The 72,089-nt window shown below is 45.5% G+C and overlaps 2 protein-coding genes across 5 annotated transcripts in view; both read right to left on the reverse strand.

Moving 5' to 3' along the window:
- Window positions 1-12,223: 12,223 nt before the first annotated feature.
- LOC141074272 (uncharacterized) lies at window positions 12,224-28,836 on the reverse strand. Of its 2 annotated transcripts, XM_073561894.1 has the most exons (7): window positions 28,548-28,836; window positions 28,379-28,441; window positions 27,155-27,266; window positions 25,529-25,664; window positions 23,377-23,526; window positions 22,256-22,352; window positions 12,224-21,744 (listed from the first exon to the last, which is right to left on the reverse strand). In XM_073561894.1, exons 3-7 carry the CDS (start codon window positions 27,193-27,195, stop codon window positions 19,553-19,555), a joined length of 2,616 nt encoding a protein of 871 aa, XP_073417995.1. In that variant the 5' UTR covers window positions 27,196-27,266; window positions 28,379-28,441; window positions 28,548-28,836; the 3' UTR covers window positions 12,224-19,552. The 2 variants fall into 2 exon arrangements, with proteins under 2 accessions (XP_073417995.1, XP_073417996.1); XM_073561895.1 differs by lacking the exon at window positions 27,155-27,266.
- A 33,719-nt stretch (window positions 28,837-62,555) lies between these two features.
- LOC141074273 (uncharacterized) overlaps window positions 62,556-72,089 on the reverse strand; it is a 19,981-nt gene continuing 10,447 nt past the window's right edge. For all 3 annotated transcript variants that reach the window (XM_073561897.1, XM_073561898.1, XM_073561896.1), the window contains exons 3-5: window positions 66,817-66,996; window positions 66,597-66,720; window positions 62,556-65,339 (exon numbers count right to left, since the gene is read on the reverse strand). In XM_073561897.1, coding sequence (XP_073417998.1) covers window positions 63,898-65,339; window positions 66,597-66,720; window positions 66,817-66,996 — 1,746 coding nt within the window. In that variant the 3' untranslated portion in view covers window positions 62,556-63,897. The remainder of the gene's footprint in view (window positions 65,340-66,596; window positions 66,721-66,816; window positions 66,997-72,089) is intronic.

Consider the following 72,089-nt stretch of genomic DNA (forward strand, 5'->3'; position numbering starts at 1 on the left):
TGTTGTGTAAAAATATGTGACTTTTCAGATTTTGTATTATTCTAGCCTGATGAAGAGACCTGAGTAGTCTTGAAAGCTTGCAATTTGTTACCATCTTTTCAGTTAGCCATTAAAAGGTATCAACAACTGAGGACTCTCAAATCTAAATATTTTTCTATCTAGTAGCTAACATGGTACAAAGATATATATCTTTTTTGGGTAAAAACAGACACACTGAGCAAACACTGATGAAAATCTCATCTAAAACATTGATGAAAATCGTTCATTTTTTTGCATACAAGAAAAATCAATAACGTGTTAATGAGCCTTAAGTGTTTATATAGTTGTTGCTTTTCATGTATATGTTCTATCCATGTTTTTTCTCAGATAGAACACATTCCCATTGTAGTATATTAGGCTATTCACATGTCCATCTTTTCTTTGCAGTCCATTTGTCCAAGCCATGGATCAAAATTACCCATACAAGTCTAAGGGCCAGAGAAAATCATGGGCAGCACACGTCATTCTTTTTTAATATTGTAATGAAACAGAAGATTTGCAATATAATATATACAAAAAACAAAAAATTTCCTTCTCACCCCAATGGGGGTGGTCTTTGTTTCTCCTTCTCATTCTCGGGTCCTCTACCAGAGGCCTGGAAGTTTGAGAGTTCTGCGCAAGATCTTAGTTGTTCCCAGCATTGCGCATTTCTGTACAGAGTTCAGATATGGCTCCTGGGATCTGTTGTAGCCATTTTTCCAATTTAGGGGTTACTGCTCCAAGTGCTCCTATCACCACTTGAATCACTGTTGTTTTACCTTCCACATCTTCTCCAGTTCTCCTTTGAGGCCCTGGTATTTTTCCAGCTTCTCATCTCCCTTCTTTCTGATGTTTCTGTCACTTGGCACTGCCCCATCTATTATCATTGCTGTCTTCTGATCCTTGTCTGCTATCACAATGTCTGGTTGGTTAGCCAACACCTGCTTATCTGTCTGGATCTTGAAGTCCCACAGGATTTTAGCCCTTTCGTTCTCCACCACTTTTTCTGGAGTCTCTCACCTGGACTTAGTCCATATGCTGTGCAGATGTTCCTGTATACAATTCCCTCTACTTGGTTGTGACATTCGGTATACGCTGTTCCTGCTTGCATTTTGCATCCTACCACTATGTGTTGGACGGTTTCTGAGGTTTTTTTTTTTTTTTTTTTTTGCATAGTCTGCACCTTGGGTCTTGTGTGGTAGATTCCTGCTTCTATGGATCTGATACTTAGTGCTTGCTCTTGTGCCACTATGATTAGTGCTTCTGTGCTGTCTCGGAGTCCAGCTTTCTTCAGCCATTGATAGGATTTCTCCATGTCACCTGCCTCCATTATCTATCGACGGTATATCCCATGCAGCGGCTTGTCTTGCCATGGCGCTTCATGTTCCTGTCCATCCTCATATATACACATATACGAGGGGCGTTCATTAAAGATTTCCCCTGACCCACTTCTATTTATCACAGGATGCTGAAACTGCACATGTGTAATGATATAAGTCTCTACAGGTTACATGCCAATTTGCAGCTCAGAACTGATAATGGTCTTGATTTTACAGGTGCTGAAGTGGTGTGAGATTTGATAATGGACCCAGTAGAATACAGACCAGTCATCAAGTTCCTTTACTGGAAAGGCCGCACACCAAAGGACACATTCGATGAGATGAAAGAGGTTTATGGTGATGAATCCCCATCATATGATATAGTCAAGATCTGGCATAGTCAATTCAAATGTGTTCGGACTTTGGTGCAAACAGCTCCAATTCCAGGCCGACCTCACTCTGTTATTGCTGACCACACTATCCACCAAGTGGAGGTCGCCATTTTGGAAAATCGCCAGGTAACTATTCACCACCTAGCCCAAAATATCAAGCTTCGTGTGGGGTTGGAAAAAAATCATCCAAGACCATCTTCATATGCATAAGGTATCCACTCGCTGGGATCCCCTGCTCACACCTTTCCAGAAGAAGGAATGAGTCGAATGCTCTCAGGATCTATTGACTGTGTGCTATGCAAACCAGGAGTTTTTCAACAGACTGATCACACAGAATGAAAGTTGGGTCCATCACCATGATTCTGAGGCTAAAGTCCAGTAGATGCAATGGAAGCATCATGACTCACCAAGGCAGGCAAGGTCATGGTACGTATAGGTATGTAATAGGTCATGTCCTCACACTCCATGTGGGCTCTGGCGATGAGCCTGCATGTTTTCTGACACATGTCAACTCATTTCATCAGCTGACATGTGCCCCAACAGCTGCGGGAGGAATCGCGATGCACCCACGGCAGTTATCATGTTGAATGCCGCTGTCAATCTCTGATAGTGACATTTAACACACTTGCGCCAGAAGTGCATCATGAACCTGTGTTGCGCTGGGTTGGCATGACAACCCGGGGTCTGCAGGAGCCCCCTGTGGTTGTCATTGCCACATTGCCTTGTGGCCGATGATGATTTTAGCTACACATAGCAGGTTCTAATGTTCCATAGACTAATGAAGCCAGTGAAAAGTGAAAAAAAAGTTTTTAAAATTGAAAAAAAAATTAAAACAAACATTCAAATCACCCCCCTTTTGCCACATAAAAAAAATAAAAAATACACATATTTGGTATCGCTGCATTCAGAAACACTCTATCAAATATAAAAATTAATTTGATAAAGTGCGAAACGAAAAATATAAGAAAAATGCCAGAATTAAGTTTTTTTTGGTTGCCGCAACATTGCAATAACAGGTGATCAAAACATCATATCTACACCAAAATGGTATCAATAAAAACGCAAGCTCGACGTGCAAAAAATAAGCCCTCAGCTAGCCCCAGTTCCTGAAAAAATGGAGATGCTACAGAACTCAAAAAAGTCACCTTTTTTTGCAAACTTAGTATTTTTTTTTTTTTTTTAACTACTTAAATAAAACAGAACCTATGCATGTTTGGTATCTAGGAATTCGTAATGATCTGGAGAATCATAATTGCAGGTCAGTTTCAGCATTTAATGAAGATGGTAAAAAAAAATTGTGGAGTTGCACTTTTTTTTGCAAATTCACTGAGCTTTGAATTTTTTTCCCTGTTTTCCAGTACACAATATGGTAAAACCAAATTGTGTAGTTCAAAAGCACAACTTGTCCGCATAAAAAAAAAAAGCCCTCACATGGCTATAATTGACCAAAAGCTAAAAAAGTTATGGCTCTGGGAAGACAGAGCAAAAAATGGAAACGCAAAAAAGGAAAACCCCCAAATTCGTGAAGAGGCTAATTTTTTTTCCTGTGCTGAGAAATCTTATAAATGTGCCCCTGCTTGTGTACTGTGTAGCGGCTGTGTCTGACCGTACAGGAACATGGTCTGATCATACCACATCTCCTGGGCAGGGGGAAAGCAAAAGATATGACACAGACATTACAGTACGGGATCAAAGCTCAATATTTATTGGAGGTAAAATCTTGCTTAAAAAATAGACAGGAAAATATTCTACCTCACAAAAAGAATCAGCGGTGATCCAGTACTGTAATATCTGTATACTCTTTCCTTCCCCCCCCCCCCTGCCAAGGAACTGATATGATTAGACCATACTCCTGCTCTGTCAGACACCACCAATACACAGTACAGCAGTGGCACATATATAAGATTATCTCAGCATAGGAACATTTTTTTTTTAACACATCCAATCCAATTGTGGAGCCTATTTGTATTCTAAGATCTAGCACACTTTGTATAACATCCTCTCATTCCACAGAATTGTACAGACATTATTAGGCCACATAAAATACTGATCAAACACTCAATGTTTGTATCTCATTATTTGTAAGCCAAAAACCAGGAGTGGAACAATCAGAGGAAGAGTACAATAGAAACACGTCACCACTTCTGTCTTTTCTACCCACTCCTGGATTTGTCTTAAGGTACTGTCACACGTAGGGATGCACCAGCGATCCCGACCAGCGATATGACGCGGTCAGGATCGCTGGTACAAGATACCAAGATACCACACAAGAAACATCTCATGATGGGTAAAACCTGTGAACTCTCTGAAGATCTTCAGAACTTTATTGTTGCAAAACAAACTGATGGCACTGACAGAAGAATTTCTAAACTACTGAATGTTCCAGTGAGCACTGTTTCAGCGATAATCCGGAAGTGGAAAAACAATTTTATCATAAACTAGCCATGACCATGTGTTTCCTGCAAGATTTTAGAGAAGTGAAAAGAATCAGAAGAATTGTCCAAGAAGCAAATGTTGGCAGCTACAGGTAGACCTGGAATCAGATATAGTTTTCTTTGAAAAAATTGTAAGTAATGCACTGTATGCATACTCACCACAGACTCCATTGCTGAACAAAAATAATGTTCAAGAGCGTTTACAGTTTGTGGAACAACATTTAGATAAGCCTGTGACATACTGGGAGAATATAGTCAGATGAGACCAAAAGTGAACTCTTTGGATGCCATAATACACAATGTTAAAACACCATACCGACAGTCAAGTTTGGAGGTGGGAACATCATGGTGTGGGTCTGTTTTTCAGCATACAACACTGGTAAACTTCATGTAATTGAAGGAAGCATCGATGAATGGGCAAATGTACCAAGACAATCTTGAAAAAATCTGTTGCCATCTACCAGGAAGACGATGAAACAAGGGTGGACATTTCAGCAATACAATAATCCCAAACGCACAGCCAAGGAAACTCACTTAGTTTTAGAGAAAGAAAATAAAGCTGCTAGAATGGCCAAGCCAGTCACATGACCTGAATCCAATATAAAAAATTTATGGAAGGAACTAAATCTCCGAGTTCATAGAACGAGCCCACAGTACCTTCAGGATTTGAAGAGTGTTTTGTGTGTTAGAATGTCACGCTGTGATTGTCTTCAGTAAGGAAGAGGGACCTCAAACTGTCTCTGGAGCTGGGACTAACTATCTCTGTCCCAAGGGTACTTTTGATGGTACAGATGCTCGAGTCTCTGACCTTACCACGCAACTGTAAAACCCCTAATCTGTCCCTTTCTCCACCTCATGAAGCTTGGGACAGAAATGAAAGGTAAACCAGACGAAGACAAAACAGGGATAACCGAAAACGTCAATCATCACTAACCAACAATAGGGAGGATAGGGACTAGGAGGAATAAACTAAATGCGAAAGGGGGATCAGGAGATAAACACACACGTAAAACAGCCAGCTACAGAACAGAACATCACAACTCCAACTACTTAATTTCAGCACAAAGCACATCGTCTTCCAAAAGCAAGGAAGCATAGCTTTCACCGGTAGGAGAGGGTCTGGCCAGGTTTTATAGGAAGCGTTAACGACCAGATCAGAAGCAGCTGAAATGGAGCTGCATGTTTCTGACCAGTATAGAGAGGGTCGTTAACCTCTTAACACCAAAGGAAACCACATTTTTTAAATATGGGATCCAAATACACAGGCTAAATGGGAGATCTGCTATTCACAATACGCAGAGATAGTCTACCCCTGGATCTCCCAGGTTGGCGTGACTCACTCATGACAAAGAATGCACCAAAATCACACCTGAGCAATGTATGCGACTTCCCTTTTGGAAGTGCATTGAGCAGCAAGGTGGTGTGCTGGTAAAAGGGGAAAAAACAAAACAAAAAAAAAAACTTTTAAATCTTCTGCCTGAGCGAGTGTGAATGAGCTGAGTGTGACCAGAGAGTAAGTGCGAACTGTGGTAAGTGTGTGACTTGAGATTCAGTGACTTTGGATTCAGGGAGTTTCCAAGGGAGGAATTACTGATATATTTTATTAATACTTTTTATTTTATTTTTGCTTATCTTTCCTGTCTGGTGCAATACCCATTAGGATGTGCTCCACTATTGCCAATGCCATCCAGTGCACGTCTTGCCGCATGTATGAAATCCATGAACAGCCGGTCGAGGGTGCATACTGCTGTGCGAGATGTGAGCACGTTGTGCATTTGGAAGCCCAGATACTGGATCTAAATGTGCAGCTGGCAACACTGAGATCCGTAGACAATATGGAAAGGAGTCTTCTGCTCACTGAGCAGACGCTCAATGGGATAGATGAGGGGGGGATGCTAGGTTGGAGCTGCAGGACAATGAAGCAGCTAGCTGGGTGACAGCTAGAAGGTGGGGTAGAGGGAAGAGCACCAGGGAGGCTAGTCCTGATCTGGCACACCCCAATAAGTTTGCTAAGTTGGCAGATGAGGGGAGTGTTAGTGCAGGAGTAGCACTGCTGCAGCAAGGCATGTCCTCTGAAAGCCGGAGGAGTGTCTGCTCCAGTAAGGGGGGAAATGGGAGAGCAGGGCAGGCCAGACAGGTTCTGGTAGTGGGAGACTCAATTATTAGGGGAACAGATAGGGCAATCTGTCACAAAGACAGGGATCGTCGAACGGTGTGCTGCCTACCTGGCGCTCGAGTCCGACACATCGCTGATCGGGTTGACAGATTACTGGGAGGGGCTGGTGAGGATCCAGCGGTCATTGTGCACATTGGCACAAATGACAAAGTTAGAGGTAGGTGGAAGGTCCTTAAAGATGATTTCAGGGAATTAGGCTGTAAGCTTAAAGCAAGGACCTCCAAGGTGGTATTTTCTGAAATACTTCCTGTACCACACCAGAGAGGCAACAGGAGATTAGGGAGGTTAATAAGTGGCTCAGGAATTGGTGTAGGAAGGAGGGGTTTGGGTTCCTGCAGAACTGGGCCGACTTCTCAGTTGGCTACAGGTTCTACGCTAGGGACGGGCTGCACCTCAATGGGGAGGGTGCAGCTGTGCTGGGGGAGAAAATGGCTAGAAGGTTGGAGGAGTGTTTAAACTAGGGATGGGGGGGAGGGTATTCCTTTTATAGGAGGGGAAGACAGTGCAGATAGAGACCTGCAAAACACAAGCCGCGGAGACACCATCACTCATCCACACTGATGAGGGGCAATACCCCGAAACAGCTGTCTGTGGATGGATACCATGTTTTGGCATAGGTGGTTTCCTTCATTGGAGACTGCCCTTCCCGTGGTTGATCCTTCCCGGGGAAAGACCTGGCTAGTCATGCTTGCGTTGAGAAACATGTGATGGTGTCTCCGCGACTTGTTTTGCATATTTCCCATAAGGGATGGGGGCATTGCTCTAGAATCACTGCGTTGAGAGACATGTGATGGTGTCTCTGCAGTGTTGGATGTTGATCTCCATGAGCTCATTCATCCTCATTTTTCACAGATAGAGACCTGGGCGCAAATAATGACATTGGGGGGTGGGGTTAGAACAGTTAATAATTTAAGAAAGAATAGAGGTACAGAGAGATACATAAAGTGCATGTATACTAATGCCAGAAGCCTCGCCAACAAAATGGAGGAATTTGAGTTAATGTTGTTGGAACATAATTATGACATGGTGGGGATATCTGAGACATGGCTGGACGAGAGCCACGACTGGGCGGTTAATTTACAGGGCTATAGTCTGTTCAGATATGACCGAACAAATAAGCGAGGGGGAGGTGTGCGTTTATATGTAAAATCATCCTTAAAACCCATCCTTCATGATAATATATATGAATCTAATGAAAATGTAGAGTCCCTGTGGGTAGAGATAAGGGGAGGGGGGGAAAAGTAATAAATTACTGATAGGGGTTTGTTATAAGTCTCCAAAAATAATGGAAGCAAGAGAATATCCTAATAAAGCAAATAGATGAAGCTGCGACTCAAGGAGAAGTCATTGTTATGGGGGACTTCAACTACCCTGAAATACATTGGGGAACCGAAACCTGCAGTTCCAGCAAAGGTAATAGGTTTTTGACAACTATGAGAGACAATTGCCTTTCACAACTGGTTCAGGACCCAACAAGAGGGGGGCACTGCTAGACCTAATATTAACCAACAGGCCTAACCGCATATTAAATGTAAGGGTTGGGGGTCACTTTGGTAATAGTGATCACAAATTAATAAGTTTTCATGTATCCTTTAATAAGATGTGTAGTAGAGGGGTTACAAGGACACTAAACATCAGGAAAGCAAATTTCCAACGGATGAGAGATGATCTTGGTGCAATTAACTGGGATGATATCCTGAGACATAAAAATACACAAAGAAAATGGGAGACGTTTATTAGCATCCTGAATAGGACCTGTGCACAATATATACCGTATGGGAATAAACATGCTAGAAATAGGAGGAAACCACTAGGGCTAAATAGAGCTGTAAGGGGTGCAATAAGATAAAAATAAAGCATTTAGAGAATTAAAGCAAGTAGGTAGTGATGAGGCATTAACTAAATACAGAAGATTAAATAAATTCTGTAAAAAGCAAATCAAAACAGCAAAGACTGAGACAGAGAGACTCATTGCAAGAGAAAGTAAAAATAATCCCAAAATATTCTTTAACTACATAAATAGTAAGAAACTAAAAAATGATAGTGTTGGCCCCCTTAAAAATAGTCTGGGTGAAATGGTGGATGAGGAAAAAGCCAATATGCTAAATGACTTTTTTTCAACAGTATTTACACAAGAAAATCCCATGACGGATAACATGATCAGGGATAAAAATTCTCCGTTAAATGTCACCTGCTTAACTCAGCAAGAAGTTGACAAATCCCCGGGCCTGGATGGGATACACCCCCGAGTACTGCAGGAATTAAGCACAGTCATAGATAGACCATTATTTTTAATCTTTAAAGATTCCATAATAACAGGGTCTGTACCACAGGACTGGCGTATAGCAAATGTGGTGCCAATATTCAAAAAGGGGACAAAAACTGAACTTGGAAATTATAGGCCAGTAAGTTTAACCTCATCTGTGGGTAAAATCCTGGAGGGTTTTCTAAGAGATACTATACTGGAGTATCTGGAGAAGAATAACCTTATGACCCAATATCAACATAGGTTTACAAGGGACCGTTCCTGTCAGACTAATCTGATAAGCTTTTATGAAGAGGTAAGTTCCGGACTGGACCAAGGGAATGCAGTGGACATGGTGTACATGGACTTTTCAAAAGCTTTTGATACGGTGCCACACAAAAGGTTGATACATAAAATGAGAACAATGGGGATAGGGGAAAATATGTGTAGGTAGGTTAAGAGCTGGCTCAGGGATAGGAAACAAAGGGTGGTTATTAATGGAGCACACTCGGATTGGGTCACGGTTAGCAGTGGGGTACCACAGGGGTCAGTTTTGAGCCCGCTTCTTTTTAACATTTATTATTGACCTTGTAGGGCATAGAGAGTAGAATTTCAATATTTGCACATGACACTAAACTCTGCAGGGTAATCAATACAGAGGAGGACAATTTTATATTACAGGAGGATTTATGTAAACTAGAAGCTTGGGCTGATAAATGGCAAATGAGCTTTAATAAATGTAAGGTCATGCACTTGGGTAGAATGAACAAGATGTATAATTATGAGCTTAATTGTAAAACACTGGGCAAAACCAGTCACTGAAAAAGACCTGGGTGTATGGGTGGACGACAAACTCACATTTAGCGGCCAGTGTCAGGCAGCTGCTGCAAAGGCAAATAAAATAATGGGATGCATTAAAAGAGGCATAGATGCTCATGAGGAGAACATAATTTTACCTCTATATAAGTCACTAGTGCGACCACACTTAGAATACTGCGTACAGTTCTGGTCTCCGGTGTGTAAGAAAGACATAGCTGAACTGGAGCGGGAGCAGAGAAGAGCGACCAAGGTTATTAGGGAACTAGGGGGCCTGCAATACCAAGACAGGTTATTACACTTGGGGTTATTTAGTTTGGAGAATCGAAGGCTTAGGGGTGATCTTATTACAATGTATAAATATATGCGGGGACAATACCAAGACCTTTCTAATTATCTTTTTACTCTTAGACCTGTGACGGGGACAAGAGGGCATCTTCTACATCTGGAGGAAAGAAGGTTTAAGCATACTCACAGACGCGGATTCTTTACTGTAAGAGCAGTGAGACTATGGAACTCTCTGCCATATGATGTAATGAGTGATTCCCTACTAAAATTTAAGAAGGGACTGGATGCCTTTCTTGAAAAGTATAATATTACAGGGTATATACACTAGTCTCTTTAATATTGCGTTGATCCAGGGAGCTAGTCTGATTGCCGTATGTGGAGTCGGGAAGGAATTTTTTTCCCCAATGTGAAGCTTACTGTTTGCCACATGGGTTTTTTTTGCCTTCCTCTGGATCAACATGTTAGGGCAAGTTAGGATAGGATATTGGTTGAACTAGATGGACTTAAAGTCTCCCTTCAACCTTAATAACTATGTTACTATGCTAGTTTCTCCATACAGGAGGCATCTTGAAGCTGTCATCACCAACAAATGCTTTTGTACAAACAAAGAAAAAGAAAAAACCCTCAAAGTACATTTTCAATGCATGCTGTGCAAGTGCACAAAAAAGCCCCAAATGTAGATGGAGACGTAGGAACGACTCAAAAAGACCATAAAAAAAGAGAGAAACTGAGTCCAAAGCTACGATAAAGCAATATTCTTTATTTTATTGAGAAAAAGCAATGTGGAAACAAGACAAAAAAGGCCTGAAATAAATTCAAATGAGATGGCATAGTCATCATCACCGGATACAAAAAGCACCCTGTGCAGAGGTGGGCGTTGGGCTGAACGAGGGTATGTATGAAGGTAGACACGTAACGGGCAAGCAAAAAAAAAAAAATACACAGAGGAAAAATGAACACCCTCCAAAATCCACATACAAAAAGTGACATTCCAAATGAATACAGTCATAAATAGTAAAGTGGAGTGAAGGAGACAAGATCCATTGGTTTGAGCACTGAGCCCAAGATATTCACAATATATAAAACATACCCATCATTGCAGTTTCCAACCCGCCACTGTCCAGGAGAGCCCCGACGCACGTTTCGCGGTATAACCACTTCCTCGGGGGGCGTGGGACGGGTGACTTTTCTCTAATGTGTGTAGTGACCCTCAGGCCTCCTAACCTCTATGTAGCAGAAGAGCATCTCACACAGCAAAGAGTGGGAGGAAACATTTTTATTGTGGGGCAGTAATCATATAGCAAGGGAGGGGAGTGTTTGCAGAATATTAAAAAAAAAACATGAAAATGTGTTATTTACAACATTGGCTTTTTTTTAATTCATTAAATTTGTAGTATGAATATTATGGCTTTATTATTCTTTAGAGACTTCTGTAGCAAAAGGTGCCTGAAAAAAACAGCACAACAATGCAGTAACGCTAAGCCTTTTAGACGGTGTTCACATGATGCAATTGAGCAGCTTTTTTTTTCCATCCATATTTTCCCAAATCATTGTAAAATAAAAACATATGTGCAGCTTCTTTTACAGTCTTTTATTCTAGCTTTTAAAATGCACAAAAAAGCATATTGAAACATCAGTGAGTTTTTTTTAATCATTATTTTAACATTTGTTTTCAATTCCTCCCGAGAAAAGTCTATTGGGGAAATACAGTATGTAAAAAATGCCATATCCTTAAAAGCTGAATTTTTAAAAATATATGTTTGTAAATCCAGCATTAAAGAGTTGTATGATCTGTTGAATCTACTTCATAGTCTCTAGTTCTTGCAGTTATATGGCAACTGTTGCATAATAGTCATTTATCTCCCACCTCAACCATGCTTGCAAGTCCAATGGATGGGTTACAGGTCTCCTGACAGTCACTCTATTCCTAATAGTGGCTTTTGAGTAGTCTGACAACAATACAAGATGCCATGTTTAGTAAAAGCAGCATTTAAGGATACATGGATTAGGGTAACATCACAACCTAAGTAGCTTACAGCCATAAAATCCATATAAAATCCTTTAGTGTACCAGAAGGGTTTTAAAATGATGAGGGTCCTTGAATAGTAAAATCCATTCAAACTTTTGCAGGGAGGTTTAAAATGTGCATACTGTGCCCATATTTAGGTGTAGATTATCATATCTGGATCCCTGTGGTCCCACGGAACCAAAGTTACGGATAGTGTAGGACACTATGGCACTTTAAAGATTAGTTTAGGAGAAACAACCATAGGTCTGAGTGTTACACATGAAATAAAGGCAGTTATCCACTCGTACACTTGGTCTGCATGAGCCCTAATGCTCACCAGGTCAGGTTCTAGGCAGTGCTCCATCTCCTTCGATCTGGGGCTACATCATTGCGTAGAGTCCTCAACATACTTAGTACTAGGCCTCATGTAAACTAAATATTTTTTTCTACTTTTGAGGATTAGTTATATGCTCTGTAACCTCTAATTTCACATTTATTTATGCATCATAGTAACAATTCAAGACAATTTCCAAGTAGAAAACAGGGTTTATTTTTAGGACTTTCCAGTCACTTTACAGGTCACTCATCAGTACATACATTCAGCTGGAGAAAAAGGGTTTCATTGCTTGATTCACAATCCAACTTCTCCTCTAATGGTATATGTCTGTACAACAAAGAAATCTACAAACGGCCAATAATCAAATTAAAACCGTTCCTACAACTGGTGCCACCAGGTAGGTTCTACATGTGGTGCCTCCTACTCATATGCCCCACTGCTGGAGCAATAACTGAAAAACATTCCATTTCCAGTGCTTTCAGGTCAAGCTGCCTGCTGACACCCTGAATACTGAGCTCCACCCTTAACATTTAGCTTCAGACTTCCATATTATAGTCAATTCAGTCTCACATGGAGAGACTGGGCTTTACTTGCATAAAATGGACACTGCAATGTTATTGTATCGCCCATTGGATATCAGCATAAGGATTCCTATGTTGATTACCAATAAAGCTGCCATCCCCACGATACTCCTTGCTTATAAGACCTCATATGTTAATATTTCTACAGATGTCCTCAATTACATCATACACTCCAGGTCCTTGAGGGTCTTTATTTATAAGCTATGTGCTCTCTACATGTAATTTCTCTGTACAGTATATAAACATTTTGCGCTTATGTTAATACAGTTGCCCTTTTATCATACAGCATAAGAGATCAGTTTAGACAAAGTTTTTGGAAACCTAATGAATTAAAAGTGCATTCCTACTTTAAGAAAGTTGCCACAGCAACCAAAGCCCCCAAATAATTTGTGATATTTTGGCTTGATGGGGTACAGCACACGTTTCTTCTTCACCAGTGGTCCCAAACAACTGCTGTTGCTTTGTAGCTCTAGGAAGCACTTTAACCCATAGGGATGCTCATCATCTACTGGCCTTCTGGATCCACCATGCAGGTCATTAGCTAAGTGACAGGAGCCCTTGTAACGCTTCCTCCTATGCCTAGATTTGATATTCTTAACTAGCACCTGACCCAGTTAGTTAAAGCCATGATCTCAAGGTGCTAAAAAAACAGGATTTTTTGGGTTGCTTACCGTAAAATCTGTTTCTCGGAGCCTTCATTGGGGGACACAGAGACCATGGGTGTATGCTGCTGCCACTAGGAGGCTGACACTATGCACAAAAAAAGGTTAGCTCCTCCTCCGCAGTGTACACCCCACCGACTGGCAGGAAATTCCTCAGTTAGTGAGAAAGCAGTAGGAGAAGTAACAGAATAGATTGAAAACAGAACAGACAACTCAACTGTAAACAACCAACAAACATAATAACAGGAGTTGTAGAACATGGGAGGGTGCTGTGTCCCCCAATGAAGGCTCCGAGAAACAGATTTTACGGTAAGCAACCCAAAAAATCCTGTTTTCTCGTTCGCCTTATTGGGGGACACAGAGACCATGGGATGTCCCAAAGCAGTCCCTGGGGTGGGAAAAACAAACTTCCATCAGGCCAGCGGACTCACCACCGCCGCCTGCAGAATCCTCCTACCTAGGCTGGAGTCCGCCGAAGCGTAGGTGTGGACATTGTAAATTTCAAACGTGTGAACCGAAGACCAGGTTGCAGCTTTGCAAAGTTCCGACACACGCCGGATGGAGGTGATGGCTACCAGAAAGGCTACTTTCCACGAAAGGAGAGAAAGGGAAACATCCCTGAGAGGTTCAAAGGGAGGACCTTGCAGAACTTCGAGAACCAGATTAAGATCCCATGGATCTACGGGTGCTCGGTAGGGAGGAGCCGTGTGAGCCACACCTTGAAGGAAGGTTTTGACCTGAGGACAGGATGCCAACGTCTTCTAAAATGAAATGGACAGCGCCAACACTTGACCCTTTAAAGAGCTGAGGGCAAGACCCGCATCCAGCCCCTCTTGAAGGAACGCCAGGGCAGAAGGGAGTGAAAAACACATGGGCAGAATGTCATTGGTCTCGCACCAAGTGAAATAGGCTTTCCAAGTACGGTAATAAATTTTGGAAGACGATGGCTTCCAGGCTCAGATCATGGTATGAATAACTCGATCGGAAAATCCTGATCGTTTCAAACCTTGGACTCAACAGCCATGCCGTTAAATTGAGCGGCCAAGAATTGGGGTGGCAAATCGGACCTTGAGACAGCAGATCTGCTTTGTCTGGAAGCTTCCAGGGGGTGTCCGCGAACCAAGACCTTCTGGGCCAATTCGGGGCGATGAGGATGACTGGAATTCCTTCCGCCTTGATTTTCTTCAACAGCCTGGGAAGAGGAAGGGGAGGGAACAGGTAGGGGAGCTCGAAGTGCGACCAAGGAATGGCCAGAGCGTCGGCGCCCACTGCAAGAGGATCTCAAGCCCTGGATACAAACTGTGGGACTTTCCTGTTGAGGCGAGAAGCTAGAAGATCTACGTCCGGGGTACCGCAACGACGGCAAAGCTGAAGAAATACCTTCGGATGTAGGGACCACTCTCCCGCCGCGAGACCCTAGCGACTGAGAAAATCGGCGGCCCAGTTGTCCATGCCGGGAATGTGCACTGCGGATATTGCCGGGACTGAAACCTCTGCCCAATGAAGAATCTTGGACACTTCTGCCAGGGCTGAGACACTCCGTGTCCCCCCCTGGCGGTTGACATATGCCACCACTGTGGCATTGTCTCTCTGAATCCGGATAGGCAGGCCCCTGAGAAGTGTCTCCCAGTGAACGAGAGACAGATAAATCGCTCGTATCTCGAGGACGTTGATTGGCAGGGCTGACTCCTGATTCGAGCATCGACCCTGAACAGTGTGATTGTGGAACACTGCTCCCCAGCCGAGGAGGCTGGGATCCGTTGTCACAGTCTGCCAGTGAATGGGGAGGAATGACTGTCCCAGGGAGATTAGAGGAGACGTCAGCCTTCAAATGAGGGACTGCTTGACCCGGTATGAAAGACGAAATGGACGGTCCAGGGAAAGAACAGACCTGTTCCACCGAGACAGGATGGCGTGTTGGAGAGGCCTGGAGTGAAATTGGGCAAAGGGAACTGCCTCTGTCGCCGCCATCATCTTTCCCAGGACTTTCATTGTTGTCCGGAGAGATGGAAGTCGTATGATCTGCAGCGATCGTACATCCCGCTGCAGGGAACAAATCTTTTCTTGTGGTAGAAAAACCCTCGATCGACGAGTGTCGAACAATAGACCCAGAAACACCAGATGTTGTGTCGGAACAAGGCAGGACTTCTTTTTGTTGGTGAGCCACCCGAAATTGGACAGAGTGTCGAGGACGATGGTAAGACTTTGGCGAGCTTGATGAAAGGATGGAGCTTTGATCAGAATGTCGTCGAGGTACGGAAAAAGAATGAGACCTCTGATTCTCAACAAGGCCATCAACGCCGCCATGATCTTTGTAAATACTCTAGGTGCGGTGGCAAGACCGAACGGCAGAGCAACAAACTGGTAATGTTCCTGGCGAATCGCGAAACGCAGGAATTTCTGATGGCCGGAGAATATGGGAACATGTAGATGGGCATCCTGAATGTCTATTGAACACATGAACTCCTGCGTCTCCATGGAAGCGATTACAGACTGAAGAGACTCCATTCGGAAATGACGCAGTCAGACTCTCTTGTTGAGTAACTTGAGGTCCAAGATGGGTCGAACTGTACCGCCTTTTTTCGGCACCACAAACAGGTTTGAATAAAACCCTGTGAAACGTTCTGATTCGGGAACGGGCACAATCACTCCGGAACTGAGGAGAGAGGCGATGGACGCAAAGAACCCCGGAACTAAGGCAGGGTCTTTTGTAGGTTGGGACTCGAAGAAACGATCCCGGGGACGAGAAACAAACTCTATCTTGTATCCTGAAGATACAACTTCCCTGACCCAAGCGTCCTCTACTGAGGCTAGCCAGACGTCCTTGAAGAAAAGGAGTCGACCTCCCAACTGGGAGGGACCCTCGGGAGTTCGTTGATAGTCATGCTGATGTGGACCGTCCAGATCTAGACCTGAAGGGTCTGCCCTGGGAGGAGCGAGATCGCCAAGAGGGAGTGGGTCTGAAGGACACCTTCTTTCTATCCTGGCGTGCCTGCGGTCTTTGTTGGTTAGAGAAGTTCTCTGCCGTATTGAAACGGCAGAAAGCTTGAAAGGGCCGAAACTGACGACTTAGCGGGGGTCTGCGAGGCTTGGACTGAGGGAGGAGGGAACTCGTGCCTCCAGTGGCGTCCTTAATAATTTGGTCCAGCTGGGATCCACAGAGACGCGCTCCCTGAAAAGGCAGATTGGTAAGAGACTTTTTAGAAGACAAGTCAGCCTGCCAAGCTTTAAGCCAAATTGTACATCGGATTGCCACTACGTTGCTTGACGCCTGAACAGCGGACGACACGGCATCCAAGGAAGCAGAAAGCAGATAATCCCCTGCATGAGAAATCTGGTTGACCAGATCGGCCAATTGCTCCAGTTGGGCCTTATCTAGGATGCCCTTACGGAGATCCTCTGCCCAAGTGGCTATGGCCTTTGCTACCCAAGAAGAGGCAAAGACTGGACATAGCACCGCTTCAGCCACTTCAAATGCTGACTTTGCCAAGGATTCTATAATTCTATCATTAGAATTCCTTAGTGACGCCACACCTGTAAGCGGGAGAACCGTGTTATTAGAAAGTCCGGACACGGCTGCGTCCACCGAGGGGGAAGCAGACCAGTTGTCAGTGAGCTCTTTAGCAAACGGAAACAGCACGCCGAGGCGCTTCACTCTTTGAAATCGCCTGGTCAGATTTTCTCTTGCCCTGGCAAGAATCTTACCAAACTCAGAGTGGGAAGCGAATACCCTGGAAGGTGTTTCTGCCCGTCTGAACGAAACCTCCTGATCTGAGGATTTCGCAGGGGAGTCTTCTGATTTCGAAGGTGTGGTTAATCACAACAATGAGGTTCTGTACCGTAACCTTTATGTCCGCGTCCTGGTCAGAATCCAGCTCTAAAATCCCTTCAGAAGACATATCCGAGAACGCTTCACCTGACTCGGGTGAGGAGGCACGGGAGGGCAACTGCTGGGAAGGACTAGGTGGAGATGAGAGGCCAGGAGAGGATTTCGGCCGGAGATCCTGCCTGGGCCTTTTGTGGCTTCTGCTAGCTGGCTCAGATGGAACATCTTGCGACCTGCTGGACCCTGCAGAGGGGTCCAGGGGCAACTTATCAAGAACGGCCACTAGGGACTGACACCCTGGTGAGGTTTGCTACAGATTGTGAAAGAGACAAGGCCCAGCCAAGAATGGGGGGTTCGATTTCACGTGGCGCAGTAGCTGGCTCCTGGACGGCATCATGCTGAATGGGATTGCTGCAGTCCAGGCAGAGGGGAGTAGGCTATCCTGAGCTAAGTTTTCAATTGCAAGAGGAGCATGCGAAGAACTGGACTAGGGTGCCCACAGGGGCCGGCGGACGGCCACGTTCAGGCTTAGAATTAGACATGGTGAAGGAAGAAGAAACCTGCGGAAATGCCGGAAGGTTGGGGGACAGAAAGCAGAGTAGGGTGTCAGTCTGCAGTTGCAGAACTACTCACGGTCCGGTGTCCCCAACAGAGACGTATTAGGCTCTAGTAAAAGGCAGCGGTCCAGTAGGGAGCGCTGGCATCCGCTTTGTGTCCGGCTGTCAGGCTGTAAAGATGGCGGCAGCCTGATGTGAGGAAGAAAAACGCGGTTTCAGGGGAAAGGAGGGCGGAGCTAGACGCCTGCACCAGAAGGAAAACCGCCCCCTCCCCAGCCACAAGACTAGAGAGGGGGTGGGAGGGCTTAGGCACGGGCGGGAGCGCAGCCGGCCTATGAGATTGAACGGGGGGTGTGGTCGCGACGGGCACGAAGGCCCGAACTGAAGCCAGGGACTAAATTTGAGACGGCAGCCGCCTGTCTGCACGGGGCGGCGCGGAAGAACTGCGGCGCAGCCGCGTCCGCCCCTAAAGAAGACGCCACCAGAACACTGCTCCCAGACGCAACCTGCGCAAGAATCCCGGTGGTGGGGTGAAGACCCCACCGCAGCCGGGGTGAAGAAGACCCCACCGCAGCCGGGGCTTAAAAGGAATGCGGTGACCGAGAATCTGTGGTGCTACATTGGCGCCGCTCCCAGGCATTTTGCAGTTTCTTGCTCCGGTGCTCCAATAAAGGTACCTTCTTCATCCCACGCTGTCTGTTCATCTTTTACATATTCGCGCCTCGTCCAACCGACAGCCTCTGGTGGGCGAGTGGGTGGGAGGCGGGGGAGAAGGACCATCCGTTTTCGCTGGCCGTCAGCTGTGCTGAGCCTGCGGTCCGCCCAGAGGACTATGGGGATACGGGGTGGCAGTACACGCCGTACTCATAGCCTCTTGTGGGAGTACAGTTGTGACTGTATCCCTCCGGAAACCTGAAAAGGAACGACGCACATCGCGGTAGATATGGGTCCAATGAAAGACCCGTGTCCACCTCCTACTGACACCAAGCTAAACTAAGGAATTTCCTGCCGGTCGGTGGGGTGTACACTGCGGAGGAGGAGCTAACTTTTTTTGTGCATAGTGTCAGCCTCCTAGTGGCAGCAGCATACACCCATGGTCTCTGTGTCCCCCAATAAGGCGAACGAGAAAACTGACTTTTCCACACACAAACTGAAGGATTGCTTTGGGTAAATTGCACATATTAAGGACTGAGGACCTAACTGACATCACGCCAGTAACTATCACACCAGTCTCTAGTAGTTTTGGATTTCCTTTCACTACTTATACTTTTGACAACTGCATAGAATAAGCACATAATAGCACTCCCAACTATCCTGGGTTTTTCCTGCTGCCACCAAACGTAGCCGTCCTACCATATGGTGGTTAAATGATTGTGGAGACATTACCTTTCCAAAAGTTGACATTCCTGCCAAACTGGTTCTACTTCCAGTTTGTGATGCCTAAGGGCTGATTACATGCTAACCCACAAGAGACTATGAAGTAACGCACCTCCCTGAGATCTTGGGTGCCATAATACCCAATGTTATAACACATGATAGACTAATCACAATCCTCTAAATGCAGGTTGATTCTGTATTTAAGGACTAAACCACCTTCTTCACCTCTTCATGAGAACAGGTGAATTATGCTTTCTGAGTCAATGGGACTGGAACCACAGCAAAATCCATCTGGCTTAAAAGCAGATTTTTTTTCACATTAACAATATAAAGTGAGAAACAGAGGAAAAAAAAAGTTGGCATCAAATCAATAGTTCCAACTTCCAAGGGCCATGCACATTCCAAAATCATTTATGAAATAATACAAATGCACTAAATAAATAGTAAATTCCGTAGACTTGGTAATGGATCCAGGGAGCTTTTTTTCTTTTTACACTTATCACAAAGATTATAGCTTATAGGTTGTCATGTAGTCGCCGGTGTCTCACCAGATGCGAATCTCGCGTGAACCGTTTTCCACACTCCAGACACTCAAAAGGCTTTTCTCCTGTGTGTGTGGTCTGATGCCTCATGAAAAGGGAATAGAAGGTGAAACTTTTCCCACATTCGGCGCACATGAAAGATTTTTCTTTTGAATGTATTTTTTGATGTTTAAGGAGAGCAGTGTCTGATTTGAAGATCTTGTCACAACAAGGACATTCATAGTCCGTTTCTCCAGTATGAAGTTTCATATGTTGAGTCAAGAGGGCTGGATACTGAAAGCCTTCTCCACATTGGGGACAAGTATGTGTGGTTCGTTTAGTGTGTGTCCCCTGGTGTCTGGCTAGATGAGACTTTTTGGTGTAACTTTTCTCGCACTGAGAGCAGATGTATGGTCTTTTCTTCTTGTGCACCTTTGCATGTCGTGCAAGAAACTCCAGATTCTCAAAGCATTTTCCACATTCTAGACAGGAAAATGGTTTACTGCCCTTGTGGATTTTGCGATGCCTAACAACATGCGCTTTCCTACGGAAATATTTGCCACAATCAGGGCACATGTACGGTTTCTCTCCTGTATGTGTTCTATAGTGGTCAGCTAGCTGGGACCGACTGGGGAATTCTTTGCCGCATTCAGAACAAATGCAATCAGTTGCTTCTGCATGACTTTTCAGATGATGGTTAAGAAGACTCTGACTTGCAAAACTCTTTTCGCATTCAGGGCACGAAACTGCAGCAATGTGGCTACCCCAATGCAACTCCAGAAGGGCTTCAAAACGGAATGATTTGCCACACTCTGTGCAAGAAAATGGCTTTTCCCCTTCACGAACTACTTGGTGTTCCTCAAGTTGCGCGACATCATCAAAGCTTTCCCCACATTCAGAGCCTGGAAATGTCTCAATCTGGTCATAGGCAGTATAAGGGTCTTGTGGTTGAGCGTGTTTAATGGGAGTATAGACCTCCACTTGGTTTGTTTTGTGTATTTTACGATGTTGGTTTAGGACATCCTGGCGATGAAAAGACTTACCACATTCTGGACAGGGATAGATCTCCTTGTCTCCATGAATTCGCTGGTGTCGGAGCATGTGAGATTTCCTTCGGAAGCCTTTCCCGCAGTTTGAGCAAACAAAAGGCTTTTCACCAGTGTGAATCCTCTGATGTATATCAAACTCTGTCTTACAAGAATACTGTTTTCCACATTCACAACATATCAGTGGCTTTTTCTGATGGGATTTAAAGTGGTGGTGGAGAAGACTGTTGTATTTGAAACACTTCCCACATTCTGAACAAGAATATGGTTTGTCCTGATTGTCTGTTTTCTGGTGTAAGTTGCTGGAATGAGCCGAATAGTATTCATATGTAATCTCCTCCATATATGGTTCCTGGCATAACTGAGAAACTGATAGATCTTCAGTGCTTGTTTGCATTTTGTCATCTTCATAGTACTGTTCCTTTATAAAAGTAGAGCCATAATCTGCCTGAGAATTTTCAGAGCCTGTATTGATATCCGTGTCCCTGAAACTTCCTTCGGCGCTTTCAGCTAGTATGAAGTGCCTTTGTGATTGTTCTACTGATACGGATATGCCAGTCTCTATGAGAGACCCCTCTTCCTCCGAGGCTGGTTCTTGCTTAATCTGCATGCTTGTATATGGTGTTGGCAATTGGTCCATTAGAGCTTGCGGATATAAAGAAACACTATTTTTAGGTCGAGTATGTATGCGTTCAATTTTTATAGGGAGCTCATTTAATCTGGAATCTTCTTCGGCCCAATCAACAGGTTCCTCCTTAATTTTTATTACTCTGTACTCAGTTGTGGTGGGTTTAATATCTACAGATCCATATTCTTTGCAAGTTATTACATTCTCATCATTACTGCCACGTACCACTGTATGTACCAAGGGTTGACAAATGTTACTAGCGATGAATTCCGAGTCATCAGATGATGTGCCTTCCTTCTTGCAAATAGATAAATATTCTGTTTGGTCAATGGGAACATGTATGTAAATTTCGGGGAGCGGTCCAATTTCACTGGGGCTAAGATCTGTTTGTGTTGAGCTATCGCGGCACAAGTTTATAGAGTTTTCTTGAGTGATGTCGGTATCAGGCCTGTCTGTTTTAATAGGCACTGGCTCAGATATTAGTTGAACTTCAGGCATGTCAGCAGATGACCCTATTGGAAAGAATAAAATTGAAGTCCTTAAGAGAATGACATTGGCAAATGAACAATTAATCTAGAAGATGACAGTTGACGCCTTTTAGGGAATATTTGGGAAGGGGTGGTATCTCTAAAGAAGTACTTTAGGGATACCACCCAAATGGCCAAAATCCCTGCTAGTGTGGGCAGACTTGGTCAAGAACTACAGGAAACATCTGACCTCTAACTGCAGACAAAGGTTTCTGTACCAAATATTAAATGCTGTTTTTTCTACTGTATCAAATAATTAAACTTCATGTTATTGCATGAAATAAGTATGTAAAAGTCATACAATGTGATTTTCTGGGTTTTTTTAAGCTTCTGTCTCGCACAGGTGAAGTGTCCCTACAATAAGAATTACAGACCTCTCCATTCTTTGTAGGTGGGAAAACTGGCAAAATCGTCAGTGTGTATCAAATACTTATTTTCCACTCTGTACATCTTATCACTCGAGAGGTAAATTCATAGCAGTCAAAACTTTCCTTACTCTCAGAGCCGGACTTGTGATCGCCTGTCTTTCTCTTCTCTTCACCCTGTATCTGTGCTTCTTCCCCATCCATGTCATTCTTCATGTCACTGTTTGACTGGGAGTATAACATGGCAAGAAGAATACAATCAAATAATTTTATCAAATCAGTCTTACGGGAGTTAAAGTTGTATGGGATAATAAAAAAAGCTGACCTGGAACAGTGCCATTCTTGCCCAGGATCGGTTTTTGGTATCACATCTCTCCCTAATTTACTCATATAGTGCAATACAAGAAACTGCCTACAGACAAAAATGGTGTTTCTCAAAAAAAAAAAAAAAACATTTCCAAAGAAATATATTACTAAGGCTAGATTCACATTAGCGTTTACGGCCGCCGCTAAGCCCCGCCCCTGCCGTGCCTCCGCGGGTAGCTCCGCCTACGGATGCATGACGCTGCATGCGTCCCCTATCTTTAGCACTGGGGACGCAGCCCGTGCGCAGTATGCGTTTGGCGGTGCATGCGTCCTTTTGACGCTGCGCCGAGCGCACCAAAGTGCAACCTGTTGCGTTTGGCGCTGGTCGGCGCAGAGTCAAAAGGACGCATCGCCGCCAAACGCATACTGTGCATGGCCTTCGTCCCCTGTGCTAAAGATAGGGGACGCAGGACGCATGCAGTGTCATGCGTCCGTAGGCGGAGCTACCGGCGGTGGCGTGGCAGGGGGCGGCCGTGCGCAGCCCGACGCTGCGGCCGTAAACGCTAATGTGAAACTAGCCTAAAACATAAGCTGCCACCAGGTCTATGCCTATTCCGCATATAACTCACTTTTTGTGCATTTTTCAAGGATAGAACACATTCCATTGTTCATGCGTTCATCATTTCTTTGCGTTAAAAAAAAGTCTAATTTTGATCCAATCAAACTCGCCAATACAAGTCTATAGGTCTGGGAAAAGCTTGGACAGCACTCTGATGCTATCTTATCTGCCAGTGCTGCTTGGTTTTCACAGCTTGCTAGGAGAAGCTTGAGAAACACGGACTCGTGGACCAAACTGATTAAAATCGGACCTTTTTTTTTTCCTCTTGTATGTAAAAATGGATGCTTGAACTAGGCCTTTTTTCCATGTTCACTATATAGTGCTCACCTCTACAGTCAGAAGCTGAAGGACCTTGCTGGTGAGATCTACCACCCTATTGGTTTTCTTCTCCAGGTCTTTTTCATGGTCCATTTTGGGGCTCTGAGAGCTGCTCTTGTACACCACATTGTCACCGGAATTCTTCACAATGACATAATCCTGTTCAAAGAAAGATTTATAACAGCTTGTGAAAAATAACCATAGAAATAACAGCAGGAAACTTGAGGTAAGTAGTTTAGATAAGTTTGTTTAGTAGGAGTGCAACACATACTATCAGTAGAGGCATACAGTAAATTAAATTCTGTGCTAAAGTATATGCCCCCTATTTCTCCATATTTGTCATACTGATCAGAGCGGTTACTTGTCACTAAAAATTAAAAAAACATAGCACTTCATGTATTTTGCACACATATATGGCCTGTAAACTGCAGGCCACCGTCAGCTGTAATACAAAGCTGGCAGGAATGATATTGAGCGAGCCCCAATCCTAAGCCCGCGCCATAGACTCCCTGCACACATGACAAACATTTATATCACACATCACTAAAAGATCTCAAAGAACTATGAGGTATGTAACCAGGCACATGTGCCAAAATAAAATAAAACCAATATATTTATTTTGTGTCGCCCATTGCACGGTGTAAAAACTGCGACTTTTCAGTCTAAATGACCTTCATCAACCAAATACAATACTATATGAAAGGAAGAATAAAATAAAAAGACATGTCTAGTAGGTGTGCGACTCATCTGAGACTCTAGACATGATCATAGCAAACTGTGTAACAACAAAAATAATACATTCATATAAAAAAGGGGAGATGAAGTACGACAGAGGAAAAAGAGAGAGATCAAAGTCACCAATTACTGGGTGTCGGTTGTCGCTGTACTCCTGGAACAACTTCTATTCCAAGTTCATCTTACTAAGGTCCTGTCTGGCACCTGGCAAGTCTTTGTGAATTGCTCTTGCCGGACAGTATTCCCTATTAGGACAGGTCTACCACCAAATAGTGGGTAAGTGCTCTGGTCCAGGAGTGACCTACCGACATTGGTGACAGCCTTTGGGTTCATGTCTTTCAAAATTTGGTGGACTTAGATTACTCCTATGCATACTTACGAATTCTTTATATTGCCTTTTTAGGTATTTTCAGATCCATTTGTATAGTCGCATTATATCATTTTGTGACTTTGTTCTCTTTCCTCTTTTGTACTTTATCTCCCATCTTTTTGACATTAATGTATTATATATTTTGTGACTTAATATACAGTATTGTATCTCATCAAGCGTTTGTTTGATGAAGGTCATTAGACTGAAACTTCATGACTTTACACTGTGCAGTGGACAACAAAAAATATATTGTTTTCAATATACATCCAAGAGTACCCTTACTCCCTTAATACTGATATTTATAAGTATGGACCCTATCCAAGCACCAATGTTACGAGAAGTGCCTTATTTCCCAGGATACAAAAATTAATAAAAGTTAAAGCGAACCTGTCAGCAGGATTAAGTAAACTACAGCCATTATCAGGTTGTTGCTGTTATACTGAATGAAATGATATCTGGGGTGAAGAAATACGTAGTGTAGTTCTTGTGTAATTAGTGATATAATTTTTCAGCTAATGATATGCCCGTGATCCGGGGCAGGACTGTAGGCAGGGTCTTATCTACCTGTTCTAAGCCAGAGTAGCCAAGCAAAGCCCTGCCCACAGGCCCGCCCCAAAGCACAAACCTATTCCTTATCATAAAGCCCGAGAGAAAGACTGTTTGTGCTTTGCGGCGGGCCTGTGGGAAGGTATCTTCTTCGTTTCTCTGGCCTAGAGCACCAAGATAAGACTCTGCCCACAGTCCCACCCCGAGCACAGGCATATCATTAACTGAAAACTTCTAACACTGATTACACAAGAACTACAAGACTGATTTCTTCATCCCAATTTAATTAGTGTAACAGCGGCAACCTGACTATTCTTGTAGTTTACTTAGCAAACTCTTTCTGACAGGTTCCCTTTAAGGCTCCCAAGATACAAAAACTAAAATTCTAAAGATCACATTGGTCTGTTCTGTTAAGTGGATAACTAAAGCCTGATTAACTGAGTGCAAAGTATTAGAAGAATCTCAATTTTCTAAGAACTTCACTTGCTTCATAATCACCCAAGATCTTACCTCTTCAATAAGCAAATAGACTATCTCCAAGACAAGGCTCAGGATCCTCTCCATCATGTGATTCTTTTCCATCTCCATCTTCCATATATCACAGAGGAGCGAGGCCTGACCCGAGTCTGAGTTGATGACAAAGTGCCTGATAACATAAAACAAAGTTAAGATGAGACAAGTCTTCTAGTCTTCATATCCTTTTCTTCCTTTCTATTTGATCAATTATGTTTCCTCTTGTGCTGCTCCTATCCCCTAGAACTGGAATGCATAAAGAATATTCGTAGTGATGAGTAACCAATGAAATTACTACTTTTCTTTCATTTTCTAACACATAGAAATATGAAAGCTGGGATCTGGCTGGTAGATCTGGGTAATTTACCCACTTCTGTCTTCACTACTCTTTATGACAGAAGATTACTTTCCAAACCTTATGGTTAAACCTAATCTTTTTACGTATAACTTTCAGCATCCACCCGCTATCATTTCTTCCTCAGATACCCATGTTCGTACTATCCCCCTTTTATGTATTTCTTCGGTTTTGGACCTGGCAGGGGCATACACAAAAATCATGGGGCCCCATAGTAAAAAACCTAATTGGGTCCACCAAAAATTTGCATTTGTATGTTACTCCGCCAAAAATTTGGCGGAGTAAGTGGGCTTTCATTACTATCAACTTTGATGCCCCCACACAATATGAGGGACCACAAGACTCTACACAAGGCATCATGGACCCACATCCTTCCACACTGTATGATGGCCCCAACACCGCATAATTGTCCCACACAGGGTATCTGGGTCCCCACAGCCTCCGAGAAGTACAGACATAAGAAAAGAAAACTACTCATCTAGCCCTGTTCCCCCGATGGTGCATCATGTGGACTGAGGATCTACACAGCAAGCTCGATCTAGTGATATCATCACACCTGCTGTGCTGACTCATGGACTCTCAGGCTGAGCGGTTAAGCAAGGAGCCGATGGCACCATTCTATTCAGCGTGATCAGCCGCTATGGATAGTACGCTCCTGGGACCTGGTAAAATGTGGAGGTGTTTGGGCACACTTTTATGACCTCTATGTCCTCTATTAGGGTAACAAAGGGCTGCACGCTACATACAGAAACCATATATTAAAGAGACCAACGCTAGAGTCCTTACAAAATAAGACAGTGGGGTGATAATGTACATTGGATGAACTAAGTGACAGTACTGAGTCGCAGTGATTAGGACTTTGAAGACATGAGTTTTGATGGGATTTTCTATTTTTTTGGGGGAAGGTAGAAACAGATGTTGTAAAAAAAAAAATCTTAAGAAAAGAATTCAGCAATAATTCACTTTTTTGTCTTCCATTTTCTTTCAGACCTTTTGGCTTGCTGAGGTCACCAGTTCTGTTTTGTTATTTTTAAAAGAGGATTTGGCACCAGACTCCACGCATGGATCTGCTGAGACCGATGTATTTACTTTGACTATCCTTTTCAAAGCGGCAGTATGTTCCTTTATGAAAGTTTAATTCAATCTCTGCCACCATCCTAGCCTGAATGACGTTTCCTCAGTGTCCCTCCTCCCTGCTGAGATCTCACAACACTCTGTCAGTCAGGTGGGCAAAGACGCGATACACTTGGCTATATGAATTCTTTCACCTTTTAGCTGCAATCGGAAGATCCTCAATAGCACGATTCATAGGCAACGGTGCGCCAAAGTGTCTTCAATCAGATGATTGGCTGTCGTTCCGGGAGTCAGACCCCTAACAATCTGATAATTGATGATAATGATGAATGCCAATGATAGCTCTATATAGGACTTACAGTAAACTTTTAATTTTTCATTAAATAACGAGCTAACAGACCTCATGGGACCATGGCATTTCTTACAAGTCATTTATCCAATTGTTTCTGCGCATGTGACAATGGAGATAAACAGGTAAAGAGTAGTTATTCCCTATCTGATCCAGTCATGGCTGAGAGACGAGTATCCGTGTCTATGTTCCGGCCACAAGAGCGGGGTCCTCTGGAGACAGCCAAGTGGGCAGCCCATTACTCACTTCTTTCTGACCGGACCATAGACACACAGTAGTGTCACGAATGGATGAGATGGGACTAACCCTTTAATGCAATCATTGCATAAAACCCCTTGTGTTAAAGCTAAGCATCAATCACATCTTCATAGCTCTGTCTCCAACTAAGTACCGGTGAACAAATCAGTCTGTCCAGAGACGTCTGGAGCAGGGTGTAAACGATAAGACGGAATGAAAATGGCCGCCTGGAACGTACTGAAGGAGCTGTCACCAGGTCAGTCGTGGGCAGGCTTTACTCCTCCGTACATTCCCAAATATATTGGCCTCTTTAGTTAGCGCCAAGGGAATGGTACAGAGAGGCCAAAAGCCCCCCTAATAGGATCCAGTGAGCCATCCACCCCCCCTTGGTAAAGCCATTATAAACTGGCACTATGTGGCGGATTGAAAGAAAGAAAGAAAAGTGGAAAACTAAAAGGGGATGAGCAAGGAATAAGAGAAGAAAAAATTGGCCCTAAAGGATTTTGGCAAGTAAGAGGGGGATCACCTGCCCACAGACTAGGGGACAGGAACGTACCGATTACTGCGGGTCCCACCGATCCCAAGAATGGGGTCTGGATGAGCGGTGATGGATCGTGTGCGCCTCTGCTCCATTCATTCTCTATGGAACTGCCAGAGATAGGGGAGCGGCGTACTCTGGTGGTCCTATACTGCACTAGACCCCAATAACGGAGCTGAAGACACAATCAGGCGCTCACAGTGGGGTGGACACTGTGCGGCATATGGGCCCCGCAGTTCAGCAGCACGTGTGGCGTGCCCACCCCCCGGTACCTATAGAATAGCAATCACTTACCGGCCAAACCGTCTCCTCCTTCATCAGCTCAGGGCAGCAGAGGGGGGCTGGTCATGTGACCCACTGATGACGTCATAACACCCACAGGAAAAAGAAGGGAAAAAAAACAGTTCAGCAAGTAAAAGGTTAACACCGAGGGGGGCACCGGATTGGCATCACAATAACATACCGGCCATCTCACGGTCCAACGTCAGCTGCTCAAAGAGGTTCTGAAACGGCTGGGTGTGTGTTATAATGCGGTATCCACATCACCACATGTCGTGTAGGACACAATGAAGCCACGCATTGCGCATCCTCCGAGGTCAGCCGGTACCGCACCGGCAGCCCCCCCCCTCCTCCTCACGGCCTGGGTTACCGAGCAAACGCCGCTCAGTCCTCTGTGCTCCTGACAAAGGCCCGACGTTGGCTCCGGTGTCCGTGGCGCATCATGGGAAATGTAGTTCCAAGCTTTTACTGGGCGTGACGTCAGATCCTTGTTCCTATAGTAACTGGACGCCGCTGTGTGACTGGAGCATGCGCAGATTGCAAGCTCCAGAGAGCAGGCAGGAAAAAAGAGACTACGCATGCGCAGTATGGCGGCAGTTCTTCTGCACGGCATGGTCGCCTCTGGCACTTTAGTGTTAGCGCCTTTTTCATGCAGGCACTGGTTTGAGGGGTCATTGCGTATTCTCACGCATCTTCCCTCCTGCACGGCCCAAAATATATAATAATACATATATAAAATACATTATCCCATATCCCAATGGCCCACATATGACCAGGGGTATAAATATGGTTGTTCCAGAAAGTCCGGGACCCTGAGGGGTCCCAACCGCCATTCATGTAATATTGAGGTTGTATTCACTGTCATGTAATATTACTGGAGAATATTGAGAAGAGGGGAGATCCACGGCGCACCCTCCACACACCGGTTCTTAGGCTTCTCTCGAGCCCTACCGCTATGGAGCCGAGGGAAGCGCAGGAATAAGGAGAGGAGCTTAGCATCTGGTCTGAGGAGGGCACTAGGCAGTCCATGGTGCGCGGCTCTCCAGATTCTGGGTTGACTTGTTAGGCTAGCAGTGACAGTACGGCAGAGTGCTCTCTGCAGGAGCGCTACCCCACCTTGCAAGGCCAGGTTCACCTGGGTCGCCCTCGCACACCCAGGGCAGCGGGGTACTTGGTACCGGGCTGGTGTCAAGGCGGGAATGTGTCACAGCAGCGGTGACCCTGTCCGTGGCCCTGGGCGCCCAGTATCAATGGCGGTGATGTTAATGGTGTTAGAGTTTACTAGAATAGTTTGTGACGCCATCCGTGGTGTTTGGCAAGTAAGATGTTGAGCCAACGTTGCATGCAGATCCGCTGGGACTGATGGTGTGGTGCAGCAGAGATGGTATAGCTCCCCACAGGTGGAGCTGTAGTCCCAGGGCAGTGTAGGTGCAATGGATGAGGAGAGGCGCAGAATGGTATAGAGGCTGGTACCCAGGTGTAGTGGTGCGGGAATAACTGGAGGACACACGAGTATGCGGTTCCAAAGCTTTACTCACTGTTTGCAGTTCACACAACTGCCTCCGTACCGTGTTCTCCAGGTCAGGGCTCCAGCCAACCTCCAGGCAGGATGGGATTCTCCCTTCCACACTCCGCCAACATGTACCTTCCTGAACGACTCCTCCAATGCGCCTTTAGGTGCGAAGCACTCCAGTACTTAGTTACCCTGGAATGCCTCTCTCTAGGTGTTCGTAGTCTTTACTTGTATGACAGACAGCTGTAGCCTGCTCAGGGACTCCTCACTGCGTCCCGGCTCTCTATTCAGTTGCTGTTGTGTCCCAAGTCTATGATGGGAGCAAGGCGTTAGCGGCTCACTACTCCTCCGGTGTCTGTTGCCGGACATAAAGATCCAATCAACCTAGGGGACCGGGCCCCGGCCTTTGCGCTCTCTGGACTGGAAGGGTTCTCTCTCTTTCTCAACCTGCTTCCCACCGTCCTATTCTCCTTCGTTCCGTTCTATCTCTCTTATGGAATCTGTAGCCTTCGGTCTACGTCTCTTTCTCCTTCTCTTCCTTCCCTGAGGAGCTCGTTCCACTAAGACCAGTCATCAGCCTCTCCTGACTGACTGCCTTCCTCCGCCTTGAGCTCCTCTCAGGCTGACCTGCTGTCAGCCTGCTCTCTCTCAGGGACTCACCCCAGACTGACCTTCTGTCAGACTGACTTGAAATCCTACACCTTCCCTCTCTTTTATATCTAACTCCACCCGCCTCCCCAACACCTCTCGTGTTACGAAGCCAGGGACCACAAAAGGCACCCTATGACCTTTCCAGCATAGAGCATGAATGGGTCCCTGCTGAACTATCCTGTGTGGAGGGTGCAGGTTTTGGTATGCAGAAAGGAGTTCCCAGCCTACCTGGATGGTGGGGCACTACACCTTAGGAGAAGTGCAGTACCTCTGTGGCGACTGAAGCCTCAGGGGCGCCACACACCCATACAATGTCAACAGAAAACTGCATCAAGGTTCAAACAGGACACATCATGGAACAGCTTTGGACTCCATCTGGTCCCCAGCCCGACTCTGTTCATTAGAGATGGGAGAATGGATTTACAGGACTCCTGTCCGTCAGGCAGGAGAATAATCTGTGACCACTAGACGGGAAGCCTACGAATCCCCTTACTGCACCACATTCCTGGATCTTCTTTGGATGAGATGGTCTTGAGTTATGTCTTCACTGCAATGTGACGCACACACAATATCCTGCGAGCCCAGCTAATCCAAAGAACCACCAAAAATGCTGGGAGGTAAGGAGATTTGCAGTGTTCCTGTCCAGCGGTCACAGATTACTGACCTGGACGATGGACCGGAGTCCTGTATGTCACGCTCACGCCTTGGCTGAATGGCGTGAGCCAGGGGTTTGTGGCCCCACTGGGCCACAAACCAGACTACCCTGGAAGGGGCGTGACTACAACAGCTACCTCGGTCTTCACTGGAGCCTCTGATGGTGAGGTCAGGCTTGTGCGGCAGATAGCTGTCGGGTGCCACTCCAGGGTGGTGTCTGGCTGTGGCTGCTGGTCCCACTCGGGGACAAGTCACTTTGACAGAAGCTATAGACAGGCAGGTAGACACGACAGGCACGGCTGAGACACTGGGCAAGCAGGTGTGGCTAGGAGACAAGGTACAAGGCAAGACGTATTCCTCCAGAGAAGGAGGAAACACAGAGGACAGGGCCTGGCTTCCTCAGCAGCAAGATACTGAGATTAGACATTGCACAGGCAATGTTTCAGTGGGTGTGGCGGAGCTGAATAGTCAAGGGCTCTAGGTGATTGGTTAGGGACAGATTAGACAGGTGCACCCTGACTGCATAAGAACCAGAGAGTTCTGGCGCCGCCCCCCTATACACACATAGCCAGGAAACATACTGGAGAGCAGAGGCAAAGAGCACAGGACTGGCAACAGACAGAATTCACAGCATGACCCGGAGCAGTGAGTAAGTTGATGTGCGGGGATGGGAGGCCATGCAGTGACGCCAGCAGGGTTGTTACAGTACCCCCCCTTTACGGCCCCTCCTCCTCAAGCCTGCAAGAATGACCTGAAGAAGGCGTATGGGACCACACACAGTCCAGGTTGACACGACATCCTTCAGGTAGGGTGGAATATGGAATATGTGTGCCATCAGGAATCCCAGAGTGCCAAGTTTCTTGGTGCCCAACAGCTTCCAACACAGAGGGTGCAAGGACTTCTTCCTCCAGATTGAAGCTGCCAGGGCCCCGCTTTTTGCCAAACTTCGCTCCTACATCAGCCGGCCAGCTAGAAACTGAGGACATCTGCACAGAGTCAATTTTTTGCCCGTTATCCCAAGAAAATTAGACCTCCTCCTCCAGATGGGTAAAAAACTGAGATACATAGGCCACTGTTCTCACCTCTTCATCCACCTGCCACATGGTAGTTGGAGGCATACATACGGGGAGCCACTTCCGCCTGTTACCCGGAAAAGACTGGGCCACTTCTTTCAAGTTGGCAGAGTACTGCTTAATCCTGGGACCTTCACCCACTGGCCATAGAGGAGCTGAGGGCATCCACTCAGGATCCGTCTTCAGCACACTCTTCTGGGGAAGACAATCAAGGGATGTTTCTGGGGACTGGTCACCGGAGGTGTGCGGAGAGGGCGCCACTGCTTTCTTTTCTTCAGTGACGTCAGCACACCATGAGTTAATAACCGGCAGATCAGGTGGAGAAGGTGTCGATACAGAAGAGTGGCCTTGCAGTAGTGGAACTAGGAACCTCTGTTGGCTAGGCAGTTCAAAATGCAGCACCACGCTGGGTCTTTGGACCGGAAGGGGCAGTAGAGTACCCGGCTCCGAACGACCGGTGGGCAAACTGGACAGCAGGTGGAAAACAAATGTCTTTGTGTATAACGCTCCGATTAGGAGTTGTAGTTGACCCCTCAGTACTGAACTGTTCACAAGTAGGGCTCGGCCCTCACCAAACACCCTCAAAGGATTCTGGAACTGTGGTGCAGGAACCATGCACAGACTCCGTCTGGCTTGCAGCTTACATACAGCAGGGCTGAAACTCCCACAAGGCACTGGAACAGTCACAGACTTTAGTGGAGAGGAGGTACTCTCACCAAGGGCAGTCTCTCCTACTGACCCAAGGTCCTGGAGCTTTGGCTTCACAGGGCAGAGACCGTCAGGTTGATCCTTCTCAGGACTGGCCTCTGGTGACAACCTAGCCAGCCCCTTTTTCGTAGACCACTTGGATCTTGCATGGGGAGCTGCTCTGGCAGGCTGAGGAACAGATGGGTCATGGACGGTCACCGACGGAGAAGATGAATTGGCCCAAGGCTTCTTTCGTCTGGTCTATTCCTGGAAGCTTAGGGGGGAAGACTCTTCAGGAGACACTGTACTTGGCTTGTCAAAGGCTTTGCAGAAGGCCACCAGGAAGGCCGGTAAGCTCAAGGTGATGGGATCCCTGGCTTCCCAAAGGGGGTTAAGCCACTGCAATGCATCTCCTGTCAGGTAGGACATTAGTAATCCTACCTTTACCCAATCGCTGGCGAAGTAGGGAGCATGCCATTGAAAATAGCGTAGGCACTGCTCCATAAAGGCACGACACTGCTTAGGTTCCTCATCATATCTTGGCGGGTCCGAGGGAGGTTCAACTTTAGGTATGCCAGCCTCTAGTTGAGCAGTCTATTGGAGACCACAATGGTGGGTGGAGCAGTGAAGGATTGGGCTTCAGACCGGGTAAATTTATTTGGTTGCCCATACTGGCAAAAAAGCTCATCTTGTTCCGAGAGCGAAAGGACATGGGACTCAGCAGGGACCATGGCCTGTGCAAACTGTCACGGTTCGCGCCTTGGCTGAATGGCGCGAGCTGGGGGTTTGTGGCCCCACTGGGCCACAAACCAGACTACCCTGGAAGGGGCGTGACTACAACAGCTACCTCGGTCTTCACTGGAGCCTCTGATGGTGAGGTCAGGCTTGTGCGGCAGATAGCTGTCGGGTGCCACTCCAGGATGGTGTCTGGCTGTGGCTGCTGGTCCCACTCGGGGACAAGTCACTTTGACAGAAGCTATAGACAGGCAGGTAGACACGACAGGCACGGCTGAGACACTGGGCAAGCAGGCGTGGCTAGGAGACACAGGGCAGGCGGGCACGGCTTGGAGACACAGGGCAGGCGGGCACTGCTTGGAGACACCGGACAGGCGGGCATGGCTTGAGACAGGACAGACTGGCGTGGTATGAGAAGGGGCAGGTAGGGACCTGTTCACACAGCAGGTGTAGGCAGGAGGGAGTGGTGTATGTTGGAACACGATTTGGACCTGTTCACACAGGAGGTGCAGGTATGGATATAGGCAGGAATGTGGAGTAGGCGGAGCTGCAGGAGTGTGGAGTAGGCTGGGCGGCAAGAGAGCCGGGCAGGCAGAGCGGCTAGGGAGCCGGGCAGGCAGAGAGGCAAGGGTGCAGATGCACAAATAGAGCTGCAAGGGTGCAGATGCACAGACAGAGCTGCAAGGGTGCAGATGCACAGACAGAGCTGCAAGGGTGCAGATGCACAGACAGAGCTGCAAGGGTGCAGATGCACAGATAGAGCTGCAAGGGTGCAGATGCACAGACAGAGCTGCAAGGGTGCAGAAGCACAGATAGAGCTGCAAGGGTGCAGATGCACAGATAGAGCTGCAAGGGTGCAGATACACAGACAGACCTGCAAGGGTGCAGATTCACAGACAGAGCTGCAAGGGTGCAGATGCACAGACAGAGCTGCATGGGTGCAGATGCACAGACAGAGCTGCAAGGGTGCAGATGCACAGACAGAGCTGCAAGGGTGCAGATGCACAGACAGAGCTGCAAGGGTGCAGATGCACAGACAGAGCTGCAAGGGTGCAGATGCACAGACAGAGCTGCAAGGGTGCAGATGCACAGACAGAGCTGCATGGGTGCAGATGCACAGACAGAGCTGCATGGGTGCAGATGCACAGACAGAGCTGCATGGGTGCAGATGCACAGACAGAGCTGCAAGGGTGCAGATGCACAGACAGAGCTGCAAGGGTGCAGATGCACAGACAAAGAGGACACAAGGAAAGACACAGCAGGGAAGGAAGCCCAGACAAGGAGAAAGGGAGACTAAGGTAGGACAGAGTACAGACAAGGTACTGGAACCAAGACTCAAGGGCCAGGATATTCAGCCTCCTGGCAGGCAGACAAGGTACAAGGCAAGACGTATTCCTCCAGAGAAGGAGGAAACACAGAGGACAGGGCCTGGCTTCCTCAGCAGCAAGATACTAACTGAGATTAGACATTGCACAGGAAATGTTTCAGTGGGTGTGGCGGAGCTAAATAGTCAAGGGCTCTAGGTGATTGGTCAGGGACAGATTAGACAGGTGCACCCTGACTGCATAAGAACCAGAGTTCTGGCGCCGCCCCCCTATACACACATAGCCAGGAAACATACAGGAGAGCAGAGGCAAAGAGCACAGGACTGGCAACAGACAGAATTCACAGCATGACCCGGAGCAGTGAGTAAGTTGATGTGCGGGGGATGGGAGGCCATGCAGTGACGCCAGCAGGGTTGTTACACTGTAAATCAATTCTCCCATCTCTATTATCCATCTCAAAAGCCTGGTTTACCATATCAATGTGTCTGCCTAAAAGAACCAGAGACACCACTGGTATGGAGAGCAGTGTCCCAAGTGGTGACTCCATCAGCCCAGTTATGCTGTATGGCCCCTCGGAGGCCCCGTCTGGATTCAGTTTTTCAGGGATGTCAATGAAAACCCTCATACAAGTGTTCAGCATGGCGCAAATGATCAGTGTAAACCAGCTCTAATCTGTGCATTGAGTCTGCAAGTTCAGTCTTATTCGACAGATTTTGTCACCTGTACCTGCAGTCACCGAGGACACAGGACTTGACTATCTACCATCAATAGTATACCGTGGCACAACTGTGAAAGTGCACAAGTAATGTTCCCAACCAATGTGCAAATAGAAATAGATCTTGGCACTCAACTTAGGTGATCCAAAAACACTTTAATGCAGTCCAATACATACAGACGTTTCGGTCATGTACAGACCTTCATCAGTGTGCTGAAGTACAAGAAAAAAAATAAATATTCACCAAACGTGTCAATCATGTAAATACAGAAAAATAGCAAAAAATAGATATATCCTCTAAATATAGACATGCTCGATAATAAGATGAGGACCAACTAAGGTGGCAAATAAAAAGGAATGACTCAAGGTAAATAAGGGAAGGGACAAGGAACCTGTCATGCCCGCTATGTCTGTTATGCCGCATGACCCCTGGAGCAGTGTGGACGCGCACCAAACTATCATGCCCGCCATGTCTGTTATGCCGCATGACCCCTGGAGCAGTGTGCACGCACACCGAACTATCATGCCCGCCATGTCTGGTATGCCACATGACTCCTGGAGCAGTGTGCATGCGCACTGAACTATCATGCCCGTTATATCTTATGCTGCAAGATCCCTGGAAGCAGTGTGCACACGCACCTTGTGACTGTTGTGCTGCAAGATGTCTGGAGCAGTGTGCACGCGCGTATCATCTCATGGCTGCCTGCCATTGGGCATCTGTGTTTTACCTCATGGCTACATGCCGTTGCTGTGTGGCCAGCTGTCTCTGCTCTGCCTGCAGCGATCCTGTGTTCCTGGAGACCCTGATCATGTGACCTTTCCTATGTTCCAGCACTGTCTGATCCAGCTATCCTCTCTGTGATCCTGGAGACCCTGACCATGTGACCTTTCCTATGTTCCAGCACAGTCTGATCCAGCAATCCTCTCTATGGTCTTGGAGGACTCGACCATGTGATCCTCTTTATGATCCTGGAGGATTGAACCGGAAGTCCTCTCCTGGTCCTGACCCGGAAGTGCAGGTGCTAATGCCCTATATCAGACTGCCCCTTCCTATGGTCGGGGCCTAAGTATCGTGTTGCTTCCCGGCATGGCTGCTTGGTCGCTCCCTGTATTTTGTGCCCCTGCACTCTGTCCTGTAGTGCGTCTCTGCACACGCTCTGTTCTTGTATTCTGCCTCTTGTCTTGTGCCATGTCTTGTGTTGTCTCTCGTGCTGTGTTTTGTCCTTGTTATGCTTTGACTTGTAGTACTTCCTCTGTTCTCTGTCTTAGTCTGTTTTGCCTTGTCTTGCCTAAGCTATTCTTTGACTTGTAGTACTTCCTCTGTTCCCTGCCTTTGCCTGTTTCGCTATGTCTTGTCTTTGCTATTCTGAGCCTTTTAGTACTTCCACGTTCTCTGTTTCTGCCTGGTTTTCCTTACTCTGCCCTATGGTGCTCTCCAGCACATTCCATGTCTAGTCTCAAGGTTCTGCCTTGACCCGGCTCTGGGCTTCGGCCTACGCTCCGCTGCTAGCCCTGTACTTTCACTGAACCGGCTCTGTGCTTCTGCCTACGTTCCGCTCCTTGTTCTGTACTTTGCCTAGCCTTGCCTTGCCTTGTTTCTTGCCTTGCCTTGCCTTGTTTCTTCGTGTGCCCTTTGCATGTGACTGGCCTTCCTAGCCTCCTGTCTGTGCCTCAGCCGTGCCCGCCCTAGCCGTGCCCACCTGCTTGTGCCTCAGCCGTGCTCGTCGGCCAGTGACAGCTGTGTCCGCCTGTTGTGCTTCTGCCATGCTCGCCTCAGTCTTGCCCGCCGGTTTGTGCCTCAGCCCGACCAGCTAGCCAGTGCCGCAGCCGTGCTCTCTGTGCTTCCTTGCACCCACGCTGTCTCTGCACTGTGCTTTGCGTGCTTCTCTAATAGCACGCACAGGCCCTAGCCTGCTCCTTGGCATACCTCCCCGTGCTTCTGTAAAAGTACGCGCAGGTCTTGCCATGTACCCTGTCATGCCCTCTAGCACGCACAGGCCCTAACCTATACCCTGTCGTGCCCTCTTGCACGCACAGGCCTTAGCCTGAACCCTGGCGTGCCTCCTAGCTCACGCAGGCCTTTGCCTTAGCCTGAACCTTGGCGTGTCTCCTAGCACGCGCAGGCCCCTGACTTGAACCTGACCCTGGCATGCTCCTCGGCACGCGCAGGACCTTGCCTTGGACCTTGAACCCTGGCGTGTCCCTACACATGCACCATGTCTTGAACTTTGATCCCTGGCGTGTCCCCTACACACGCACCGTGTTTTGTCCTTTGAACCTGGCGTGTCCCCTACACACGCACCTTGCCCTGGACCCTGGTGTGTCCCTAGCACGCACCCTGCCTTGAACTTTGCCTTGGACCGTGGCGTGTTCCCTAACACGCACCATGTCTGGAGCTCTGTCGTGCCTCCTTGCCTGAACCCTGCTTTGCCTGCCGGATGCCCGGAACCTGCCTATCGCTGCCAGAGATCGTAACCTGACGACTGCGGCCTGATGTCCGGAGCTGATGTCCGTAGCCTGATGCCCTGATCCGGTAGATCGTTGCCACCTTTACAGAGTCCAATCCCATCAAGCCTTGCTTGTACCTAGGCGGGCCATCTAGCACATACCATGCCATGGACCTTGGCATGCCACGCACGCACCTTGCTGTGTTTTCCCTGTTATCACGTTTTGCAACTGATGTAACCCTGAGTTTGCCTTAATGAAGATACCTTGAATTCACGTCTTGTCTTGTTTCTTGCATGTCCTTTGTCGTCAGACACTCGTACTTAGTGTCTACCTGAGCCGGCCGTCTGGTTCCAGCAGTCGTGGTGGCTCACCCCCTTGGTCTTGCCCCTGACACTCCCTGTATAGGGGGTGGTTCCTCACAAGGTCAGCTCGCCCTAGGTGGGTGGGTGCCACGACCCAGAGGGTCCACGCTAAAGAAAACGACTCAGCGTAAGCTGACTCCTTCACAGAACCTACCCGACTGCTTTTTATCAAAAGAATAGAAATTTAAGCGTCTCGCTTTGTGGGGTGACACCTGTCATGCAATGGGAGTGTAATAAAAGATATAATGTATATATAGTATAAATAACCTAGTGTGATTGTGTAACTAGTCATACCTATACAAACCAATAGTCCCACCATGGGAGGCTTGAATGGGAAAAATATATTCAGTTTATAAGGCCCTGAAATAAGAATGATTGTATGTCAGTCTAGGGATATGTATAAATTAGGGTATAGCGTATATTAATATATATTCAAGGTGCGTACCTATGTAACAGATACTTTAGAGGAATAAAATATAGTACAGGTCCGGAATCCACCATTAACTTTGTGTTGCAAGTGGCCTGTAAGTAAGCAGTAAGCAAGTGGCATGATATTATTCATGATAATTTATACTGCAGGAACAAGGGAAGCGCAAATAGGGTCTTATCCGATGGTAAGAGATATATAATTATATATTATCAACTCACCCGCTCCAGGAAAGAAAAAGCATGTAGGATATGCGTTCAGCTGCTGCATGTCCACGGGTCAAACCAGTGACCGCTAACATATAAAACTTTTGGAGCTTTTTTATGGACTTCATTGAACTCAGCCATTTGCTGTTCCTTATATTTGGGTATATAGCACTCAACAGGGTGAACAGGGACAACCGCCGTGGAGCGGGGGCGCCATCTGCGTTCCAAGAGGGTGCCAACCTCCGCTGTCAGGTAGGGGGAAGTTGTAGGGCCCTATAAGGGTCAAATAGAGTGTTTATCCCTCACCTGACATTGTGATTTATTGTATACCTTCTAGAGTGGACCCTCTGGGTCGTGATACTCGAGCCCCCCTGAGTGAGCTGACCTAGTGAAACCACCCCCAATAGAGGGAGTGTCGGGGCAAGCCCAGGGGGTTAAATACCACGACAGCTGGTAACCAAGGGGCGGCTCGTAGGAGACTGAGAAACAGTACTAGGACTGCGGGATGACAGGGAGCGCCGGGGGGACAGGGAATAAGGACAGATGCAGACAGAACACAAGTGCGGAAGGAGAAGGTACAGGAACGGGATCCGTGGACCAGGGACTGAGGAAGCAGAGCAGGGTTCAGTGACTGACAGGAATTCAGGCATTGCAAGACAATAAGGACAAGCTAGGATGAGGCAACAAAAGGGAAAGCGCCCAGAGGAGTATGAAGGGGCCTGAGTATGGGGCCGCACCAGAGGGAGCACTCGAGAGAGCACTGGGGTAGGCACTAACAATAATCAGGCACTTCCTCTAGCAGGAAGCAGCCTGATATACCCAGTAGCTTCTGCCATGACAAGGAAGCGCTTCCAGGTCAAAACATCCCGGCCGCATTAAGACACCGGGAAAGCGCACGACCGTGACCTAAGTGGCCCGGAGCGCATGCGCGAGCAGTGAGATCCCCAGCATGGCAGAGGACCAGGAAGTGCCGAAGAGAAGTAGCAAGGGACCCGCTCATCAAGCCAGGAAGCGGAGGGAGTGATGTAAGTGTCACGGGCAGCTGCTGTAACAAGGAGTATCATTTCCTACCAGTTGTGCCCAGTAAAGCTCAGGAGTCCCCTGGAGAAGATTTTTTTTGTAAATGGCCTGTAATAGATAATATAAGGTGTGACATGATCTAATATAGATTACAAGTGTGATATCCAGTGCCTGTGTAGTTTCTTACCGATGTCATATCATGGAGTAGCGTACGGCGCCAATGTGGTGTCCACCGCTTGTCGGAGTGTCTTAGCAGCGCGCGCAGTTTTCCCGCTCCCAGTCCTGCCTTCTTCCTGTTCCTGGCTTCAGTCCAGTCCTCTAAAGCGTCCCCCGGGGAATCTAATGCCCTGTTCAATGGTTCCGGGCACGAAGCTGGGAAGGCAACTCCCCCTCGGCGCTTCACCACTTTACAAATGGACAATACAATATTTACCCCTTTGTAATAGATTATATTCGGTGATACCCAGTGTCTGTGATGAAATGTTTATGACCAGTGGGCATGTACCTGTTAACGGGTCACTCTGATTTGGTCCATATCCCTTCTGTTGTTGCCCTCTATGGGTCCTCTTCTTCTGGGGAGTCTTCTTCTCTGGCCTTAAAAACGTCCTGGTCCTGTGAACGGTTCCCTTCTTTCGGATCCTGAGGTAGAGGGATCAGTAGAGGAACGAAAGTCAGCTCTAGTGTAATTAGACCTAATATTGGATTTCTCCAATCAGCGGTATACTCAATCTTGTTCGTAATAGTCAGCGTCCCTTTGAAACTTAATTCTCTTTCTATTTTCAGTGTCACGCCTGTGTTGTTCCTTTGCATACTTAATCCTGGCTTTTAAGGCATTCAGTTCCTCTGCTGTTCAGGCAGATGCGAGTTGAGTTTCAATGTTGTTAATGTTCTCCTTCATGGAGACAGAATATAGTCAGGGTCATAAGATCGAAAGAGCATTTATTCAAAATCTATTCAAACTTAAAACAAAATTTGGGTATCACTGAAGAGAGTGAGGCGGATAGGAACCCTAAGACCCCTGGGGATTCTCTGGACACGAAGATATTCGGTCAGTGTTGCACAGTGAAACTCGTAATTGATCTGGCGTCGCAATTCTCTTTCACGGTCCCTCCCTCTTGTTTCTCGTGGTGGGGCTTTGAGAAAGTCACTAGAAAGATTAGACTTTGAGAGGATATGAGATGTTTCTTCAGGGTTGTAAGAGAAAGTGTGGGAAGACGTGAGGGACAGTGTGCTCAAGTAAGGGTAGTACAGTCAATAGTATACCGTGGCACAACTGTGAAGGTGCACAAGTATGGTTCCCAACCAATGTGTAAATAGAAATAGAACTTGGCACTCAACATACCTTGAGTCATTCCTTTTTATTTACCACCTTATTTGGTCCTCATCTTATTATCGTGCATGTCTATATTTAGAGGATATCTTTATTTTTTGTTATTTTCTGTATTTACATGATTGACATGTTTGGTATATATATATATATTTTTTTTTTCTTGTACTTCAGCACACTGATGAAGGTCTATACATGACTGTAACGTCTGTATGTATTGGACTGCATTAAAGTGTTTTTCGGATCACCTAAGTTGAGTGCCAAGTTCTATTTCTATTGACTATCTACCATGGCTTCAGAAGCAGGTCACCTGTCTATGAGTAGGTTAGTATATAGAATGATAGATAGCCACAACCTATGCAAATCTCATATCAAAACTCATAACCAATACAAATTCTGTTCTGCAGGCACTCTTCAACTCCAAATTACCAAAAAGTCTGCACAATGTCAAGTTTCCTTTCTATTTACAGCACAATTTGAATACTTATGGTCACATGTCTATGAGCAAGGAAAGTCCACCTAACGCGCCACTAGGTACATGGAGCACCCGGTCTCACTGTAGAAATGAAGAGAACTGAAAACATTCAGTTCCCACAATCCAGTAAAATCCCATTTAGGCTTTATTAAATGATCCAGAGAAATTAGAACAGACTCAGGTAGAAAAACAGACGCATTTCTGGTAACAACGATCATTCTTGATAGCACAAAACATGTACAAGCTTAAACATGTACAGCATATAGATATACTTCCCATTGTTTATTCAGTGGATAGTAGCCATATAAGTAAAATCAGGCGAAGATCTGAATAAATAGGTAATTCAAATGAATATAGAAATGACCAGTAAAAAAGTGCGTGGGCATACAGTGGGTATGGAAAGTATTCAGACCCCTTTAAATGTTTCACTCTTTGTTTAATTGCAGCCATTTGGTAAATTCAAAAAAGATGTATAAAAGATGAAAAAAAAATTATAAAATTAAAGCTGGCAGTCAGTCATCGGAAACCATGCAAAATAAGACCTTGAGACTGTAAGGTGTAAGTGTGTTAGGAGACAATATCCAAAAGACTTCTCTATTGAGAAGTTTGCATTTGTGATCACCACCACTCAAAAGGTGGATTCATTCTTTCAGTGCTTTGCACGGAGATCAAAGAGGTATGTGCAGGGCCGCCATCAGGGCATTACAGCACTTACTTGGAGCGCCTTCACTCACCAGGGCCGTGGGGTACTCTGTACCGGGCAGGTTGATCTTCTCAACGGGGGTTGTCACGGCAGCAGTGACCCGGTCCGTGGCTCTGGGGCTCCATTACAAAAAGGGGTTGATTCAGTGTGCTTATGGTGGTGAAAGTTTATAAGTGATTCATGATGCCACCTGTGGTGTTCGGCAATAGAGATGTAAGCCGATGCTGCAGACAGATCCTCTGGGACAGATGGTGTGTTGCAGCAGTGATGTTATAGCCCTCCACAGGCAGGGCTGTAGTCCCAGGGCAGTGTAGGTGAAGTGACACTTAGATGGTGCAGTGTCAGGCGCAAGGGATGTAGCAGTACTGGGCAGGTTGGCGCCGGAATAAGTGAAGGACACCAGGGCGTGTAGTTCCAAAGCTTTAATCACAGTCTGTTGCAGGTACAGGTGCCCGCATCCGTGCCGTGTCCTCCGGGTCAGGAGCTCAGCCAACTTCCAGGCAAGATGAAGTACTCCTTTCCAACACTCCACCAACATATGTACCTTTTCTGAACGTCTCCTCTTATACCGCCTAAGAATTAAGTACTCTCAGTACTGAGTTACACTGGAGTACCTCCTGTCAGATGTTCCTATGAACTCTACTTGTACTGCAGACAGCTGTAGCCTGCTTCGGGGACTCCTTGCTACTAAGTCCCGGCTCACTAATATGTTGCTGTTGTGCCCCCAAGTCTCAGGTGGGAATAAAGTGGTCACTACTTCTATTCCTTCAGTGTCTGCTGCAGGACCATTAGTATCCGTACAACCTCAGGGACCGGACCACGGCCTTGCGCTTAGAACTTGAATAGGGTTCTCCTCTAACCCTGGTCCTTGTTCTCTTATTCTCCTCACGTTCCATTTTAATCCTTCTTCCCAATCGAGAATCAAGCTTCCTTTCTCTGTCTCTTTCCTGTGCCAGCAGACCCAGATCACTGTGGCCTGCTGCAGCACTTCCTTCTTCCATCCCTCTCCCGGGGATCTTCTCTATCTCACACTCTGTCTGTCTACATCCTCACTCTCTGACTGAATGAATCGACTCACTGACTAACTCAACTCTTCCCACTCTTTTGTGTCAACTAAACTCCGCCCACCTCCCAGCACATTTCGTGTTCCAAGCAGGAGCCACCAAGGGGTGCTATGCTGTACTCCAAGCAGGGAGCTGCCGAAGGTGCTTTGCTACACTACTTTGTGGTGTGAGGTGTAGGTGTTGGAGCGTGGTCAGGTGTCTCCTCCTTACCTGGATGGTGGGATACCACACCACAGGAGGAGGTGTAGTACCTCTGTGGCGACTGAACCCTCAGGGGCGCCACAAACTGGCGTATGGAGCCCAGTGAGCAGAGAGGGTCCGTAGCGGAAGTTTCTGCCAGTTCAGTTAAAATCTATGGTGCACGGCAACAGTTAACAGCCACCAGCCAAACACAGGCCGGCAGCTGACGTCAGCATTTGATGTCACTTCCATGTGCCAGGATGTCCGCGCCTCGGATGAATCAAGGAGAAGTCAGACAACGCTAGACCTTGGTCATGTAAGAAGATTCTTTTTTTTTCTTGTTAAACCGCACCATGGGGGCACTGTAGAAAGACATTGGGGCAGTATGTAGAGACACTGGGCCAGGAATGAGACATGTCAGGTCCAGAATGGACTACATATTGGAGCAGGATGTGGGACATTATGACTGTAGAGGCTAATTAGGGGATATTATTACTGCTGTGATATATTTTATTTTTGAGGATACTGTTTTCAGTGGGGGGATGAGAGGTTATGTTACTGTCTAGGGCAGCACGGTGGCTTTTTTTCCTTCATCTGGCGTAGTGTAGAAGTTGGAGAAAAATTGGGGAATGTGCTGCAGAGACGAGTCCTGGATGGAAGAAGTGATGGTAGTGTGTGCTCGATGAAGATGAAGGACTTCAACTAGAGATGTCACTAGTGAGTCAGTGTGTTACCTGTACACTGACACTATATACAGAGTTCTTATGTATAATGTCGCTGGTGATCCCTGTATTACCTGTACACCGACACTATATACAGAGTTCTTATGTATAATGTCACTGTATTATCTGTGCAATATATACAGAGATTTTGTGTATAATGTCACTGGTGATCACTGTATTACCTGTACACTGACACTATATACAGATGTCCTGGGTATAATGTCACCGGCGATTACTGTATTACCTATACACTCACTATACACTGCATACTATATACAGAGCTCCTGTGTATAATGAGACTTATGGTAATACTAGTAGTTTTCTTTTATTAATGATCGATATTGTAGTACTCGATCACTATGTGGTGATATTATGTGGTCTTGTCATGGTGTGGCGGTATTTGTCCCTTGTATGTGCTATTATTGGGCACTCTATGGTAGTTATATCTGGTCTGGTCATGGTGTGGCGGTACTTGTCCCTTGTACATGGTATTCATTCACTATGTAGTGGTGATATGTGGTCTGGTCATAGTGTGGCAGTATTTGCTCTTTGTATGTGGTGGTAATATATGGTCTGGTCTTAGTGTGGTGGTATTTTTTCCTTGTATGTGTTATTAATTAGTAGCTATGTCTTGGTAATATGTGGTCCGGCCATGCTGTGGTGGTATTTGTGCCTTGTATGTGATATTATTCGGTCATTATGTGGTGGTAATATGTGGCCTGGTCACAGTGTGGTGGTATTTGTGCCTTGTATGTGGGTTGTAATATAAGATCTGGTCATGGTGTGATGGTATTTGTCCCTTGTATGTGGTATTATTTGTTTTTTAAAAAATGTGTGATTCATTCCCTTAAAGAAATAAATAAAACTATACCTAAAAAGAGTATAGGACATTTTAACAAATGTTTAACAGATTAGAGTAGAGTAGAGCCCAGCCAAAAGAGTCTACCTTGCAGTGGTAGCTTAAAAAAAATCTTTTGGCCAAAAAAATAAGCTGCTGGCTGTGTATGTGATCTGGTGTTAGAACTGATAATGTGTGATTGATGAGGATGTGGTGAGGAAATGGAGTTTTACTATAAGGCCGGGATCACACACAGCGAGATATTGCCGAGTCTCGCAGGTTAAAACCAAGCTCTGGCACCGGCACTCCGGAGCGGAGCATGCAGCTCCATGTATTGCTGTGCGGCTGCACGCTCCGCTCCAGAGTGCCGGCGCCAGAGCTTGGTTTTAACCTGCGAGACTCGGCTGTATCTCACTGTGTGCGATCCCGGCCTAAGTGGGCGGTAGGACTGTGGAAGGTTCGAGGGTTGGAAGCGGAGCTGGGGTGGAGCCTGGGAAGAGTCTCAAGGCGGCCCGAAAATTTTGCCAGTATGGGGCCCTGAAATTCATGGTGGTCCCAAAATTCCTGGAGTCAGCTCTGGGTATGGCCATGATGTCCTGAAGCACAATGAAAAGAGACCACAGAGACATTTCTGTATACTGCACTTGAAGCATCAGTAAGATGCTTTCTGATACACATTTTTAATGAATAAGTGATGTAGCCCACGCCCACGTACTGAACACGACAAAGGTGGTGCTGCAGTTTATTTATTGTTGTGTATTAAATTGTTGTTGTTACTATTTGATGGAAATGTTGATATATTAAATTGAAAACATCACAGGAGAAAGGCTCCTCCACCACTGTATGGACTAACAAGTACCACAAAATCATGTCCCCAACATATCTGATACTAAAAAAACAATGTGACAACCCAGTTACCTCATTCTGCAGCCAGCAAAAGTGTAACACAGATGTCATAAATGGCAAAATGGTTCAACAAATTTTTTTGTGACATCTGTATGCCAAAGTGATTTTTAGCCCCAACTGTATGCATTTAACAACAAATGTGTCCACAAAACATGGATAACCCATTTAATATCAGATCAGTGGGAGTCCTTCACCCTCACCAATCAACTGCTTTTAGATGCTACGAGCGGGAAGTGAAGAATGACTAGAGCTGGAATTCTGCAGCTCCGTACAATGAGTTTTGGCTGTTCTTGAGTTCCAGTTCACTTCTATGGGAGCTGAGCTGAAGTACCCGAGAACGACCACTACACGGCGTACAGAGCTATGGTGCTCCAGATCCGTACACCGTGAGTGATGGTAACAGCTCGTCAGTGAGGACCTCTCAGATCCGCGATTGATATGGATTGTCCATCAATATAAAAAGTATTGGACAGTCCTATGAAGTATAGCTGGGGTGGAGAACTGACAGGCATTGTCCATGGTGCTGAACTTGATGGCCTATCAATGGAATGGTGTTATGACTGTTACTGAATATAGACACAAATAACTACTTAAAAAGGTTGGCCACATGTACATTGTAATACTACACATGCTGCAGATGGAATGTCAACTTTAAAGCCATGTCTATAAAGACCTGGGGAATAGTGGAGAGACTGCGTGGGAGGGTCAGCAAGCCTATATAGTATTTAAACGTGGACCACCCTTGAAATGAACTCATCATAGTCTGCACCACGATTACACAAGCTGCAAGAAATTCCCATAAAGAAGACCCATAAAGACACCGTTGACAAAGAGTGTCAAAACGAGAGCTATTTTCTGATTATTTGTGGATCTAATATCCTCACAGTGTACCATTCCTGCGATACAGCATACATTAATTGTAACAGGGATTCTACTATGTCACTATGGTGCACTGCCATCCTACACCTGTACATACCTCTGAGGGAGAGGAGTGGGTTTACTTGAAGCACCTGTAATAATTTTAACCATAGTGATCACAGTTTGCAAGTAGGTTTATGGCTCTATTAGGGTACCGTCATTTTCTGTTTAACCCTAATTTTGTTTTTTGTATAGGTCAATATCCAGTTAGGTCCAGAAGTATTTGGACTGTGACTGAATCTTTGTGATTTGAGCTCTCCATTCCACTATTTTTTATTTAAAATAAAACAACTGAGATAAAATTTTAAGTGTAGACTTTTAGGTTTATAGGAGGAGGGGGGACAAAAATAATCTGTGAAATATTTAGAAATTTGCAACCATTTTTCTACAAAGCCTCCTCATTTCAGGGGCTCAAAAGTCATTGGACAAATGAGCTTTACCATAAATAAAATGTTAATTTTTAATAATTTCGTAAATAATCCTTTGCAGGCAATGACTGCTTGAAGTCTGGAAGCCATAGAGGTCACTAAACGCTGGGTCTCCTTCCTTTGTGATGCTTTGCCAAGCCTTTACTGTAGCTGACTTCTGTTGCTTGTTTGTGGGTTTTTCAGCATTAACATTTTGTCTCAAGTATGTGAAATGCATGCTCGATGAGGTCGAGATCTGGTGAATAACATTCTTCAATGGTCAAGTCATAGTACTTTTCCTTAAAAAACTCCTTTTGGCTTTCGCAGTATGCTTTGGATCTTTCTCCATCTGTATTGTGAAGTGACATCCAATCAACCTTGCTGCATTTGGTTAAAGCTGAAAAGAAATTATAGCCGTATACACTTCAGAATTCTAGTGACTAGCGATCCAGTGCCATTGGAAGCCATGTGTGCCCATGTCATCACCATATTTTACAAAAGATGCAGTGTGCTTTGGATCATGAGCCATTCCAAGCCTTCTCCATATTTTCTTCTTCCCTTCATTCTGATACAGGTTGAGCATAGTTTTATCTGTCCAAAGAATTCTTTTGCAGAAGTGGGCTGGCTTCTGTTCTGGCCTATTATTAAGGCTGAATAATGGTTTGCACATTGTGGTGAACCATCTGTATTTGTTCTCATGAAGTCTTCTCTTTATGGTAGACTTAGATACTGAAACACCTACTTCCTGGAGAGTGTTCTTCACTTGGGTGGGTGCTGAGGAGAGGTTTTTCTTCACTATGGAAAGAATTTGGAAATCATCAACCACTGTTGTCTTCCATTGACGTCCAGGCCTTTGTGAGTTTTTAAGTTGACTAGTGAGCACACTACTTTTTTATAGAATGTAACTAGATGTTGATTTGGCCACTTTGTCCTCACTCTCTGATGGATTTCTTTTTTTCTGCCTAATGATGGTCCGTTTCGCTTCCAGTGAACGCTCCTGTGACAGAGAGTTGTAGATTCACAACAGCTTCCAAATGCAAATTCCACATCTGGAATTAGCTCCGGACCTTTTACCTGCTTAATTGATGATGGATTAATGAAGGAATAATAGCCCATGCAGCCCTTTAACGAGCTTTTGACATAATTGTCCAATTACCTTTGGTCCAATGAGAAAGAGGCAGCTACATATTAACCATTTCACCACCTTGGGTTTTTCAGTTTTTGAGTTTTCGTTTTTTGCTACCCTTTTTCCCAGAGCCATAACTTTTTTATTTTTCCACCAATATGGCTATGTTTAGGGCTTGTTTTTTGCGGCACAAGTTGTACTTTTTAACAACACCATTGTTTTGGCCATATAGTGTACTGGAAAACAGGAAAAAAAAACATTCAAAGTGCGGTGACTAGCAAAACAAGTGCAATTCCACAATTGTTTTTTCTTTTGCCATTTTTACCATGTTCATTAAATGCTAAAACTGACCTGCCATTTTAAGTTCTTTGATTCCAAACATGTAGAGGTTCTTTAAGTTAAGAAAAAAAACATCCAAAAGGTTTCTAAAAAAAGTCAAAATTTTTCAAGGCCCATAGCGTCTCCATTTTTCATGATCTGGGGCTGGGTGAGGGCTTATTGGTTGTGTGCCGAGCTGACATTTTTACTGATACCATTTTGATGTAGATACAATCTTTTGATCGCCCGTTATTGCATTTTAATGCAATGTTGCAACGATAAATAAAGAAATGTAATTCTGGCTGTAAGAAAGTCCTTACTGAGAGCTGGAAGAGCCGGGAAAAATATGTAGACAATCCTCTTATCAAGCTGAGACTGAATTTTATTCAGAGATTTCACAGCAGAACAGTTTCATGGAATGTCAGTGAGACAAAACATGCAGGCAAACAGGAGTCCAGACAAACAAAGTGATGCTGGGACATCTGGCGACGGTCTGGCCATAGCCTGGCAATGGTGGAGCCTGGTGGCATGACTATCCTGTGTAGGGACAGGAAGAAGTTATGAGCAGAATCTCTGATGCTGTTACAGCAGGTAAGGTAACCAATTTCACAACATCTCTAAGAGGGAGTATTTCCAGGCTAAGGGTAGCGTACATGATGTTTTGTCCACTCCAGAACCAGTCGGAAAAAGCACTCAGAAAATGCTCAAAAGAATGAACATGTGCATTTCTATGCAAGAACTGTTGGCATATGCAACAGAAATGGACTTATTATAAATGAAAGGAGGACTTTACACTAGCCTGACAGCAGATGGCGATAGTGTGAAGTTAAATGTTTGCTGTATTGTGGGGAGGGAAGCTCTATGGTTGATGTTAGTTTTACTTTCGCTTTTGACTGTATTACCCCAGCCAGCAGCACGGCTGTGTGCTTCTGAATTCTTATCTCATGTTTAGACCTGTTTCACACATCCGTTTTCAGCTCAGGCGAAATCCGCTAAAATGGCGGAAAATGGATTCGTAGGCGGATTGAAAGAAACGGGTGGCACCGGACCGTCGTGTTGACAGATCCGTGTAAGGTTGAATTTTAACGGAACCCGTGCCGAGAGAGAGAGAGAGAATTTCTCAGCCGCCAGAACAGGATTTAGGGTTAAATTTCCGGAAAAGGCAATTCTTCCGGGCAAATGCGGATCCGGCCAGCAAAAAAACGTTTCAGTGTCCGTCCAGTGGACATGTCAGCGGATGCCAAAATTTTGGCGGATCCGTGAAAAAACGGATCCTACGGATGACCATCCGTCAAGATCCGCCGATAATGCAAGTCAATGGGAAGAAAAACGGATCCGCCAAGAAAAATGGCGGATTTTTTTTTGCGAAACGGCGGATTTTGACTGATGGTGACAGACGGATGTGTGAAAGAGGCCTTACCCATAAGAAGTAAATGCTGTTTACTCAAGATAATTTGCTCAGTGAAGTTCTCCTGTGTACTGGTGGATTCTCAAAAGATACACTCTGCTACAAGAACAACTTGTTTTTCTTATGTTAGGTTTTAACTGCTTCACATTTCTAGAGATGCCAAGCTGTTAGGCTATGTGCACATGTCCGGCAGAAATTTCCGTGGGAATTCCGCAATTCCATGTGGCGGAAAATACGCGAGAAATCCACATGCGTAATTCCCGCTTTTTAACTATCGTTTTGCAAGCGTAATTAGCTTGTAGAATACTAGCGTTTTCCAAGCGATCTGTAACATCACTTGGAAAACTGATAGACAGGTTGGTCACACTCGTCAAACATAGTGTTTGACGAGTGTGACCAACTTTTTACTATTGATGCTGCCTATGCAGCATCAGTAGTAAAAAGATATAAAGTTAAAAATAATTACGGTAAATAAAAAATGGCGTTATTCTCACCTTCCAGTGTCCCACACAGCGTCCCAGGCCTCAATGATGCTCCCGGCAAATCCCGTTCCCAGTGATGCCTTGCGACAATGACCTTTGATGACGTAGCAGTCTCGCTGGTTGTCGCAAGGCATCGCTGGGAACGGGACTTACCGGAAGCATCTCTGAGGCCTGGGGACGCGGCAAGGGACGCCGGAAGGTGAGAATATCACAATTTTTTATTTTAATTCTATTTTTTACAGGGATATGGTACCCAGAGCCCGGAGGAGATTCTCCTCTCCTCCAGACCCTGGGTACCATCCACACATTTTCCGCTTACTTTGCGCATGGTGGCCATAGCTACGTACATGCGAAAAGTAAGCAGAACAATGCATTCCTATGTGAGCGGAATCGCCGCAATTCCACACAGAGAATGAGCATGCTGCGTATTTTTCCGCAATGCGATTTTGCTGCAGCAAAATACACAGCATTAGCACAGCATGTGCGAAATGAAATTGAATACAATGGGTTGCTTATTTTATGCGTTTTCACAGCGTTTCCGCCATGCTTTCGCGGAGAAAAACGCGGTAAAAACGCACAAAATACGCAGGAATTCCGGACATGTGCACATAGCCTTAAAGTTAAAAACCTGACCATTATTCAGGGTTTTTCTGCTCCAAGATGCTCTGTACTTCGCAATAACAGGCAATGGACTGGTGCAAAAAGAAAAAAAAAAAATCCGGCAAAAATAAAAAGTCTTCTCCTTGGTAAAACTAAGTGAGTTTACCTGCTTGTAAAAGACATTGTGTGCACATACCGTAAGACAGGGATAGGTAACTTGCCAGGTTGTGCCATTGTGCTTTGGCTACCAAACCCTTTAATTCTTTCATTGAGCGCATGGAAAGGTGTGACAGGGATGGCCACCTCTCCTTCTGAAGAGAACGGTCGTGAATTGTATGAAAAATGTGGTTTTATAGTGCCTATAAGGTTCTATGCATAAAAGTGAGCATTTAATGTATTGTAATTTGATGAATGTATAATGTTCTTTATGTATAACATATAAGGTAAATCTAGGATTACGTATAGAACATAGTCTAGCAAAACCTATCAGGTATAGGTTAGGAATGGGAAAGATGCAGTTTTGGGTACATTAGATGCAGGAAGTAGGAAACAAGATCTTGATTCACAGGATGGAAACAGTTAAACGTTCAGTAACAGCCCCAACGTGGGAGGGGAAACGGTTAGTTAATAAGGGGAGTACTTACTGGTTTTAGTCAGGCAGATGAGAAAGATTAGATTGAGAGGAGAGATAGCAGCAGTTCAAGGCCAGAGGTATGAAAATGTGAAGTGCTATGGACTTTGAGAACAGAAAAGTTTATGCCCAATTCTGGGTGTTGCAATATGATCAGGGGCGGTGATACTGCATGTGCAGCCGCTGCACGGAGATGGAGGGGGGCTAATAATGAGGGCAATCTGGACCGTTTCACGGCCCTGAGGCTCTGGGGGGGCCTGGCCAGATTGCCCTCATGTGAGGTGAGCAGGGAGCGATCCCTGCAGCTCCGCTGCCTATAGGAGAAAATGGCAGCGGAGCTGCAGGGATTTGTCCTGCTTCCTGCTCGTGCCTTCTATCTGACACAGCAGCGTGGCTGGATGATGTCATCATTCAGCGTGCTTCTGTGTCAGAGAGAAAGCTGCCGATGACGCTGATGCTGCAGGACACGTGCCGAGAGGTGTGTGTGTGTCGGTGGTGGAAAGGGCAATGATGGGGGAGGAGGCAATGTTGGGGGTGGTGGGGAAGAAGGAATTGATGGAGGTGGTGGTGTTGAAGGCAATGGTGGAGGTGGTTGAAAGGGCAATGATGGGGTGGGGGAGAACAATGTTTGGGGTGGTGGGGAGAACAATCATGAAGGTGATGGGGAAGTGGACAATGATGGGAGTGGTGGGGGAGAACAATGTTTGAGGTAATGGAGAGGACTATGATGGAGGTGGGGATTGGGATTGGAGTAAGGGGACTTATGAACAGGAGATATGGATGTGAAATGAATTGGGTGGTGGAGGAGGGTGCTATGTCCCTGATAGCACCCTCCCCATGTCACAATTCATTGTGATGTTATTGGGGACTTAAAATTTATTGGGGTGAGGAGACAATAAGGTGCATAGGACAACTATAGAACTAAAAGGTGGAAGAAGACCGTCAGGGACTTGTAATGAATTGAGAGGTGGCGGAGGATGCTCAGCACCCGATTATGTCTTCTCCCATCCCCAAATTCATTATGACGCTATAAAGGACTTATATTGAATGATGGGGACACAGCACAGGGACTAAGGCTATGAGCACACATTCAAGATCTGCGTCTGCTGAAGAAAATTCTGCTGCATATCCTTAGGTGTTGGCAGGAAGGATGCTGCGTAAAATACATTTACTTTTTGGCAACTTTTTTTGCCCTGCTTTTGTTATGTATTTTCCCCCATTAGTACAGGTGAAATACGCTGCAAGAATTTACATTATACAGAATTGAATTTGCTGCAAATCTGCAAGAGAAAAATATGCAATGTGTGCGGGAGACTTCAGGGATCTCATTCACTTTGCTTGTACTGTAAAACCTTGCATATATTCTGTGTGCACATAGCCTTACAGTTAATTGGGGAGAGTTACAGACTGAATAATTTATATTATTTGGGAGGCAGAGATTAAAGTTAAAGGGGGGGCACAGTGCTGCTTATCACTTTGTGTTTTTAATGGTGGGTTATTGTAGTGCGAATAAAAAAAATGGCTATTTTGAGTCCATATTGAAATATACAAAATGCATTACATAGCTGCATTTCTGGTTAAACATTTAGACAGACAATGCTCACAGTGACACAATCTTGAGAACTGTTTGTTTATTCACTTCACAAACAGTTCTGAGTTTCTATATGTTTGTTGCTGTAAAACATTAATGTTTACTTAACCTCTGTCTATGGTGGTTTTATCTAAATCCTTGTGGCTTTTATATTCTAAGGGTTTACAACCCATTGTCTGAGGATTCTATGGTATCTGTTTCATCTGACCTTGAAAGCTGGCCACTGGAAGGGTTGGGTGAAGCTAGAGTTATACATAAGTGTAAATTACTATATAAGACCAGAGAAACATGACTAAAGGCCCCGTTACACATAACGATGTCCCAGGGATCCCACCAACAATCCGACATGGATGGGATCACTGGGACATAGTTAGACAGCCCCTCCAACGATCAGGACCAGCGAGCAAGCTGGCTTCCAATGTAAACAGCGGGTATCTAAGAGCCGCGCGGCTCTTAGTTACCCGCTGTTTACCTTGGAAACCAGCGTCCAGTGTTGCTGATCGCTGGTCTCTCGCTGTCACAGGAAGCGATGTGCGCTGGCCAGCGGGAGACCAACAATCAAAAAACGGCCAAGGATGATGGAGCGCGATCAGCGATACCCGGCAGGAGGTCGGTCGCTGATCCAGGTCACACACAGCGATCTCGCTGGCGAGATCGCTGTGGCATCACAAAATCAGCGATCTCACTGGCGATATCGCTGTGTGTGACGGGGCCTTAAGACAGAAGCAAAAACTGGGATACCTGTACAAATGTACAGTGTTGTGATACCTGCATAAGTGGGGGACGCCCATGCAGCATTGTGAATTTCCCAGGGGTTCTCTGTTTTGGTGTTGCTTCTCTGATATTCCAGACGGATGAGGTTGAAAAACCTCTTGGTGATGTGAGTATACTGTATATAGTTAATCTTTATATATACACTTAATCATTATATGTACTTAACCTTTGTATCTTAAAATATACAAAAGTGTATTCAATCATACTATTCCTTTAATTTTGTACTTTGAAATAAAATTGCATTATATCACAAGTAGTAGCCATTTTTAAAGCCGTATCCGAACCTTAGCGTAAAATACTTGGCAATACAGTTATATATCTATTGAGGGGAGAGAGAAGCATGTATACAATGTAGGGATTCGACTCGCTTAGGTGCAGCGGGAGACAAACATGAGGCACGTTCCTTTAAAATTTCACCAGGTTTATTACTCCATAAACCATAGACAGCATAACACTGAAATGTAACCTTCACTTCAGGCAAAGGAACAGAAATGTCCGTGGCTTCAGACTCGGACTGAGAGTCTCAGCACATGCTGGGAGATGTAGTCCTCCCCATATACACTCTCTGTAGTGTCCCACCTGGACACATGGAAGTCTGTCCACACTCAGACAGACTCCCTCCACTCTCTCACATGTGCCAAACACCTCAATTACATAGCCCTGTAACCACACCCACAGGTGATCACATGGCTATGACATCACTAAAGGTTGTATTGCACATACAGGCTTCCCTGACACAGTGTAACAGAAAGATCAGCAGTACCTCTGCTGATCAATACACCCTGGAGCCTGCATCCCAAGGCCACCCACCTTGAGACCCATAATGGTCATTTAGGACCCTGCTCCTGTTACCACACTGAATGTGCCTGTACACCCGTCCTGGGACACCCACACAGCGCCCCCTAGCTGACATAGTGGTCACTACACCACATACCTCCCCCCTCTGTTCAAACTTGTGGGGTTGAACACATGACATCACCCAGGTATCTTGAGACCTGGCACCCATGTCACCTTGCCCTACAAGTCGAGAGGACCATCTCCGTCTGTTTCTGTAGTCAAACTGCCTCATATTCACGTTAGGCCTCCCCCGCCCCCAGCGGTCAGTATCTCGGCCTTGGGCCTTCCCGTCAACGTCCGGCAGTGTGATCAGACACTCTTTAGTCTCCACCTGTTTGCATTGCGCTCCGTCACCCGACCTCTCTCTCACTGGCCGGCTCTCCCAGTTCACACGGTCATGAGTCCCACGTCCAGCTGGGCCAACTGGCTGGTCTGAGTCTGACCCTCTGTCACTATGTCCACCACCGGGTCTCGTGCCTATGTTACTACGATTAGAACGGCCACTTGCGGACTCTCGACGTTCTTGCCTTCGACTACCTGTCCTTTCATTCCTTGGAGGATCCCTTCGGGTCCTTACACCTTGGGTTGGAGGTGGATGCCACCTGACGTTCTCTATCTGCTCATTCATCTGCAGTCGATCCTGTCTTAGCTGCTCAATCTCCTTCAGGTACGCTACCCGATATTCCAGGAGCATGCGAAGTGTCTCAATGCTTTCCACCGAACCAACCACAATGACAGGAACCATGTCATCTTCAACAGCGACTTGGATTTCACCAGCAGGTGGGATCCTCACTCTCTTCACACTGGATCGATTCACCATCTCCTGCATCACCTTTCCAAGTCTGCCAATGACTTTCCCTACCAGATTTCTGGGTACCGGAATTATGTCTTCCACAAAGCCCAGCCGACTTTGAGCTTCCCTTGCAAGCTCCAGACGTCGAGCGGCTTTCCCATTATGCTCCACGAGCATCTGTTTCGTGCGGAGACATTGTAGGTGCATCTCCTTCAGGACAGCTACTCGGTTTGATGTGTTTTCCCTAGCTGATACTATCACCAACTGCCGAGTCTCAGGTGCCCAGTGCACCTTACACGCTTTGACCGCCTCTTTGAAAGCCTCATGCACACCTTCCTCAGCACAGGCTTCTTGCATGTCTTCTGGTACATCAATTACAACCTTGAAGGTCGTGGACTTGCTCTCATCCTGGACAGATGGCTCTGGGTTCCCCACGGACACTTCCCTCAAGATATCTGTCATGACCGGATGACTGTCTTGTGCAGCTCTTGGCTCACCATCTTCCTGAAATTTACAGTCTTCAGGACCCTTTTCCAAGATGGGCTTTGTCAGTTCTGCCTTGCTATCAGTCGGGCAAGGCCGCTGTACGTCTTCGCCCCTCCACTTCTCCTGCAGAAGACCTTTTACTACTCCACTGAGTTCTTGCAGAACTTTATCTTTCTCCTCTGCCAGGTAGCGACGCTCATCCTCTCTCCTGAGAATCTCCTGTTGATGCTTCTCTTGGGCCTCTCTGAGCACCTCCATATCTTCCAACAGGGTCTTGTTCATGGTTTTACACGCTGACAGGTGACCTCTGAGCTCAGAGACTTCCTTCTCCAGCTCATCCACTCTGTGCTCAGCTGCTTGCCTTAGGACTCTTTCCCGTTCGACATGTTCTGTTACAGTCTCCTTTATCAGCTGTATCTCACGATCTTGTTCTCTTTTGTCCATCACGTGTCGCACCACTACCTCTTTAATTATATCGTTAAAGGGTACCACTGGGTCAGTCACCCCAGTCGAGTGAACCCTCCAGTTACCGTCCAGCACCAATGTGTCTAGTCCAGTCGTCTCATCTCCCAGCCCACCATCTGTCTTATCACGAGACGTCAGGTCCGTCAGTTGGGCAGATGTACTTCTTCCTCTGGTCAGTTCTACCTCTGACCTGTCCATGTCAGGAGCCGTCACTGTCTCAGTGTCCGCTTGCCCCACAGTCGAAGCATCTCCATCATCCGACCAAATGTCATCAAACAAAAGAAAGTCCCGGCCCCTCTCCCAGGCATAGACTAAGTCCCGTGGTATCCCTCTACCTTGGCACTCACCACCTTTGGTCCCCTCAAACACTACTGTGTCTACTGCGTAGTTCACCGTGACCCCGTGTTTACAGCGAACCCTGACGTTTTTCTCGGTCAGAGAGAAAACGAGAGGCGTTCCTGTCAGAGTCACCTGACTCTATGAGTCCAGCCGACCAAAGGCTCCTTCCCGGTGCAGCATCACTGTACACATCTGTGGCCCATCATTACTACCTGGAAAGGATATTCCACATTCTGAAAAAGACCTGCACATACACTGCGGTACTCCAGACATACCTACTGAGTCACCCAGTGCTGTCACTTCTTCACACTTGGCCACTTTCTGGACCACCACCCCACTTTGGGTTACCACTCCAATTTGGGTCACCGCCCCCTTTTGGGTCACTGCCCCCTTTTGGGTCACCGCCCCCTTTTGGAATTTCCCCATGTCCGTCCTGCAGAACCTCTTAGGCCACAGTTCACACAGTACAGTTTGTCTTTTAACGATACCACACAAGTCTTTGCTGGCACCACCACAGCTCCTGCTGTCACTGATCACCGGCACCTCCGGCTGCTGTTCACACACACACAGCGGCTGGTGTCACTGCAGCTCCTGCTGCGCCATCTTCGTGGACCCGTCGATCCACCGGAAGCCGCTTGTCACCTTCGTAACCCCGCCGGGTTACTGGAAGCCGCTTGTCACCCTCAAAGATAAAAAAGCCACAAAAGTGCGCCCATAGGGCCTTACCAGTGCAGGTATAATGGGTTATGCAGCAATAATACAGGGTACTCACCCTTAATAGTTGTGTAAAGCCACAACTACTGTATCCGCTTAGTCACATGCAATAAAGCTGCAGCAGGATGGTGTAGACAGACAGCGTCTGCTACCAATGCTCCCAGGGCAGATCCCTTAAAGAAAACACCAGGTCCTTGTGCTGCGAGACCTTCGTGACCCCACTGAGCCACAGCAAGCACCTTCAGGTTTTGCAGAGGAAAAGAAAAAAAAAAGAAAAAAACAAAACAAAAACACATGCAGTCTCTCACATGTCCTGTTCGTGTGCCACTCAGGACGTACCGTCTCCACCTGAGACCGTCCAACACACACAGGGCACACCGGGTGCTATTCAGGGAGCCGACCCTCCTCCCAGGGTCTCCCAACACACCGGCCTCACCAGGTCCAGGGGCTCAGCGGGTGCTATTCAGGACATCCGTCTCGGCCTGAGACTGCCCAACACTTAAGCCTCACCAGGTCCAAGGTCCTACCATGTGCTCCAGGGCTCTTCCCAACACTGACCCTCCAGGACCTTGCTCACTGAACCCTCCAGGAACACAGTCTTTACCACTGACCCAGGTCAGTAAAACACTTTTTTTTTTTTCTTCCTTCTTTCCCGACCGGCACCTGCTGGCCGCGCAGGTTCTCGGACCTCTCTACCGCAGAGGTATCCTATAAGTCTTTGCCACTGACTCCTGTCAGCACATCACATGGCTTTAAGACCGTCAGCCCTCCTGGCTCAGCGTTGCCCCCAGCAACCGAATCTGCAGTCCTTTTCCGTTGCCCCTAGCAACAAGGCTACAATATTGCCCTTAGCAATTCTCCACCATTTGTGAGGTAGCGCTGTCATGTAAGTAAGGGGTTCTCGCTTGCAGCGATCGAAAAACACATCCGGCACAGGATTTTCCAACAAATCATAGTCTATGAGGTTTATTCATCCTTCATAAACCTCCAACAGCAATATACACAGCATTACAGGAGAGCGTCCATTATACAGGCTATTTAGCCCCAGGGATATCTCACCCACGTCAGAGTTCCCATATGGCTGTTTCTCCAGGCCGCAGAAGTCCACTCACTCCTCAGGGACTCTCAGATACTGGCCGCCATTACACACACAGCCGCTCCACAGGCTGCTGTTAGTGAGGAGATCCTTCTCCTCACGGGACCTTCCAAACTGGACCAATCAGGTCCCAGCATTCACTACCAATTGTAGGGATTCGACTCGCTTAGGTGCAGCGGGAGACAAACATGAGGCACGTTCCTTTAAAATTTCACCAGGTTTATTACTCCATAAACCATAGACAGCATAACACTGAAATGTAACCTTCACTTCAGGCAAAGGAACAGAAATGTCCGTGGCTTCAGACTCGGACTGAGAGTCTCAGCACATGCTGGGAGATGTAGTCCTCCCCATATACACTCTCTGTAGTGTCCCACCTGGACACATGGAAGTCTGTCCACACTCAGACAGACTCCCTCCACTCTCTCACATGTGCCAAACACCTCAATTACATAGCCCTGTAACCACACCCACAGGTGATCACATGGCTATGACATCACTAAAGGTTGTATTGCACATACAGGCTTCCCTGACACAGTGTAACAGAAAGATCAGCAGTACCTCTGCTGATCAATACACCCTGGATCCTGCATCCCAAGGCCACCCACCTTGAGACCCATAATGGTCATTTAGGACCCTGCTCCTGTTACCACACTGAATGTGCCTGTACACCCGTCCTGGGACACCCACACAGCGCCCCCTAGCTGACATAGTGGTCACTACACCACAACAATATATATGTGACCTTGTTATTTTCAGGGCTGCGATGACCATTGTGACAATACGGGTTGTGGCTGGGAGATGTCAACATGAAGGTCTGACCAGATGGAGAAGAAACAGGAGAAAGTGGCTCTAATCAGACGAGACGTCAGTGGCAAGTGCCTGGATGGAGAAATTGTTCTGTATCTTCACTGTGTAATTTGGAGTAGTAATGTTATCTGTAAGATCCCTTATTCTACATTCTCACATTTGTGTGAAATGTCGGTGTGCTTCCAGATTTTTTTTATTGGACAGCACACGGACTCGTAGAGTTTTATTGGTCCATTCACACATACATGAAGATCACGGATCTGAGAATGTTCTGTTCTGATCCGATTTTGAAGAATAGCATAGGACATGCTCAATGCATCTGTAAAAGTGTGCAGCACACCGACACTGCCCACGGATACAGGAATGTAGCCTTATTATGCAAAGCACAGTCCCTAAATATACAGTGTACTCACTTATTATGTATAGTGCTGTCCTTAGATAAATAGTTTCCTCTTTTATTATGTATAACACTGTCCCTTATTACTTACCATCCCCTCTAGTTATACAGCTCTGGGAAAAATTAAGAGACCACTTTCAAATGTTCAGTTTGTCTAATTTTTCTGATTATAGGTATATTTTTGAGTAAAATGTAAATTGTTCTTTTAGTCTATAAACTTCTGGCAACATGTCTCTGAATTTCCAGAAATAAATTTTGTATTTTCTTCTGACAAAGAAAAATGGTCAAAATTAAAAATAAAGCCCAGTGCTTTCAGACCTTAAATAATGCTAAGAAAACAAGTTTATAATCATGTAGAAAACAACAATACTAATGTTTTAACTCGGGAAGAGTTCAGAAATCAATATTTTGTGGAATAACCATGATTTTTAAAAACAGCTTTCAAGCGTCTTGGCATGCTTTCCACCAGTCTTTCACACTGCTTCTGGCGCAAAAAAATAAGCAGTTCTTTGTTTGATGGCTTGTGACTATCCATCTTCCTCTTGATTACATTCCAGAGGTTTTCAATGGGGTTCAGGTCTGGAGAATGGGCTGGCCATGACAGGGTTTTGATGTGGTGGTCTCTTAATTTTTGCCAGAGCTGTATATCGTGCCGTCTCTTATTATATAGCTTCCTCTGCTGTATTGTACAGCCCAGCGTCTTACATAGTGTATTCTTGTTATTCACAGCACCCTCTTTTATTACATAGTCCCCTCTCTTTTTAGATATAAAATGATTGCTGATGGAGGAGCCGGTGACCAGACGACCAGTCCATCAGCTCCTCCATTAGAAAAGAAGCTTTCCTGTGGTAAATCAGCCATCATTGCATTATATATCTAACAAGAGAGGACGGTATGTAATAAAGACCGGGCTCCATATAATCCGATATGTAAAGGGACGGAGGTGTACATAACGAGGAGGGCAATGTGTAATAAGGGACGGCAATATACATAAAAGAGACTATGTAAGATATATACATATGTGTGTGGATATAATATTATATATATCTGTAGCTTTGTCACCTCAAAAGGAGGGGGTCCAAGACACATCTCTTGCACAGGGGCCCCAAGCTGTCAGTGTCCGACCCTGATTATGATGAAAATGGACAGTTAAGTAAACGCATTGGGTGTCACCTGATGTGGGTGTGGCGGTTTCTGAAGTTGAACCAGAGAGCCGAGGCCTGACACCAAAACATGACGTCCCGATTCTTCTGTGCTACTTTATTTGTGGGGTGCCAGGGTGTGGGAGAAAAGCAGCTCCTTGCCTGTGACTACTGCCCTGTGTACCTTACATGTTAACACACACACCGTTCACTACTGAACGCTCCTTTTGCCGACTGGATTCCCGGCGCCGGATGTTCCTTGTGAAGGGAGTGCGCAATCCTGTCCCATTCCTGCCTCCAAGACAGCAGTGTCTGTGTCTCCCATGTCATGTACATACATAAACTACCACTGCTTGAATTTTGTTATATGTGAGGCGACATGCAGTACAATATTGCAATAACTTACTGCTATGATCAGTTCATTACAAAACTGATCGCAAAGAGTCAACTGTGCTCCAGACTGACGTAAACCTGAAATTCAGTTGTGAGTAGCAACATCAATTTCACCAATCACAGTAGTTCCAGCCATTGGATTAGGGGGTGAGTAAATTGTATGAACAAATACAGCAGATTAAATTTGGAAGTTCATATTTTTGTGCAGCCCCCAGATGGTATAAATAACCAAGAGAAAAAAAATAAAAATAATAATATAGGTCCCCACCCCCAGCTATGCGAATAATGTCCAATTGTCATGGTGTGTTAAGGAAAACGAAAATGGCCAGAAATATACATAGATACAGTATGTCGAAACCAGTCTATTGAGGTCATGTCTAGCTGATCTTTATATACAGCAGAATCTGTAGTTATCAAAGAAACAAAGAAAGATCTCAGAGTGGCTCAGTTTATTTACTGATCAGGTGCACAGTACAAGTTTCACAAGAATAAAGAAGAAAATCTGTCACTCTAACAAACTAAACATTGCTTATTAATTACAGCCACACTGTAGTTCTGCACCATACAAATACTGCCGCTAACAGGAGCGAGAGAAGGTGCGTCAGATGGGAACAGTACTCATCAGCCGACACCTCTGTGTCCGAAGGTAAACTTTCTATTGCCGGTCACAGCTGCTGGCTCATGCTGTCATATGACAGCGTGGGAACCGCAGCTTACTGACATGCAGATGACAAAAAAAAAAAAAAGAAGAAGATGTTCACCCCCCCCCCCCCCTCATTCATTTGAATGGGGTCCGGATTTGAGTACTGTTCTGGTACCTGAACCAAACTTTTTTTACCTGTTTGGCCAAACCCAAATATCCACGGGTTCGCCCATCGCTAGTTATGATAATTGATAATTTCTACCAAAACTGGGAGGGGATGCCATGCAAGGCAGCTAAGCTTTTTCATGTTGTTGTGAAAGTAGCCAAACACAATATTTTGCCATATTGTGGGTCAGCTTCTCAAAATAGTCAGCGTTAAACTTTAAAGAACCTCATATCTTCCTAAATTTCTTCTGCACCAAATACTTCACTCAATACTGACAGCTACAGAACAGCTGCCCCAAAAGTGTCACCCTTACACTTCTATTGTTTTTTTGTTTATAGGCTCTGAAAGAGTGATCTGGAATCTTAATGAAGCTGTAGCCTACCATGGCTCAAACGATACCTCCAAAAACACACAAATTTTAGCCAAGCCTAAAGCAAAACAACTTACGGTAACTACTTCTTTAACTAGTTGGCATAGCAAATGCAAAACAGAGTCTGAATGTTGATGGGGATAATACATGCAGTGGTAGCATAGTTGTATCAAGGCTTGGTAGGTCTTACAAGAGCATATATGACCTGATATCATACCAAAAATTGGCAAGTGTGCCTCCCTTTTATTCAATTTGCGGAACAGGCATATGTAGTGAATAATAACTTAAAGCCACTCAAAATGTGAAAAGTAAGAAATCGTAAGGCAAGAAACGTACCACAATAGTCATCTTGTCACATCTTGCTTATGGGACTTCAGGAGAAGTTGGGACAAGTTTGGAGACTTCCTCACAGATACTTTAGCTGTCCACTGGAACCAGAGGCTACTGTCGACCATACCCAGGGCTATGAGGGAGTGGGAGTAGATTGTAGTGATACCTGACTTTGGAGTATTTAAAGACTTTCCCAATAATTTGTTTGGGTACAAAATTCTTCAAGCAAAACCCTGTTTGAGTTTCTCCAATGAACCATGAAATATTCTAATTTTCATGAATTTTGGCATGTCTGTCCAGAAACCCCTTAAACTTAAAAGTCTTCCCACACTCCTTGCAAGAGAAGCCTGAAGCTTTGCTGTGAGTCTTAACATGCGAAGTTAGATGTGACTTTCGTCTGAAACACTTGTCGCATTGTGTGCATGGGAATGGCTTCTCCCCCGTATGAATCCTGACATGTTTAACAAGATTCGGTTTACTACAAAATTTTGCCTCACAATATGTGCAAGCATAAGGCTTTTCACCAGTGTGGATCCTTTGGTGAACAACGAGCTGGGCATTAAACACAAAACTCTTGGGGCATTCTGGGCAAGAAAACGGCCTTTCGCCTGTGTGAGTTTTCACGTGACTAACAAGATTGACTTTATTTGTAAAGCGTCTGTCACATTCACTGCAAGAATATGGCTGCTCCCCTGTGTGAGTCCGTTGATGCCTGGTGAGGTGTGCATTCCTTGCAAAGCTTCTGCTACATTCAGTACAGGAGAATGGTTTCACCCCTACGTGAGTATTCTGATGTTTGCAAAGTCGCGATTTGTCAGAAAAGCAAAGTCCACACTCTAAGCATTCGAATGGTCGCTCTCCAGTGTGCGTGCGAAGGTGCACGACAATGCTTCCTTTGGTGGCAAAGCATTTCCCGCATTCTGAACAAGAAAATGGCTTCTCTCCTGTGTGCACCTGCTGATGTTTTAGATAGCTACCCTTATCAGTGAAACACTTTCCACACTCCATGCAAGAGAATGGTTTCTCCCCAGTGTGCAGTCTTAAATGTCGCGCCAAATGTGAGCTGCCAAAAAAACGCCTTCCACATTCTTTACATGCATAGGGTCTCTTTCCCGTATGAACCCTCTGATGCCGGACCAGATAAGACTTGCAAGTGAATGACTTCTCGCACTCAGAGCAGGAGAATAGTTTTTCGCCTGTATGGCTTCTTTGATGGACAACATAACGCCACTTCTTTGTAAAACTTTTTCCACAATCTTTGCAGGTGTAACTGTCAGGCTCAGAGTGAGTCTTGTAATGGGCTATGAAAGCAGATTTACGCGTGAATTTTTTGCTGCATTGGTTGCAACTGATGTTGGGTTGTTTTCCTCCCGGGCTTGTGGTATCCATGTCTTCTTCAACCGCCTCCTCAGACGCACTCTGTGAACCTTCATCAGAATCTATTAGGATTCCTTCTTCTTGTGAAGTCTGATCCATTGATGGATGTCCTGTTGCATCACCTTTGTGTTTTCCTTTACGCAAGGTTCTCGATTGTTCCTTATCTGGGATATCATTGATATCAGCCTGTATATCGTTTTTGCCAAATAAAATGGAGTCTGCTGTGCAACATTTTGGTTTTCTAACCTTTTTAGAATTTTTCCTTGTAAAGCCCTTTTGTCTTCGAGAATTTACTTTCTTGGCTAACTTTTGAATATGACCCTGTGATTTTTCTGTTAATAAATGAAACAAACAAAAAAGTTAAGGAGTAGATATACAGAATTTTCAACACAGATCTCCAAAATATCCATCAAGACTTACATTTTGTAGCAGAAGTGCCCATTAATGAATTTGGCCCCTTCCTCAGCTACTCTATCGTGGATATGTTCTTCGTAATTTAACTGGTTTATTTTTGTGTTGAAAATAATAAAATTCATTAGTCGAGCTCATTGCCCCTTCCCCTGCTTTTCAACACGCTGTCAGAGTTGCATCAAAAAAAAATAAAAAAAAAATTTAATATATATTAGTGCAAACTTGCTTAATGAATTGGCCCCTGTCTATATTTTTCCATAGTCAGACATGAATTACATTTTAGTAATAGCAAAATAATAAAAAAGTAAAATTCTACTTTAATGTGCACAAATAAATGTACACTATTGCCTTCAATGTATCATTTGCAGAGGGTTTAAAGTCACTGTGTTCTGGTATTCATCTGCCATTGAGAGTTTTGAAAAAAAAAAAAAAAAAAAAAAAAAAAAAAAGGGAGGCACAAAGCAGGCCATGAATTTTGCGCAAAGTAAAATACATAATTGGTCTTTATCGTTAGTGTAAAAAGTCATATGTCACAAAATAGCCTGTAGGGGTTTGTGCTCATTCAGGTGCATAGGAGGAAACAGGAGGCACGTTCTCTTGAAAGTCCATGTTAGTTTATTTGCTTCATAAACTACCAACAAAAGGGAAACAGACTTTACATCGGGCTGACAAAACCTCAATGTCCATAGCGGAGCTCTGCTCCCTCAGGCCTGTGGGCACAAAGGCTGTGCAATGTCCAGCATGTAGGCTCGGTCTGGAGCCCCACACACAGGAGGCCTTTTACCTCCCAAAACACAGACCATGTGCCAAACAGCCGCCTCCATTATGCAGGCTGTAATGACACCCACAGGTGAGGTAATATGGGTAGCCATACCTGCCCATCTCTCATAGCTACCTGCAACCCGGACCCAGGTGCACTGAAACAAAATACTCGAGTTTCATCGCAGGGAGCAGCCATCTCTGCGACACATACCTCTCATCGATTACACCGCCATTCGCCTCCTTACAAGCCCAAATATTGGTCATACATAAAATCACACACCCACAAACTGGCAAACATAGTCTTCAAGAGAGATGCAAATAGAAATAAATCTAGTGCAAACATAAAAAAGGTGCAACAAGCTAAATAGTAAAAAAGCCAAAAACTAACAGGCTCAAATAATGAAGGATCCCTTTACCTTCTGAAAAGGAAGGCTGGTAACCCTCCGATATAATGTCTTTGTAGGGATCCTTGTGTCCTTCTATATAATCCCATTCTTCCATAGTGAAATAGACCACAATGTCCTCATATCTTACAGGAACCTGGTAAATACGATAATGCAGTCATAACTTAAAATACCTCACCGCCTTGATGATATTATACGATATGATCCCAGTATTCGCAGCGGCAACGCTCACCTCTCCAGTCAGCAAATTAATTATCTTTTTGGTGAGGTCTAGGATCTTCTCATTCCTTTTCTGCTGCACAAGTGGAGACTTCAGCTTCATGATTGGGATCGAGGTCCTGCATCCTTCCATAAGTGGAGTGTCACTGCTGGCTGTGACACGTTTTTTTGACTTCTTAACTAGCTTGTAATCCTTCAAAATTAAGAGAGATCAGTACTGCAAACTATTTGTTTTCAACGAGCTGTAATATGCATGTCTTACAACTGCAAAATTTGCTGGAAACAAGGCATTCAATGTAGAGTCTTCTGCAGATGTTCCTCTCATTTTTCATAGCATAAGTATTTGTATGTTTGTCTCACAATAGAATATCAGAAACAGAATACATTTTTGAATTATATATAGCTCTGCAAGCACAGGGTGCCATTTGCCTCATCTCGTAATTTCCAAAACAGATGAAAACCAAAATTGTGCCTGCGCTTGCTGCAATTTCATTGATGGTTTACTGATTGATCTTCCAGCCTTACAGACAACCTATTGCAGTACAAACTGTATAACAAGATGCACCATCACCATCTCTTTGGTGGCAATTAATTCAATTTAGGTGTACCATATTAGTGTGGGTGAGAAGGGAAGATTTATGAATGAAGCACCAACAATATACAAATATGTTTCCACTTATCCCAAGATGAGTTTATTGCTACAGACTTCTAAAAAATAGTCTGTGGGTATTGTGGACCTGATCCATCTACAGTAGGTATGGTATGTTTAGAAGCCTTCTTCCCCCCTTGTGAGGCAGTGAGGGGGATCATATGCGAGGGTTGCTATGTGTCCCCCAGGATGTGCATAGAAGCATATTGAGGCCGTTGGAGTGCATTGCAGTCACAGGCATACCTGCGATTGCAGTGCAAAATAAAGAGTAAGTTTGGTCTTGGATAAGCTATTTGCTGAAGGCATATTTAAGAAAACCAGTCATGGGCTTTTTTTTTATTTTTGGAGTGAACTACAGGATGGTAGTGGGGCTGTTAGCTTCCTCCAGACCGAGTCTTACAAGTGGCCCATAGCCACAGATTCGATTTAAAGACCCTGCAGCAGAGTTCCAAGATGGCCGCCGCAGGGATCAGACACACGAGGAAGCTCCACATCCAGAGAAGTCAATCCGTGCCGTCCATCCTTAATAGTGCTTCATTAACCATCCTGCTCTGCTCGTGTGGTTGCCCAGTGCCCGGGGAACCAGAAAGCAGCAGTCTTAAACCAACTTCTCCAGCCTGAGATTGCCTGCACAGCTTCTTCAATCTGCGGCCTACTACAGGACCTGAATCGTGGTCCCTGCAGGAAAAAGCTTCTCCTGTGGCTGGGGATAGTCCCTGCACTCCTTCCCCTCCATCAACCTGAGACAGATCTACAGCAGAGGCCCGACTGAGGGGTGAGTGAACTTCTGGGAGCCTCTAGAACATAGCATTTAGGGAGACCTGCCACCATCATCCTTCACGGGGGGGGGGGGGGGCGCCCCGCTGCATCTGTGGTGAAGACCCTACTGGCGGTAAGATAACCTCGGGACCAGACCTCTCCCTGCCCATCTGCTGTCTTACCTGCTGATGCTTGTTGCACCTGGAGAGGGACAGAGGGAAGATAGCTCCTGGCAATCACACAGAAGCAATGTTTCCTCATACACAGGGGAATTCCCCATCTGCTGCAGAATCACTGAGCAGCCCTGGGCCTTAGGCTGGTTTCACATTTGCGTTTTTTAGCGCTGGAAAAAAACGCATATGTGCGCATGCGTTTTTTCCCCTATATTTAACATGGGTGCGCATACCTGCGCGCTTGTAAGCGCATGTATGCGATTTTCATGCGCTGCGTTTTTTTGGGGTGTGCGTTTGGATTTTCCAGACGCAGCATGTTGCATTTTTTGGCCCTGCAAAAAAGCGCATGCGCACATATGCGCACGTTTTGCGCTAAAAATGGCCATTATAGCCTATGGATGCGCATATGTGCGCACTGGCATGCTCATGTATGCGTTTTTTTGCATATGCATTTTTTTTTTTTAACCATGGAATTTAGGGGTTTGGGTTAGAGTTAGGGTTAGTTAAGGGGGTTTAGGGTTAGGGTTAGGGTCAGGGTCAGGGTTAGGGTTGGGGTTTGGGTCAGGGTCAGGGTTAAGTATGGTTTGGTTAAGGGTTAGGGTCAGGATTAGGGTTAAGTATGGTTTGGTTAAGGGTTAGGGTCAGGGTTAGGGTTAGGGTCAGGGTTAGGGTCAGGGTCAGGGTTAGGGTTAAGTATGGTTTTGTTAAGGGTTAGGGTCAGGGTTAGGGTCAGGATTAGGGTTAAGTATGGTTTGGTTAAGGGTTAGGGTCAGGGTCAGGGTTAGGGTTAGGGTCAGGGTTAGGGTTAGTTAGGGTTTAGGGTTTGGGTTAGGGTTAAGTATGATTTGGTTAAGGGTTAGGGTCAGGGTTAGGGTCAGGGTTAGGGTTAGGGTCAGGGTTAGGGTTAGTAAAGTCATGGTTTGGGTTAGTGTGAGGGGCCACCCTTATGTTGGAAAAAAACGCAAACGCGGTAAAAACGCACTAAAAACGCATACAAACGCATAAAAACGCTGCGTTTTTTTCATGCATGGTCATAAAAATGCTTGAAAAAAACGCAGCAGTTGTATGCTTTTGTATGCGTTTTTTCAATGCGTTTTTTTGCGGGAAAAACGCGCTGCAAAAAAAAGCAAGTGTGAAACTAGCCTTAGAGGGACACTGCAGGAGATTTCCTCTACTGTAGCTTGAGCGGTGCTGTTTCCTCTCCCAACTAGTGGCCAGGGGAACTTGTTAAGAAACACCAATAACTGACTGAGTGAGGGGTTTTGAGAGGATCAAGGCACTGGCCTATTATCTGTGGCACTGGTTACCTTTGGTAGGGGCAGTTACTGGGACAGAACTTTCTTGACCCGCCACACACCCCATCCCCCCAAGAGGACACATATAAAAGCAGGAGACTACTCCAAAAGCCACCTGATCAATGATTTACTATTTCATCCAACATATCAGTTAAGTTGGAGCTCTGTTACCATCTACTGTTCATAACTAAAATAACGCAGTGATACAGGCTGCAATATACTACCACTCCGGATACCACTGCTGAGTAGCACTCAGTGCTCTCTTTTATACACAGACGCCTCTCTTAAGGGCTCGTCTTCTAAACTGCTGTGGATACCGGCCCAACTGGGGACCCTTTTCAGCATGTTTATCTTTATGATCTTATGAGTGATCCGTATCCCTTAAACCATCTTGGATCTCCTCAGGACCAATTCTCTGTGATGTCCTACCTAAACTACTTAGTTATGTAAGTTCTCCCCTCTCCTTACAAGTGCATTTCTATACATTTTCTATTTCTGTCCATCTACATGGAAAAAATTGTAAGTCCCAGTAGCTCCAAGGCTACTAAAACCAGGGCACAGGCCAACAAATCTTCTCCTGAATCACCAGATTCTAACTCTGTCATGTCTAAAGAATCCCTACAAACCATTGCTTACCATCACAAAGCAACTTATGCCAAAAATAGCTGCAAGACTTCTTTCCTTTCAATCCTCCATTGGACTCAATCACATCCCAGTTGTCCGACCATTCCACCAAAATTTTGGCAGCAGAACAGCGGATCGTGATTTGGAGGACACTGTACAGTCCTATGCTGTTCATCTTAAAGATAAGGACCATGTGATTTTCAGGACAAAATGCTAATGTTTTTGGCTATGAACACACAAAAATGGGCGACTGATGTCATGAAACAACAGCCCCAAAGAAGAGACCCAAGAAAGAATGCATAATAACATATATAGATATTATATTAAATTTAAAATATGCAAAATATGCCATAACACAAAGAATACAAAGAATCAGACTCCCATGGAGGTGTAACCGCCACTAAAACACACAGCTTTCCAGGACTTTTGGCAACCATTTCAGGTAAAACTTACAGCGGTTTTAGTAGTGGCTACACCTCCATGGGAGTCTGATTCTTTGTATGTGTTTTTGGGCTAGTTAATCTTTTTGAGAAATCTTTAGCGCCATTTCATATAACACTATTTAAATCAGCCTATCTTTTTACCCTTGGTTAATATTGACCCGGTGTAATATGTGATTCCACGTTACGTCTGATATACATGGGTATGCCTTATATTCAAATGTTGTGATTAATTTTCACATTGAGACTATATATGTTTGGATATGAAGTGTTGCTTTGGTGCCCCCTTCTGGTTTCACTGTTTTGTATATATTCTGTGCCAAATTATTTTTATGCATATTTTAAATTTAATATAAATAAAATCTATATATTTTATTATGCATTCTTTCTTGGTTCTCTTCATTGGGCCTGTTTCATGACATCTGTCGCCCATTTCTGTGTGTTCATGTTTATTGAAGTGCCATATGCTGAATTCAATTGTGGGACTAATTTTGTGTCTATGTCTGCTGTGAAATATGAGGGACACTCTTATGTTTCAAGATTATTCTGCTGTGGTGGCGGCCATGCGCTGCGCCTTTGCCCCAGTTTGTAAACTTCTGCATGACATAGGCTCCCGTTTTCCCCTTCTCTACCCGACACGTCTGAGGGTGGAACTCCGAGGAAAGACGATGTTTTTTGTTGACCCTAATGAAGCCACGGAGGAGGTGAAGCACTCCTCCCGAGCCTCTTCTCCGGACACTTGATTTCAATTTCATGGTTTTTGTATTTTTTTTCTAGTTGATAGCCATGTTACATCTCTGTTTATATATACCTGCATGACTAATCTTTCGGTTTCTACTTCATGCACGTTATTTGTTATTTTTGACTGCATTATGATTATGGGAGGTCTTAGTCGAGATACTGTTTTATATTGTTTATTGTAGTTTCTCTATTGCTTGTAGGTTTGTTGGGGAGTGGAGGGGGGGTGGGCTCTTCCTCCCTAGGCACTTTTTGTTCTGGATGTTAGGGTTTGCTTGCTGTGACAGAACTTTGCCCAGTTGTTTCTTCTCTGATATTACTCTTTCATGTGGCATAGGCTAATATGGCTGACTCTGATACTACAGCTCCTCAGTGATGTAGACTCTAAAATTGTTATCTTGGACTGTGGCTGTCACAAAGTGACCGGCCCTGCGTGACGCGACCAGATGATTGGTCACAAAAACAACCAAGACAGACAAGTGGACACAATTACAATGGTGGGCCCTGCGATAGGGAACGGGGGAATGGACACCTCCTGCACTCTCCTGCGGCTGAGTCCTGGACTAACCTGACGTCCCTATAAAGGGTCTTTCAACCTGTCACCGAGC

Source organism: Dendrobates tinctorius, unplaced genomic scaffold (assembly GCF_039654945.1).
Source record: "Dendrobates tinctorius isolate UK_male_01 unplaced genomic scaffold, ASM3965494v1 ptg000331l, whole genome shotgun sequence".
NCBI lineage: Eukaryota > Metazoa > Chordata > Amphibia > Anura > Dendrobatidae > Dendrobates > Dendrobates tinctorius.

Bases quoted from the DNA above. Each gene is read 5' to 3' on its own strand.
- LOC141074272 (XM_073561894.1), bottom strand. From the start codon at position 27,195: ATGAATCGTGCTATTGAGGATCTTCCGATTGCAGCTAAAAG. The intron at 23,527-25,528 runs GTAAGATCTTGG...TTCTTTGAACAG, and splicing joins TCTATTTGCTTATTGAAGAG to GATTATGTCATTGTGAAGAA. The intron at 21,745-22,255 runs GTAAGGAAAGTT...TCTTTCCAATAG, and splicing joins TCACAAGTCCGGCTCTGAGA to GGTCATCTGCTGACATGCCT.